The sequence below is a fragment of the Lotus japonicus genome, chromosome 2 (assembly GCF_012489685.1).
Source record: "Lotus japonicus ecotype B-129 chromosome 2, LjGifu_v1.2".
Classification (NCBI taxonomy): domain Eukaryota; kingdom Viridiplantae; phylum Streptophyta; class Magnoliopsida; order Fabales; family Fabaceae; genus Lotus; species Lotus japonicus.
The window spans coordinates 30,307,139-30,361,990 of NC_080042.1; the positions used below are offsets into that span (position 1 = coordinate 30,307,139).

The 54,852-nt window shown below is 38.6% G+C and overlaps 2 protein-coding genes and 1 long non-coding RNA gene across 3 annotated transcripts; all 3 read left to right on the plus strand.

Annotated features, from left to right (window-relative positions):
* Positions 1–1,245: 1,245 nt before the first annotated feature.
* LOC130736320 (protein FAR1-RELATED SEQUENCE 11-like) lies at positions 1,246–1,893 on the plus strand. Its single transcript, XM_057588159.1, has one exon. It carries the CDS (start codon positions 1,246–1,248, stop codon positions 1,891–1,893), a length of 648 nt encoding a protein of 215 aa, XP_057444142.1.
* A 17,777-nt stretch (positions 1,894–19,670) lies between these two features.
* Positions 19,671–22,888, plus strand: LOC130736322 (uncharacterized). The gene is made up of 2 exons (XM_057588160.1): positions 19,671–21,475; positions 22,864–22,888. Exons 1-2 carry the CDS (start codon positions 19,671–19,673, stop codon positions 22,886–22,888), a joined length of 1,830 nt encoding a protein of 609 aa, XP_057444143.1.
* Positions 22,889–24,342: 1,454 nt separating this feature from the next.
* Positions 24,343–26,600, plus strand: LOC130735335 (uncharacterized). Its single transcript, XR_009018398.1, has 2 exons — positions 24,343–24,911; positions 26,310–26,600. It is a non-coding gene; the product is annotated as an uncharacterized LOC130735335 (long non-coding RNA).
* Positions 26,601–54,852: the final 28,252 nt, after the last annotated feature.

The following is a 54,852-nucleotide window of genomic DNA, read 5'->3' on the forward strand; positions in this document are numbered from 1 at the left end:
AAACTTATATTTCATATGCTTATGTAATTATTAATATGTGGTGAGGTTATGGGAAAGTAAGTGTGGAGGAAATTTTTTACCTCGTAAAGAAAAAGGGAAAAAAATAGTGGAGCAAACAATTAAAAATTGGCCACAGGTAGGACTAGAACACTAGACCTCAAAGTTCATGGCATATGTCAACACCAATGAGCCAACATTCACTTGGGTTAATTTTTTGGAGAATTAAATATATAACGCCTGACAATTTCGTAAAAGAATTATAATCCATTAATTATTTTATTCATAAAGATACGCTTATTTAATTTGGCTAATTTTTAAATGCCATCCGAAATTAGGCGGCAGGAATGCCACTTGTACGTGGCCCAGTTGAAATCCGTTTAGGAGTGTGCCATGAGTCAAACTCGCAAGATTTCCATAATCCCAAATTCGGTCCCCAATAGTTTTAATTTCAGTCCCCAATATTTAATGTTATTATAAAAAGGAATTATGTATTTACAGAAAAACATTTCAGATATTACAACAATTCTAAAAACCTTAATAAATCAAATAATTCAATTGTTTTCTCCCTCCATCTCCACCATCTTCAAGCCTTTGTTTTCATCTTATACATTCTCCAGTTCTCCCTAACTCCGTTGGCAATTGAAGCTTGACAGGCCATCGTGCTTCCTTTCTTCCTCGCCGAGCCATAAACCTTCGATGACATAGCATACTAAAGCAAGCCATCAATTGATTGTTTCAGAAAAAATCCCCTTCTTCATCTACAGTGGGAACACTCGTACATTCGTTGAGCCCTATTTGATCGTTTGCAAGCAGGTCATTCAGCTGATTTTAAGTTTACTCAGGCACCACATTGTGCTCATTTCAAGCCGTGAGTCCTAATTGTTAACTGTTATTCAGATGCAGAGATCCGGAGATTGAGCAAAGTTCGAAAATCGTTGAAACCCTAAATCCACCAATTCAAACAGTAAGTAATTTGTCATTTGGGACTTTGTCGAGTTGCTTTGTAGAAGCTTAGTTTGCGAAACTGACCAATTTTGTGATATTTGTTGGCTATTTGGTTATTTTCTTATTATTTGGTTGATGGTTATGCATTGTGGTTTTTAAGGTTTGCGTGACCACCATGGGTTTGTCAATTGGTCTGAAGAAGGCTGTTTTTGCTTTGTTTGTGAATACTATGTAGGTTTGTCCCTAAATCGAGTGATAATTTCATTAGGGAGATTGTATACTGTCCTTTAAGGCTATTATATGGCTACTTCAGAGGATGATGGGGGTGAACCAAAATTTCCTGAGCCACTTTTCGTAGAAGATGAAGAGGAAGAGCACGAGGATGACGAAGAGGTAGTGGAAGACAATGAATTGGGATGCAGTGGTGACGATACAGATTCAGATAGTTCAGATGATGAATTCAGGAATGTGCTTACCTTAACAGCTGATGAGATACGAGCTTTAACGTTTTGCAGTGAGTCTAATGCATACACATTTTACTGTGCCTACGCGAAGGGAAAGGGATTTGTGGTTAGAAAAGATGCATGTGAACGAGATTCTAATAACAAAGTTGTAATGCGAAAATTTGTATGCAATAGGGAGGGGTTAAGGGAACCAAAGTACTTCATTATGGATAGGCAAAGAGCCCACAGAAGCCTAACCCGCACTAACTGTCAAGCAAGACTCAGGATACGGTACGATAACAAGAAATGCCAATGGGGTGTGGTGGGGTTTGAGGAGAAACACAACCACGAACTTACCCTGTCGGTATATGTCCCTGTGATTAATGCTTACCGTACAATTAGTGAAGGAGACAAAGCTCAGGCAGAAAGTCTTCACGCATATGGTGTCAGAACCTGTCATATCATGGGTTATTTGACGGCACAGAAGGGGGATATTCTAAAGTAGGATTCTTGAAAGAAGATCTGTACAACTACTTCAGTCGCCAGAGACATAACAGAGTCAAAGGTGGGGATGCTCGAGCTGCTCTAACTTACCTAACATCAAAGGCTGATGCAGATCCCATGTTTATTCGAAATACACCACCTCAGGAGACAATAGATTGAATAATCTTTTTTGGGCAGATGGTGTTAGCAGGACAGATTACCAATGCTTCGGGGATGTTCTTGCCTTTGACTCCACTTACGGCTCCACTAAGTATAAACATCCACTGGTTATATTTTGTGGAACTAACCATCATGACCAAACGGTTATATTTGGATGCGCTTTATTGATTGATGAGACTATTGAGACATACAAGTGGTTGTTGGAAACTTTTTTGGAAGCAATGAGTGGGAAACAACCTAAATCTGTTGTAACCGACGGAGATCTTTCTATGAGGGAGGCCATCAAACAAGTATTCCCGAACGCATCGCATCGACTATGTGCATGGCACTTGCACAAGAACGCAAAGGATCACAGAATGAGCAAGGAATTTTTGGATGACTTTCAGAAAGCACTTTATTGGCACTTCAGTGTTGAGGAATTTAGGAACACTGGCAGAACATGGTTTCTAAGCACGGCCTACAGAAAGACAAGTGGGTTTTAAGTGTGTATGAGAAAAAGGAATCGTGGTGCTCCGCATATCTCCGTGATCAGTTTTTTGCTGGGATACGGACAACATCAATATGTGAAGCCATAAATAGTCGTATCAAGGTCTATGTCAAGAGAAGAATTAGTCTTATAGACTTCATGCAAACCATTGAGCATGCTTTAAGAGGGTACAGATTTAATGAGTTGCGAGCTGATTACGGTAGTATTTACACTGAACCTGTTTTGACTACCACTCTGTACAAATTTGAAAGTGAAGCTGCAAAACTGTACACGCGTGAAATTTTTAAAGAAGTAAGAAATCAAATTGAGCGTGTGGCTCCATTGAATTATAAAGATAAAACAGCGGATGGAGATGAAGTGAGGTACGAAATGTTCCATTATAGGAGGCCAGAAAGAACCATTGAAGTAGTCTACAACAAGAAAAGTAATCAATTTTACTGTCCATGCCGGCTATTTGAATCACGTGGAATACCATGTTCACATATTTTCAACAGCATGAAATATGAGCTCATGGAAACCATTCCTAAAACACTTATGCTTAGCAGGTGGGGACGGTATGCAAAATCTGAATACTTGTCGGCAACATCCACCGATGAGGTGGACAGTTCTGTAATGAAGACAGCACGATTTGGGGCTATATCTGCTGCGTGCAACGGGCTCTCCGTCTTAGGTTCTGACAATCCTGGGCTCTTCACTGACATGATGAATGATATTTTGAGGTTGACGACGAAGTATAAGAATAAGATACTCAAACAAGGCGGACATGTCAACGGGACCAACGACATTCGTGATCCCAATATCGTCAAATCTAAAGGACGCCAACCTGCAACCCTGAAACCAAAGAAGAATAAAAAGAATAAGAAACAAGCAAGGTGTTCAAACTGTCATAAGCTTGGTCACAACGCAAGGACTTGTTCTACCCTCGTTGGTGGAGAAGATAATGATTTGGAGGGTGATGAGCGATCCACGCAGGAGGATGAGGGCAACGTAAATGACGATAGCACGGGCCAGCCAACCGAGGCCACGACGCAGCCAAGTAGATCCAATTCTAATGTAATAAACCATTTGGTAAGTCATTGATCCTTTATTGTTTGTGTTGCTGTTATTTGTGATATTGTTGTTGTTGAGCAGGTTGGTCGTCGAGGACATAAAGCCAAGAAACAAAAGACAAAGAACTCGAATCTCTGTTCAGTTAATGAAAAGGTTGGTCGATATATATCAACTCAATTGTAGTTTCTCATGCGTTAAATGGACTTGGATAATCGTTTAAGTGAACTGAAAATGCTGTTATTCTACTTGTGGATTCAGGAAAACCTAACCCCCGCAACTGATAAAGATGAAAGTCAGATGGGCTCACGTGCTTTATCCCCACAAAATTCAACAATGCAACCGGTGAGTTCCTGACAGTGAATCACTGACCAGTTCAGAAATATGCAGTTCACAGATAAGTTGAATTTGTATTTCTTGTTCACAAAGCTTAATGCGAGGTATTACGTCTTTTGGATACAACCAACCCAGACAGCTGCTTCTTGTGGTATAGCTCATCCCGGATTTCATTACGCTGTCCCTCAATATCCAACACGGCCACCTAACTTAGCCGTTGGTACGGGTATGCCAGCCCAGGTCAACTTCCCACATGGTTATGGTGGATGGATACCAGACCCCAACATTCAATATGCTTATGGTCAACCCATAAATGGTCCTCAAAATGCTCCTCAATGCTATGGTTATGTTCCGATATTGCCCCGAAACTATCAGGTTTTGTACAAGTTATTCAGTGTTTGTAAAATTTTTAATATATCCATGATATTCCTCACCAGTGAAATTTTTGATAATCTACTCAATCGCAGAATCTATCTGCTTGTCAACCTATTCATACTCCTGCTGTTAGAGGACATAGCCAACACCAAGGCCCCCGTAGCCAAATGCAACATGATGCGGCGAAGAAAAAGGCTGGTACATAAGCAAATGCAGTTTGATGTGCAATCGGACGCCGAAAATATGTCCATGTCAAAAACCACTGTTGAATCCAAAGTAGTCACTATTCTGCGGGCCAGAGCGGCTTGTAGATGAAAATTAAACTTCGGCTGTACAATGGTTTCGGATAGAAGTTGAACTTTTCAACCCTTATGCACCAATGTTGTAGAATATGTGATTTCTCATTATCATACGTATTACTATTGTAGAGTGAGGGAAAATGCTGAAAAGCTACAAATGGAAGCTTACATTTTATTGTTTTAACCCCTTTTAGTTGCAAGAAACTGTTTAACTCTGATACAAAATACAGACACAAACTTTGAAGAAAAAATGCAAGAAACTTTCATTTATGTAATTACGGAGGCGTTTTACCTGCACCACTTTTTTGTAGTACGGTGCAGGAAGAAAAGAAGATGATGAACTAATTAAATTTGACCTAATTTAATTACTTGATAATTAATTCAATTAACCTAATGATTAATTCAAGATTTAAAAAGATAGGTTTTTTTATTTTAAAAAAAAAATACTTGCTATTGCAGGTCATAAGGGGGGTGGTCTAAGGTTACACCACCAAGAACTAGTGTAGGATAAATTTCTCCAAACATTTTTCCCGTTGTTAATCTTATTAGAAGCATTTTACATGAGATACTGGAGCTTCAGAAATATATTGCAAATTATGAACTAAAAAAAATAACATGGGCCAAGGTTTTTTTATTGGGCCCAGTAAACAAATCCGGAGCATGATGTTTTTTGGTAAATTTTATAAAACTAAAATTTTAGAAAATGTTCCAACCCAACGGCCCAACCCAACCCAACCAAAATCCCACTAAATGGCAGGCTCAAACTGTGCGGGTTATGCGGGCTAATGGGCACAATACCCATAAACTAACCCTTCTAAATATGATGTCAGGGCGGGTTGGCCCAGCGGGCCTATCCTACCACTGTTTAACGAAGATAATTTTGGATCAATTCTTCAGGGCATTTTCAACATAATACCAAGAGTAACAAGTTAACAATGTCTGAAATAAAATTAAAGAACACAGAAAGAAAGATTGTTTAAACTACTTGAACAAACAAGCATTCAAGTACACAGTTGTTCAAAAACATAGTCACAGCGACTATGCTACTTCTTTTTCTTCTGACGGCGGTGAATGGTGCAGTAGACAAGATTATTGGCAGTGCTACATGGTTGGCAATGAACCCTGTCCCCAACTTTTAATTTGTGGTCCTTCACAAAATCATACCAACGACCTGCAAGATTGCAGGGACTTCGTTGCTCATCCTTATACCTCCACTTGAGGTCGCAAACATACCACTTACTCTGTTCATTGGCCAATATGATCTGCATCCATTCTTTCTTCAAGTGTCTGCGAACATAGCGCGCTGGTAGGTGCTGGCAACAGAATTAAACCTCAAGTTACGATTCGCATTGCTCAAATTTTAACTGAGAATATAAATGCAATCTTCATTCTTCACTATAACTAATGAAATAAAAGGTAACCAAACATTGAATAAAGAGATACGTAATGAGTACTCACAACTGTCTGGCGTCCTGAAATTGCTGAGGCGGTCATCACCAAATCAAATTCCACAACTGGAGGATCCTTGTCTGCATTAGGAAATCGCCGGACAGAACCCATCAGACCGTCATCTTCTATTCCGTGGTCTTCTTCAACCTCCACATACATACAATCTTCTTCAATATGGACAGTCACACCAGGCTCATCCATCTCAACACCCACACGCTCCTCGCCGCCGTTGTGACACACACAATCCTTTCCTGCAGCAGGGTTTTCATTTCTCTGAGTTTGTCTCTGGGAAGTTCCCACACCGTAATCGATTTCATTCATCGACTTGTCAGTTAATTTCACATTGAACTTGTTTCGAATGAAGTGGTAAAAGTGAACCAACTGATCTTCTTCCAAGTTATACTTAACAGCAAGTGCACGAACAGATTCCCAAATCCTACACGTATTTGCCCCAAAGTATAACTTAAACTCGCAAATACCCCCTACTGGATCTCTAAGTTTAATTGTACTACCCATATCCGCTCTGAATCTTGTGTAAACTTCGTACGGTATTTCCATGTGTTCCTATACGTGTTTTAAATAGAATTAAGCCAGCCATTACCACAACACTATTCCAGTCAGAACAAATATGAAAAATAATAAGTGACAAAAATTACCTGATTCAATTCTAATGGAAGGGTGAAATCAGGGAGTGCTGGTGCCTTTTCTTTGGACTTCATGCCGTTGTTCAAACCTAACAAGGCACAATTAGACAGCCAACATATTGGAACCAATTTTCCATAATTTCCAAATCGTGCATGCAGCTAAAACCTAACCAGGATCAATTAAAAATACAACATATTTTGTGATGCATTTTCGAATTAGAAAGTAGAGGGCTTGAAAAAGGAAGTTGCAGGTTTGATTGTTGGTGAAGCAGCCAGAAGAAACAAAAAGATTTTAAAATGGCATTAAGGCATAGAAAGTAGAAAATACAACAAGGCTGGAAACAACATAGACACGAACCTTGGCCTTGCTAGGAGGGTGGCGGTGATAGTGGAACACACGAACAGAAATTGGATCGGGAAAGAGAGATAAAACCCTAGGAGATGCTTTATCTCCTTCTCCTTCTCTCTGAACAGACGTTTCGTATGCCCTTCTCTGTGAACAGTTCTGCTGTGCTTGGGGGAAGACGATGCAGTAAATCAATTGGACCGTGCACAGTTACATATTATGCACAACTTTCAAAGCTAGTTTATAGGGGCAATCATGACTCTTCAAAAATACCATTTAAGTAGTAAATTACATTATCAAATTGTTTTTTTTTATGAAAAAACATAAATATTATAATTAAAGGAGTTAATTTATTAAAAAATGAAATAACATCTCAGTACCACTTAGTCGGTAAAACCAATTTTTAATAAATCTATTTTTGTGGATAAAAAATTAAAGGATACAACCAGTTTTTGTATGAGTGAAGTAAATGCAATGCAGCAAAAAAATGATAACTGACAAGTAAACGTATAACTGCAATTTTATACATAAACTCCTACAGGAGTGTTAAAATGCACATTGAATAAGCAAGCATATGCATTGTGTGTTTTATTTTTATCAAGAAAAAAAAATTGTTTTATTGTTTTTATGTGGCGCACAGTTTCCATGATATGTGCACAAAATACAATTTGAGACACATACAGATTAGGGGAAAAAGCATTCCATTAGTTAAAATAGTTTTTAGACAGCAATAATAGTAATGTGCTTGAATTTTACATCAAATAAAATTGATAATTATGGAAACAATAAAATCGTTCTCCAGCAAATTGAAGAAAAAAAGCAATGCATTCTGTGTTGTTTTCTATATAGAGGTTACCACTCACAATTGATGAATGATGTGCAGAAAGTTAGATCTCTTAGAATTTAAACACATGCAGTTTAGGGGAAAATGCAATCCATGAGCATGAAATGGTTGTTCAATAAAACCACTTGATCAAATTTTCAGCAAATTCAAGTGAAATCCAATTACTAATGCGCTTAAATTTTGAGCAAATGAAGGTAAAATCAAATCATTCTCCACACCGCTCACCCCCATCATCAACATGAAAGTAAAAGAATGGCGTGTAAGTCAGGAAATATAAGCATGTCCAAGTTAAGACCATTGTCCAAAATGATCTCCATAAAACAGCACTCCCTCCCTAAGATGAAACTGCACAAACCCAGGTGAGAACGACAACACTAAACTAAGGCTTAATCTACCTATGGCAATTAATCCTTCCAACTTGTTTTTAGAACCAAAAATATCAAAAAACCTGCTGTGAAGGGTTCTAACCAAAAAAATTGGCATTGTCTCTAAATATGCAGTTAACCTAAAACTAGTTCAGTGGAATTAAGGGTGGGAACGCAGTTGATTAACCAATCGTCTATCCACACTAACGTGGATCAAGGCCGGATCCCTCCTATCAATGCCAAACGAAACAAAATCTCCCTTTACCAAACCATTTGTTACCACAAAATCATGCCAGCCCTTTGAAATGTAGCATGCAGAATTGTTGGACTTGCCCCACCGCATTTCACAAAAGAATCGTCTTGTCAGGTCATCCCTCAAGACGCAGCAGGCTGGCTTGTTTGGATGTATGGCCAGTCTCACCAAGTCAGCGGGTATTGCCTGCAGATTTAATGACCAGTAATAAATACATAAAACAGTTGCAATGATATAGCATAATTCAACAACAATGTCACTAACTTAAAGAAGAATAAGCACAAAAACCTTTGTGTGTGATGTGAGATGGGAGGCTTTGATAGTGAACGGCTTTCCTCTGAAGAAATCCGCATGGTCATCCTCAGGCTCGCTTTCAACATCAGCTACTTCTTCATCTGAATCTTGCCAACCAACCTTTAGGTTTACAACAGGAAAGTCGCGATAGTTAACTTCCCTGAGTTCCCTATCAAGCACCTTGAGGTAGAATTCAGAAGCACCGAGGTAGAACATGTTGACCCACCCCCCTTGATGCAAATTGTAGTGGGCCCTCAAAGAAGCTAGACCAGTTGTGAAGTGGTCTTCGCCGTACATGTTGTACATCAACACGTTGAATCTGCTTCCCGCAGGATCTCTAAACATGCATGTATGTGTCAGCCTCCTGCCAAATTCCTCCAGGAACATTTCTGAAACCTTGACACTGACCTGACAATCACAATTGAAACCTATAAGTCTACATTCAAAGGAATCAAAAAAGTAAAGGTATTGAACATCAGCCATAAGTTGGACATTTACCGCAGCAGGGTCAAGCTCAACAATAAATCCCCTGTGAGGAAAAACTCCAAGATTCTCCATGTATCAGAAACTCACAGTGTATTCCTTAAAAGTACAAATGATTATGGCGTCAAAGACCAGGCATTCTCAAAACAGAACTTGAATATAGAATACGTAAAGATTATGGAGACTTTTGTTCAGAGATGATATTCAGAAAGTATTGACTCGAACAAAGCATTCAGGAATAACACCACACATGAGTGCATTTTGCAGTTCATAATAGCATGTGGCAAACTTGCTGGAAATAGGAAAAATGGCAAAAGTACTTGTGTCTAACCAACACCAAGGTAAATAACTGAAGTCTTTATCATGATGTTACTGGGGCAATGAAGAACAACAGCTAACATCACCATACCATGCTACTTAAATTGGTAATGAAATTCAAGATTTGAAACCTGCACACAAGTGTCAAACCAAGTCTTTGGCCCCTTATATGGCAGTTTGTTTCCTACCGAAAAACCTTATACTACAAAGCCCTACACAAAATTTCTTAAGTCAATGCTACACCATTAGGTGTTTTACAGCTGAACCCTTAATTTATGAGGACAAAATCTGTGTGGTCAACCCGTAAGCTAAATCAACAACATTTGCTAACTCAGTTGTATAGCACATGCAATAGCAGCTTCAGTAGAAAATGGAAAACACCGAGCAAACCTATCAATAATTTAGCAACCATGAAAACAGTTTAATAAATCCATAATCCAGACAAATTAGGAACAGTTGAACAAAGTGGGGAGAGCCCCCAATTCGGGAAATTTTACAACAAAGTCAGAATGAAAGAACAAACCGCTACAGAGAATCAAACAATCGGTCCATATAAACTTCAAATTTAAGAACATGGTGTCGAAATAACAAGCGACAAGCAAGCACCAACGAAGACATTACAGTGTAAACGGCGATAAAAATGTAAAAAAATTAAGAACCCTAAAACGAAAACGAAGGGGGAAGATTTGTACGAACCTGAATCGAACAAATCGAAAACGAAGTTCACAGGTCGAAGGGAGGGGATCCTTATATATGTCAACACTCGGGCTCCAACCTGTCTTATAGTGTTTCCAGTGCCTGCTGAAGTGCTCAAGAAGTGTGGGATCTATTTCGCGTGCAGTGGGGACACGTAGTACATAGTCAGGGTAAGGAAGGACCTGGGGGTTTGGTGTTTTCATGATTCAGGTGTGATGAGTGGAACTCAGTTGGTGTGATTGTGTTGAAACTGCAGATTTCTGTAAGAGGGAGGAGGAGAAGAAAAATATGAGCTAGGTAAGATGTAGATCTACATATAGCCCATTGCACTGGGTTGGCATCCTATATTACTACCTTCAGTCCTCATTATATGAACCTTATATAGTATTTTAAGGATGTAGTTAAATTAGAGAAAAAAAAATAGTAAAAATGCATTAAATTTGTCTAGGATTATAGACTTCCAAACATTCTTTGGGTTTGCCCTAGTACATGCAGATTGCAAACCGAATCTTGCCCTCATTAGTGATACGGAAAAGTCTTTCATGAAGGGCATATTAGTAATAATGACTTATGACTTAAATCGTACTTATCTCATACTTTAGCAATCAGGGCCTGTTTGGTATGTTGTATAGTATAAGACCTGATAGTATAAGGCCTGATTGTATCAGGCCTGATAGGATAAGCGTGATAAAATTTTAATACTATACAACGTTTATTCATACACCGTATAATTTGGCGGCAATAGTGGTGGTGGTGGTGGTATTGGAAAGAGATGGTGGCAGTGGTGGTGGATGGTGGTGGCGGGGGGTGGTGGTGGAGGGGGGTGGCGGCGGTGCTGTAGGCGACACCTGTGGTGGTAATGGCGATAACGATGACGGTATTAACGATGGTGATAGTGGTGGAGCGTGGCGGTGGCGGCAACGACGATGGTGGTGTAGGTGGCGGTAGCGGTTGTGGCGGTAGTGGTGGTGGCGGTCATGGTGGAGGGTGGTGGAGGTGGCGGCAATGATGGTGGTAGTGGCGATAATGATGACGATATCAATGATGGTGGCGGGGTGGAGCGTGGTGGTGTGGCGGTGACAGTGGTGGTGGTGACGGTGGCGGCGGCAGTGGTGGTGGTAGTGGTACCGGCAGTGGTGGTGGAGGGTTGTGGTGGTGGTGTTTGATTAAATATATTCAAGTAGTTTACACATCACACTCTTATCATGCCTTATCTTTCATGTAAAGGGTGGATTAATTAATCCATCATTTTAATGTATAAGAGGTTATTGGTGTATAAGCTAATACAATACAATGTAAGCACCAAACAATGGATAAGTCCATAATGTATTGTATAAACTAATATTATCATGTCTAATACGACGTACCAAACGAGCCCTCAATCTACGAATTAGATCTTATATTGGTTGAGGGAATTTCACTTCGAACGGAAAATCGTTGCAACCTAGTCGGCTAATGACACTTCATAAAATTCACTATGTTACCTTTCGCAGGTTTATTAGATAGCCCTGAGCAAGTCAACGACGCATAGGTCATCCGTGGGTATATGTGATGTGCCACTGGGGTTTTAGTTGCTTTTAGGTGGCTTTTGATAAAATTGTTTTTTTGGATGGGCAGATGTTAGTTGTTAGTAAATGTTAGTACATTGGTCCTCGTGAGGGTACGAACCCTGGAAACTTCACCCTCCAAAACTATTATGTCCCTTAGCTCTTAACACTTGACCTAACATTCGGGGACGGGGATTATCGATGAACTGTAATCCGATTTTGTCAACGAGTCACTGTTTCCCAATGTTCTATGAGTAACGATGATGATAATCATAAACTTACAGTGTGAAGCAATGTTGACCTAGTTTCAGCGTTGGTAGCAATGACTTGGTGACTCTATGTATTAACATTATTAGATGCTGCTACAATATAAAATGGTTTCGCCCAATGACTTGCCATTCCAATATGTGTATTGAATTAACTAATAATAATATTCCAACTACAAAAAAATGTAATAAACTATTTATGTGTCATTTGTTGGGTTTAAATAAAGGTAAATACATACAATATATAAATTTAATTGGAAAAGATTGACAAATGTGATGCGTTAGTCTGATGGTTATTCTGCTCGTGTATTGAGCTTGAGATCCCAGGATCGAATCACCCAATAATGCATTATTTTTACATTTATTTTTATTTCTTTCCCTCCTACAAAGGAGCCAAAAGTTATGTCTGAATTTTGAAATTCCCGCCCTTTATCTACCAAAAAAAATAAAAATTCCCGCCCTTTCATTTATCCCAACTTTGTCTACTTTATTTCAACGTTTGTTAGTTTCCCTCCTAGATTGGAGCCAAAAACTTAAGTCTATATTTGTAATTCCCACATTTCAATAATGTCACATTCCTAATTGATTATAATCCATTAATTTGTATTTCAAATTTAAAAATACAAAATATAAATATTTTTCAAATAATAGTCTATCTTTCATGAAGGGCATATCAGTAATAATAATGACTTATGAATTAAATCTTATGTATCTCATACTTTAGCAATCAATCTACAGATTATAGTCTCATATTGGTTGAGGGAATTTCACTTCGAACGGAAAATCGTTGCAACCTAGTCGGCTAATAACAATACAATACGTTTCATGAATTCACATTTGATTGATGCACTTAGGCTATTTAGTTAGTTGCCCTAAGCGTTGCTAGGTTATATGTGACGTGCCATTAGGGTTTTTTGTTGATTTTATTGGGGTTATTGACAAAATTGTTTTTTGATAGGCATTTCTTAGTTGTTAGTAAATTGTTCTTCATGAGGGTGCGAAGAGTGCATAATTCATAATAAAGTCTTAGAGATAGCTCAAACCCAGATAAGAGGCGACGACGACTTGATGTGGTGATGTCTTCTCCATGGTTGTCAATCTCTAGAGATTACCTAATCTCGTGGATGGGAGGTAATCTCGTAACGTGATCTCGTAGAGATTACCCTCGTGCAAAAATAATACTTTTAAAACTATAATAATGATTAAGTCACACTAATAATACTAAAACTATCAAAATTATCCAACAATGACAATTAAAACCATGCATAAAATTACCAAATATTCAAACAAGTTAGGATAAACTTAAAACCAGGAACAAATAAGTCACTAGACATCCAAATTTAAAATCTCACAACACCATCAAATATTGCACAACTAGAATCATCATCTCCATCATCACCATCAAGTTATTCCTCATATGAGATGGACTTAGAGCCTCCAACATTAGGATCAAGGACCAAATTCTCACCATTGTCTTGAACTAATTCAATGACATCCACAGTATCATCATGACGACCGTCAATCTTATTCTCCTCTACATCTACATCTTTAGTTCATTCATGATCAAATTGGATTTCATCAAAAGGAAGAGGAAGTCGCGCCGAAGGAGGAGGATGAAGATGCGTTGGTGGTCGCGCGAGAGGACGAGTGAAGGCTCTGCACGCATATATGAGAAGTGGAAAGAACAACGGAGTTGAGTGGAAAGAACGACAGAGATGAGTGCAAACCCTAAAACTATTTGGCCCTTCATCATTTAAATGTTTAAATGTATTATTTTTTTTTGTGTGTCTTAATTTTCATGATTTATATCTTCAGCCCTGCCTTTATGGTTCAAATATTTTGTCATACCAGTGGAAATACTCCTAAATTATACACTACTTTTTTTTTTACTAAAAATAACTAAAGGAAGAATAGCAAAAAAAAAAAATTATAACCAAAGTTGAATAAATTTAAATTTATTAAATAATATTTTATATATTAACGTTATAAATTATACAAGTTTAAAAGTTAAAATTACTTCGTTGTTGATAAAAAGTGTACAAAAATATGTTAATATAATTTATATATTTTATGAATTTAAAAACTAAATCCTTTGTGTAAAATATTTTTCTGGTTACAGGAGGAAAATTTTAAATGGAGCTCATGATTTGACATATTATTAGATAAATAAATTCTTAAAATGATTATTTTTATTAACAAAAAGTAGAATGAAATATATTGGGAGGACTATAGGTGTACTCCAAACCATATATCTAGTAATATGGTATTTCAAATTAATTTTTTGGTTAAAATAATGTAGATCTAAGTCGAGACAATATAATGGTGTACGCCTACAAAGTAACGCTCTTCAATTTTGATATATTTATAGCTTGGATGCACAAATGAAACAAGAAGATAAACATCAAACACAATTATATAATAAAATTGCAGAATGTAAATGAAGTTTCTTCCAACACATCCTTTGGGGGGGGGGGGCTACAAAAGGGCTAAACATAAGGAAATTGTTAGCTAAGTTAATACATGTCGCAGGCCAAGAAAACACACCCAATCATAATAATGACCAACTGTGGAAATGAACCATATTCAAAGAGCTGAGGAGGTCAGGAATTGGATGCAGGGCCATTTCTTTTCCTCTTCCGATAATTGAGTTCGACAACGGCATCAGGGGAAGAGGATATTACAGATTGGTCAGAAGATGAGTCTGATGCTGTGGAAGGTTCTGGATCGGTATCATCAGAAAGCCATGGAGCTTCAATGCTTATCCCAAGTCCATCAAGAAATTCAAGTGACATCATCTCAGGGTCTTCTCGACGAATCGGGGACCAGCGAACAAATGGTCTTGGCCTCATGTCCATCAGCAGGCGAGTGATCATGAATCCATAAGGAATGCCATGACTGTTGTTAGACCACATGCGCTTCAAATGCCCATACACAAGGTCCACAGGGTCTAATTCACGGTTCTTTAGGACGTGATAAATTATGAAACAATCCAATTCACGGACATATTGGTGTTGGTTAAGCCTGGGACAGAACACATTGACTGACATTATGTGAACGAGGTATGCAGCAGGGGTAAGGTTGAGAACGTTTGTGGCATCCTCATCAGAAATGGATGGTCTGCCATACAGGGTTTGGCAGATGTCGGCATTGTCGAGTTCACGTCTCCAGCCCTTTTCAAATTTAGCTCCACTGCTTCGGGCTCCCAGTATCCCAACAAGAGTATGCATGTCAAATGACAATGCATAGTCAACAACTTCACCTGAGAACCCTAATTCGCGATCAAAGGTTGCACCTCCCCAGAATTCTGAAACCAGCTCCGGATACATGGCCCCATACGAGGCAAAGTTGATGCATGTTAGTGATGATGATGCGATTTGTCTGGATCCTGGCAAATTCCATGATACGACCTCATCCATGTCAAAGCAAAAAGGTTTGCATATAGTTCGGGCAGCCATTTCAGATATATTGTCTGCAAAAAAAAATGAGAGCATGTGTGTTAGACTGCGTATTTAGAAATTTATACATGGGAACCCTAAATCCCTAAATCATATACAGAAGTATAATCTCTAAGTCTCGCCAATCTCTAAATCCAGATAACAGAAACATAGTGCCGTTGCATAATGTAACAAAATGAAAAGAGAAAATCATGACCAATGTATACAACAATTAAGGAAAGTCCTAATTGCCTAAATCCCTCTTTCCAGATAAGGGGAAAATCATACTACACTAGCACTAATGTATTTAACAATTAATAAAGACATAATTCCCTAAATCCCTAATTCAATAAAAGGGGAAAATGTTCCTAAACTAGGAATGATAACAAACCCAGATAAAACATGCACTCAACCTAGCTAATCGGGAAAATGGAACATCGATTTCTCATCAAAACGATTAAAAGAAAAAACAGAAATACATGTGGAATCAAACACCAAATTAATCTACCTTACAGAAGATTGTTTGAGGCCAAGATGCTTACATAAAAAAAGTTTGATGCCAAGATGAACCAAAGGACATGTGAAATCAAACACAGATTTAGTCTAACCTACAGAACTTTGAGTCGAAAACGAAAAATTGATCATGTACAGGCTAGAGGGAAGAAAAGGGTAGTACCTTGTAAATTAGTAGTTTACAGCGTAAGCTTTTTGGTCCGCATGTTAATGAGCTTCACAAACACTAGGGGGGGTAGCACCATGATTGCCTAACGATGTGAGTTATCGTCTTGCTTCAAACGACACCCGTTGAAATCTTCAAGTTGGGTTTGAAAAGTCGTGTCCGCAGACAATGCACAATGACCAATGCAATTATGATGTGGTCTGAGTTCTCTATTTTCAAGCTTGTCAACGAAGGATCTGGATTTTCCTGATAGAATAAATCATTTAATTTTTGCCTTAATTTTTACCAGGTCATTATGTGTTCAAAATCATGTACAACGGATATATTAATTAAAGTGGAATATAAAATTTATTTACAAAAGAATAGTTAATGAATTATCATTATATATTAAATCTAATAATTTATAATTCTGCTCCACTCACACCACCTCTAATTTTCCATCTTAATTTACTATTTATCTATTGTTTTTCAATCAAATCAACTATCACACTTCACATCTCTTTATTTTCTCTCATTTCTTTATTTAAAATCTCTCCTCCCTCCTCCATTGTTTTTTTATTTTTTTCCAGAAGAATAAGTGTAAGGCCCTAAGTTCAATTTGGAACAATTTTATGGAAGTTCGAATAAAATTGAAGTTTTAGTTAATGTTTGATAGCTGGCAGATTAGAACTGTCAACTTGTGCGAATTTTTAGAGGGTCTTAACGACTTCATTTGGGAAAACTTCCTTCATGAGAGTTGTAGCCCTTTAAGTCTAGACAATTCTCGAAGTGGAATCAGGTCATTCCGACCTCTGTAGCTCGAGATATCATCGGTTTAGTGACGATGGTCCTGGCTGTACAGTACCAGCGGATTTAATTGATGTGTTTCCTTTCAATTCCGAGTGTGATCGTGATATTACTAAAAAGGACTGAGGTTTTCGATTAGTTTCAGTTCTGAGTAAGTTCTTAAGTGATGGGGTCAAGGGTTTTGACTTGGGTTGGGCTTGAAAGAAAACAAACCCTAGCCCAAGAGAGGGGACGCAGGCTATGAAGGGTCTTGGGAGGGAAAGGGTTTCTTTTCACACTATTCTGAAGAAAGAAACCTTGAACACTTCTGAAACACGTAAAACAGAGGAGAAAGAGTGAGAGAAACTTTCCCCTTGCACCCTAGCCGTCACCGTCCCATGCCCCACCACCGTCGACGTGTTCGCGCAAGGGAGAGAAGGAGTTTGCGAGTGAGAGGGAGAGAGGAAGGTCACGCGTGGGAGAAGAGGAGAGAAACCAGAACCTTGCTCTTCACTTTCATCTTTTCTTCAAGCCTTAGGACAAAGGTAAGGGCTGGTTCTAGGAATGGGTAGGTTCTTTAGGGAATATGCCATGAATTGCCATGAGAAACAACTTGAGTTTTGGACTGTTTTTGCATGATTTCCTGTACATGCTTGCTTGCTGGAATTTTTCTCTTGAAAAGCCATGAATATGATCCTCAAACGTTGTTTATGATCTGAATCTATGATTTTATGCGAGTTGCCATGGTATTTGTTAAGTTTTGCGCTATTTTACACTTGTTATAACATGATCCTTGCTAAATGTTTGGTTCTGAAATTTTGAGTAGATATTTGGGTTGTTGGGGCTGTACCAAGATTGCCATGATCAAAGGGGAAGGAAGGAAAATTATTTTTGAAAACCATAGAGCCATGGGAGTTTCGCTGCCAGTTTCCTGTACTGGACAGCGGACTTCAGAGCCCCTTTTTACCTGTTTATGGTCATCAAATGAAAAAGTGATTAAAATGAAAGTTGTAGATTTTCGAAATATCTTTCCAGACATATAAAAATCATAATTTTTGGTTTAGTAATGTGATCTGGGGGTCGTGTTTAGTAACTGTCACACCTGCTGTCTTCCTGTTCCGGACAGTTAGCTTTAAGGCCTAATATCACCTAATTCTGGGACTCAAATGAACAAGTGTGTAACTAGAGAGTTGTAGATATTTAAAATAGCTTTCTAGAAAGGTATCATACGTGATTTTTGGTTGAAAGATGCATTCTGTGGCTCTATTTTTGTGAAAGTTGTTTCTGCTGTCAATATGTTGAAGTTGCGATGATATATTATGCATGAGTGAATGTTCTTGCGTTCCTTTACGTGGATTATATTTATTTTCTGAGTTAATGGTTCAAGGGTCCCTCACCTAGCCGTAATTCCCTTGTAACCCGTGAATGTTGTGTTGTGAAGGTTGTTGTATAAAGAGTATGATAAGACTCTAGGATTGATTTTAGAGACTTAACAAAGAGAAAAGTGTAATAAACTCGCTTGCAAGTAAATGTGAATAATTGGACATAGGTCTGGTGAGGACTATGGACCATGAGAACGATGGTACCTTGCACGCGAGGGTGTTTTGTGGGTTGTACGGTGAGTCCCCACGTGATTGGCTGACTGCGGTCGCCTTGTGATTCTGTGGACGGACGGTGAGTCTGGCGGACGGTGAGTCCCCCCACATGATTGAGGGTTGTACGGTGAGTCCCCTCCGAGATTTGTTCATCTGCGGATGATCGTGATTATGGCCATGGAAGTTTTGGTGGGTTGTGTGAAGTGAGATTCCGTTAGTAACTGACTCTTTCCCATAAAAGACATATAATGTACTTATATTATATATGTTGTTGTTGATTTTGTCATTATCATTCTTTTGTTGGACCTGACCCTGCTTGTTTGCTATGTGTTTGTTTGGGGGGGGTAGATGGTCGTGAAGATAATGGCGATGACTCATTCTTGGGAGTTGATGCTACGTGACGTGCCAATACTGGAGGACGACTACACTTTAGAGGAAGAGGAAGAGGCTAAGGAATAGGGTTTGGGTTGAGAGTCTTTTGTTTTCTGTTGGGGTTTAGAGTTTCCGAAGTGTTGGTATCGAACAATTTTATTGCTTAAATTCGAATGAACAAGTTTTGATGTAATCTTTATTTTCATTCAGGCCTTTGTTTCGTACTCTTTACAGTTGGTTATTTAAAAAGTTTTACGAAGTTGGTTACTTCCGCGTGTTTTTTGGAAAGGTTATGTTTCAAGAGTTTTTGTAAAATGAAAGGTTTGTCATTAATTGAAGATTAATAAGTGAATCGACGAAAACTCTTTACGAAAATTGGTTAATTAGTTACTGTGTAACACTCGAGAAATCGGGGCGTTACATTGTGGTATCAGAGCTGCGGTTGAGAAACCAGAGCACTAAGGGTTTTGGGCTTACGAGTTTCCGAACTCGTTGATGTTTTGTTTTTTTTTGATAAAGATGTTTTTGGAGCTTCGCGGTGAGATTGGGTAGACTTGTGTGCTAAGATGTATGCGTGGCTGTGATTGTCTGAATAGTATCATTGCCGTGATACTTGGGATAGATTACTTATTGTATACTTAGATATTTTTTTTTTTTTTTTTTTTTTGTTAATTTGAGGGCACTGACATTGAGTTGTGGTTCTATTTCAAAGCAGGATTTCCATCATGCCTCCGAGACAGGACCCTACCAATGCTCAGCTTGCTCAAGCAATGGCCCAGCTGGCTCAGGTGATGACCCAGCAGGCTGCCACTGCTGCTGCTCAGGCCACGGCACAGCTTCAACGGGAAGCTGAAGAGAACACCCGGAGAGCTGAGGAGGATGCCAGAAGGGCACAACGGGCTGAGAGGGAGCTGGCACAGGACCAGATCCGCATGAGAACTGATTTCAATCGTCATGGACCACCTAAGTTCCAAGGCGAAGTGGAGCCCGAGAAAGCTGATCTTTGGATTCAGGAAATGGAGAAAATCTTTGAGGCTCTCCATACACCTGACGTTGAGAAGGTAAATCTGGCGACCTTTATGCTGAAGGGTGACGCTGAGTACTGGTGGCGGAGCGCCAAACAGCTGATGACTGCCAACAATGTGGCCATCACATGGGAGTCCTTCAAAAGGGCTTTCATGGAGAAGTACTTTCCGGAGACTGCCAGGGAAGACATGGAGAATCAATTCCTCAACCTGAGACAGGGGCTAATGACCGTGGGGGAATATGCTGCAAGACTGGAGACCCTGTCCAAACACTTTCGCTTTTTCCAAGTACGAGTGGATGAAGCGTACCTATGCAACCGATTCATGAGGGGTTTGAGGAATGACATTGAGGAGTCTGTGAGGCCATTGGGAATCAGAGTCTTCCAACAATTGGTGGAGAAAGCTCGTGAAGTGGAGTCGATGAAGAATCGTCAGAGGGGCAAGTATGACAGTGGAGGTCCGATCCGTTCTGGACAGAGGCCGACCGGACGGTTTGAGGGACAGAGACAAGCTGGTAGGTTTGACAGGGGCAAGGCTCCGATGAGGAAACCTTACCAACGCCCTACTGATAGGGTGCCTTTTGCTGGAAGGAATGTGGTACGTGCTCCTAAGGACGATGTCGTCTGTTACAAGTGCAACGAGAAGGGACACTATTCAAATGAATGTGGGAAGGAGTATGTGTGTTGGAAGTGCCAGAAACCAGGGCATGTTGAGAGAGACTGTCCTGATGCTGCTAAGGCCGAGCCAGTGCTGAATGCTGCCAGGGGAAAGCGACCTTCTGCTCCAGGTCGTGTGTTTGCAATGTCTGGGGAACAAGCTGCTGTGACTGATGACCTTATCCAGGGTACGTGTGTTATCGCTGAAACTTCTTTAATGGTGTTATTTGACTCTGGTGCTACACACTCATTCATTGCTGAGGAGTGTGTGAAAAAGTTAGGATTGCTAACTGCTGATTTACCATTCGATTTGGTGGTGACGACCCCTGCCGCAGATCGATTAGTTACGCGCACGGCATGCTTGCAATGCCCGTTGATTTATGAGGATCGGAAGTTCTTTGCGAACCTCGTCTGTTTGGGGCTTAAAGAGCTCGATGTGATTCTGGGGATGGACTGGTTGGCACAGTATCACGTTCTGTTGGATTGTGCTAATAAGGCCGTAGTATTTCCAGATTCTGGCGTTACGGATTACTTGAATTCGTACAACTTGGGAAAGGGTTCACCAGCATTCGTAAACTCTATCGTAGCTGAGGCGAAGAACGACGGCGACGTACGCAACATTTTGGTGGTGCAAGATTTTGTGGATGTATTTCCGGAGGATGTACCTGGATTACCGCCAGTGAGAGAGACAGAGTTCTCCATTGATATTATACCGGGTACAGGACCAATATCAATGGCGCCTTATCGGATGGCACCAGCAGAGTTGACGGAGTTAGCAAAACAGTTGGAGGATCTCTCTTCCAAGGGATTTATCCGACCAAGTGTGTCGCCATGGGGAGCACCGGTGTTGTTGGTGAAGAAGAAAGACGGAAGGTCCAGATTGTGTGTGGATTACCGACAACTCAACAAGGTGACAGTGAAGAATCGTTACCCGATGCCTCGGATAGATGATTTGATGGATCAACTTCGGGGAGCTGTTGTTTTCTCGAAGATAGATCTGAAGTCAGGATATCACCAAATCCGTGTCAAGGAGGCTGACATACAGAAAACCGCATTCAGAACTCGTTATGGGCATTATGAGTATCTCGTGATGCCATTTGGAGTTACAAATGCACCCGCAGTATTTATGGACTACATGAACAGAGTGTTCAGGCCATTCCTGGACAAGTTCGTGGTGGTGTTCATTGACGATATTTTGATTTACTCGAAGAGTAAAGAAGAACACGAAGAGCATTTGCGTCAAGTGCTAGGAGTATTGCGGGAGAAGGAGCTATATGCTAATGGCTCGAAGTGTGAATTCTGGATGGAAGAGGTGAAGTTCCTAGGTCATGTCATATCAAGTCAGGGTGTGGCTGTTGACCCCAGCAAGATTGAATCGATCATGTCATGGGAACAACCTAAGACAGCAAGCGACATCAGAAGTTTTGTTGGACTTGCTGGCTACTATAGACGCTTCGTGAAGGATTATGCAAAGTTGACTTCACCGTTGACTCAGTTGACAAAGAAGAACCAACCTTTTGCATGGACGGAGAAATGTGAAGAGAGTTTCCAGGAAATGAAGAAGCGACTGACTACTGCACCGATACTAGCTTTACCCAAGGAAGGAGAACCATATGACGTTTATTGAGACGCTTCACACAATGGGTTGGGTTGTGTAATGATGCAGGAGAAGAAAGTGATTGCTTATGCCTCGCGACAGCTGAAGATTCATGAGAAGAATTATCCTACGCATGATTTGGAGTTGGCTGCTATAGTATACGCTCTCAAGATTTGGAGACATTACCTGTATGGCAGTACGTTCACGATCTACAGTGATCACAAGAGTCTGAAGTATTTGTTTGATCAGAAGGATCTGAACATGAGGCAACGAAGGTGGATGGAATTTCTTCAGGATTACGAGTTTGACCTACAGTATCATCCGGGGAAAACTAATGTGGTAGCTGACGCTCTTAGTCGAAAGGTTATACATGTATCCTCGTTGATGGTCAAGGAGTTAGAATTATTGGAGGCGTTCCGAGATCTGAGTTTGGATGTGAAGATAGCTCCCGGGAAACTTAGTTTCGGGATGGTGACGGTGTCGAGTGGGCTCTTGGATGAGATCAAATCGAAGCAAGAGACTGATGAAGGATTACTTGAGTGGCGCAAACTAGTTACTCAAGGGAAGGCACCGGAGTTCGCTATCGGAAACGATAACATACTACGTTGCAAGGGACGGGTTTGTGTACCCAATGACGCAGCTATGCGAAGATTAATCTTGGATGAAGGTCACAAGAGCAGGTTGAGCATTCACCCGGGGATGAACAAGATGTATCAAGACCTGAAAGTTCATTTCTGGTGGCCTGGAATGAAGAAACAAGTAGCTGAGTATGTGTCGACATGCTTGACTTGTCAGAAGGCTAAGGTGGAACATCAGAAGCCAGCAGGAAAACTACAGTCGTTGGATATTCCGGAGTGGAAATGGGATAGCATCTCTATGGACTTCGTGACGGCGTTACCCCTAACACGAAGAAGATTTGATGCAATTTGGGTAGTGGTTGATCGACTGACGAAGACCGCTCACTTCGTGCCGATCAATCTGAACTACAAGGTGGAGAGACTAGCAGAAATCTACATCGCGGAGATTGTTCGTCTGCATGGTGTACCGTCTAGCATTGTGTCGGACAGAGACCCGAGGTTTACCTCACGTTTCTGGGGGGCTTTGCAACAAGCTTTGGGAACCAAGCTGAGATTGAGTTCCGCTTATCACCCACAGACGGATGGGCAAACTGAAAGGACTATTCAATCCTTGGAGGATTTGCTAAGAGCTTGTGTGCTAGATAATAAAGGAAGCTGGGATGAGTTGTTGCCGCTGATTGAGTTCACCTAAAACAACAGCTTTCATGCGAGCATCGGGATGGCACCTTATGAAGCTTTGTATGGTCGGAGGTGTCGGACGCCTTTGTGCTGGCATCAAGATGGGGAGAACTTAGTGATTGGACCCGAGCTGGTTCAGCAAACCACCGAAGAAGTAAAGCGAATTCAAGAAAAGATGAGGATCTCGCAGAGTCGTCAGAAGAGTTACGCTGACAATCGAAGGAAAGAGCTGGAATTCCAAGCTGGAGATCATGTCTTCTTACGGGTTACCCCGATGACAGGTGTCGGAAGGGCGATCAAGTCTAAGAAGCTTACTCCAAAATTCATTGGACCGTACCAGATAACAGAACGAGTTGGGCCAGTGGCGTATAGGATTGCGTTGCCGCCTTTTCTATCCAACATCCATGACGTTCTTCATGTGTCGCAGTTGCGGAAGTACATGGCAGATGATTCGCATGTGATTACGCCAGACGATATACAGCTGAAGGATGATCTAACGATGGTGATGCCACCCATCAAGATCGTCGATCGAAGTGTAAAGCGCTTAAGAAACAAGGAGGTACCTTTAGTGAAGGTCGTGTGGAACCAAGAGACTGGCGACGCGACCTGGGAGTTAGAAGATAAGATGCGGGAGTCACACCCCGATTTATTTGTAAACCCTTAAGTTTCGAGGGCGAAACTATTTTAAGGGGGGTGGTATTGTAAGGCCCTAAGTTCAATTTGGAACAATTTTATGGAAGTTCGAATAAAATTGAAGTTTTAGTTAATGTTTGATAGCTGGCAGATTAGAACTGTCAACGTGTGCGAATTTTTAGAGGGTCTTAACGACTTCATTTGGGAAACCTTCCTTCATGAGAGTTGTAGCCCTTTAAGTCTAGAAAATTCTCGAAGTGGAATCAGGTCATTCCGACCTCTGTAGCTCGAGATATCATCGGTTTAGTGACGATGGTCCTGGCTGTACAGTACCAGCGGATTTAATTGATGTGTTTCCTTTCAATTCCGAGTGTGATCGTGATATTACTAAAAAGGACTGAGGTTTTTGATTAGTTTCAGTTCTGAGTAAGTTCTTAAGTGATGGGGTCAAGGGTTTTGACTTGGGTTGGGCTTGAAAGAAAACAAACCCTAGCCCAAGAGAGGGGACGCAGGCTATGAAGGGTCTTGGGAGGGAAAGGGTTTCTTTTCACACTATTCTGAAGAAAGAAACCTTGAACACTTCTGAAACACGTAAAACAGAGGAGAAAGAGTGAGAGAAACTTTCCCCTTGCACCCTAGCCGTCACCGTCCCAAGCCCCACCACCGTCGACGTGTTCGCGCAAGGGAGAGAAGGAGTTTGCGAGTGAGAGGGAGAGAGGAAGGTCACGCGTGGGAGAAGAGGAGAGAAACCAGAACCTTGCTCTTCACTTTCATCTTTTCTTCAAGCCTAAGGACAAAGGTAAGGGCTGGTTCTAGGAATGGGTAGGTTCTTTAGGGAATATGCCATGAATTGCCATGAGAAACAACTTGAGTTTTGGACTGTTTTTGCATGATTTCCTGTACATGCTTGCTTGCTGGAATTTTTCTCTTGAAAAGCCATGAATATGATCCTCAAACGTTGTTTATGATCTGAATCTATGATTTTATGCGAGTTGCCATGGTATTTGTTAAGTTTTGCGCTATTTTACACTTGTTATAACATGATCCTTGCTAAATGTTTGGTTCTGAAATTTTGAGTAGATATTTGGGTTGTTGGGGCTGTACCAAGATTTCCATGATCAAAGGGGAAGGAAGGAAAATTATTTTTGAAAACCATAGAGCCATGGGAGTTTCGCTGCCAGTTTCCTGTACTGGACAGCGGACTTCAGAGCCCCTTTTTACCTGTTTATGGTCATCAAATGAAAAAGTGATTAAAATGAAAGTTGTAGATTTTCGAAATATCTTTCCAGACATATAAAAATCATAATTTTTGGTTTAGTAATGTGATCTGGGGGTCGTGTTTAGTAACTGTCACACCTGCTGTCTTCCTGTTCCGGACAGTTAGCTTTAAGGCCTAATATCACCTAATTCTGGGACTCAAATGAACAAGTGTGTAACTAGAGAGTTGTAGATATTTAAAATAGCTTTCTAGAAAGGTATCATACGTGATTTTTGGTTGAAAGATGCATTCTGTGGCTCTATTTTTGTGAAAGTTGTTTCTGCTGTCAATATGTTGAAGTTGCGATGATATATTATGCATGAGTGAATGTTCTTGCGTTCCTTTACGTGGATTATATTTATTTTCTGAGTTAATGGTTCAAGGGTCCCTCACCTAGCCGTAATTCCCTTGTAACCCGTGAATGTTGTGTTGTGAAGGTTGTTGTATAAAGAGTATGATAAGACTCTAGGATTGATTTTAGAGACTTAACAAAGAGAAAAGTGTAATAATCTCGCTTGCAAGTAAATGTGAATAATTGGACATAGGTCTGGTGAGGACTATGGACCATGAGAACGATGGTACCTTGCACGCGAGGGTGTTTTGTGGGTTGTACGGTGAGTCCCCACGTGATTGGCTGACTGCGGTCGCCTTGTGATTCTGTGGACGGACGGTGAGTCTGGCGGACGGTGAGTCCCCCCACATGATTGAGGGTTGTACGGTGAGTCCCCTCCGAGATTTGTTCATCTGCGGATGATCGTGATTATGGCCATGGAAGTTTTGGTGGGTTGTGTGAAGTGAGATTCCGTTAGTAACTGACTCTTTCCCATAAAAGACATATAATGTACTTATATTATATATGTTGTTGTTGATTTTGTCATTATCATTCTTTTGTTGGACCTGACCCTGCTTGTTTGCTATGTGTTTGTTTGGGGGGGGTAGATGGTCGTGAAGATAATGGCGATGACTCATTCTTGGGAGTTGATGCTACGTGACGTGCCAATACTGGAGGACGACTACACTTTAGAGGAAGAGGAAGAGGCTAAGGAATAGGGTTTGGGTTGAGAGTCTTTTGTTTTCTGTTGGGGTTGAGAGTTTCCGAAGTGTTGGTATCGAACAATTTTATTGCTTAAATTCGAATGAACAAGTTTTGATGTAATCTTTATTTTCATTCAGGCCTTTGTTTCGTACTCTTTACAGTTGGTTATTTAAAAAGTTTTACGAAGTTGGTTACTTCCGCGTGTTTTTTGGAAAGGTTATGTTTCAAGAGTTTTTGTAAAATGAAAGGTTTGTCATTAATTGAAGATTAATAAGTGAATCGACGAAAACTCTTTACGAAAATTGGTTAATTAGTTACTGTGTAACACTCGAGAAATCGGGGCGTTACAATAAGTTAGCACTCCATCACATGACATGGTCATGTGAGATATCAACACGAGGGGATCCAAATTCTTGAAAATCGTATATAAATATTGTTAATTAGAAGGACTAAATAAAAACATAAATATTGTTAATTAATAAAAGCTCTATTGAATATATTTAGTAGTAGATTTAACATAAACTTATGAGTTCAAAAAAAAAACATAAACTTATAATATTAACTTCATAATAAAGATTCATACGATGAAAAACCTAAACATATTATTTTCTTCTGAAATAATCATAAAAAAACATGAATCAAAATATAAACTGAGTACAGTAATTTAAAAATTATATGAACAACATACCTTCCCCAAACATATTTTGGTTACTAAGTTATATAAATTCATGAAGCTAAAACATTGCTTTTACAAATCTTGGAAAAGGCTTGGCATGAAAAATCACGCCCATGCGTGTTGAAAACTGAAACACACTTTCAGTCCAAGGGTCATCAATCACACTTGTGTTCATTTTGACTATAAAAAGACCTCTTTCAGCCAAAAAAGGTAAACCACATTCACAACAAACCCTAAACCTTATCTTTCTCATTACTGTGTAAAATACACCACTTGAAACACCATGCAGAACGGCTCAGTCTGGGCATACAACGACAGACAATTCTCTATCATGTGGAAAAGAGAAGTGGTATAAACCCATGACTTTGATTTCTTTTGTGTGCTTCTCTTCATTATTTTTCGATATTCTGACGAACGGTCATGTTTTCTGCATTTTCAGCAAACCATTTTCTTCATCCCGAAGAACTTTTTGGATCAATGGGATCACGAGCTTCGTCCTGAATTTGTTATAACAGACCCTGCCGGAAACTGCTTCGATTGCGTGATCAAACGAACGGTTGATGAGGCATATTTCTGGGCGGACTTCGCAATGAAGGTGATCCGCCGCTACCAAATTAACCGTCCTGTTCGAATGCATTTCGAGCTGATCGACGGCGGCCATTTACTCATGAGGATCACGATTGACGGCGAAGGGGAGATCTCGTACCCCATCGTCAAAAGTTGGCCGCTGCTGTTTTAAGGCCCCCTTTTTTTTTCTTTTCTTTAGTGTTTGTATGTCCCATCCCATCTTCTTCCTTCACACATCAATGAAATGTGACTTTTCTTTAGTGATCTGTTTAATTTCCACTTGATCTGTCCTAAAAGAGACAAAATACTACTAATGGGTGAACCAGAACGAAGATTAATTAAGTAAAAACGTAAATAATCTTGTTTACATAGCTTTGTGTGCACTGAAAAGTGAAAAGATGAGCTGATGAAGGGTCGGAGAGAGAGGAAGAGGGGGAGAGAAAATAAGTTTTTTATTATTTTTTTATGAGCGCATAGAAAAGAAGTGGTGTTAAAGTTTTTGATTTATTCATTTAGAATTTTTTTTTTGAAAGAATTCATTTAGAAATTGAAGTAGTGCAAAATTGGATATTAATTTGGACTAAATAAATTGAATTGTTTTCTATTTTGAGAGTTATATATATATATCGAAGTGTTTTTCGATTTTATTGCATTTTACCAACTTTAATCACTTACCTTAAATTAAGAATATAAGCATCAAAATATTGGTTATATACTATGAATTAATATCATTTAGGAACAATATGTAAGTTAAAAAATTTAAAACTTTAAAGATTAGTTAAATTCAAATCTCACCTCAAAGTGTCTAATGATGACACAAAAATAAAGAATTTCATGAGGCAAAAACTTTTCCATTTCTACAATATGAATAACATGTGGTTACTATTATGTAGAAAATATAAAATAAAATTGGTATGTCAGTTTTTAAAATAAAAAACATAGAATTCAAAACTAATTTATTTAAATAATAATAATGTAATATTAAAATTAAAAAAGAACGAAAAATTTATTTCTGTTACGTGTGGTTAAATTATATTTATTGAAAAATTTAGTGATTAATATATCAATTAAAATTTCCGAAAGACATGATTAATTAGTTGGAATTTATACAATATATTAATCCTAAAAACTGAAATTTAATAGTTTTAAATTTTAACATAAATTTTAGATAAACTCCAAATAATTTATTAATGTTGATCTTTTAATTTAAAAACCACACAACACATTCATGATCATAATGACAAGATAAAATAATTTCTTCTTTAATGATGAATAGAAAAATAACCTTTGCACTACAAAAGTTTCAGTTACATGTGACTAATATCATATTATGTGTTTATTGAAAAATTTAATGGATAATATGTGGTTAATAACACGTAGGAATTCAAAAGGATATGATTAGTTACTTAGGATTTACAGGAAATATTAATATTTTAGCCTTTAAGAAGTGAATATTTGTAACAAGATTTCATAGGACATGACAACATATTTAGATTTATTTATATATTAATTAATATTAATATTAACCTTTAGCAATTCACAACCCTTTCACCTACTGAATTTTTTTTCTATTTAATTAATATTAGTTGCACACTAAATAAAAAAATTTATTATTAGTTATAGAATTTCATGACACATGGTAAATTGTATTTGATTTATATAATATTTTAATTAATATTAACAATAATATTTAACAACTAACGGTGGGAGTTTTAGGAGTTTTAACATTAAATTTGATATGAATGTCAGAATAAATATGGACTAACCCTTACTTTCACCATTTTTTTAAGATTATAGTTAATATTAGTTATACACCAAATAACCACACCAAATAATGAGGTTAATATCAGTTATGGAATTACAAAGGACACATATAATGAGTTTTGATTTATTAAATAGTAAATAAAATAATAATTAATATTAGCCATAATTAAAAGTTGAAGGCAGTGATTTTAATACTAAATATTATATCTATGCATAATATAACCTTCTCACTATCCCTTTTTCCTTGAAGTTCTGTTTGACAGTTTCAGTTCTCATAAGTGTCATGCTATATTCTTTTTATATTTATCTCGAAACTATTTAAAAAAGGTTTAATGGTTTATCATTATTTGACTCATGAGTTAAGAAATTTCAAAGGGCACACATAGAGTTACTATTACAAGTGGTGAAAAAAAATAAAAAATAATAAAGACAAGACTTGCAATTAATGTTTTTTATTTTTTTTGAAATGAAAGAATTTTTTTTCTTGAAGATAACAATCTTTGATGGTCTGAATTCTGAAATGAAATCAATCACTTCAAAGTTCAAACTCAATGAGACATGTAACAAAAAAAAAAAACTCAATGAGATATCACATCGGTATTTATGAGATTTTTAATGCTAAATTATCAGTAATCAATTACTTCTAAAATACTCCAAAATTGGCAGCTGATAAGACAAAGGGAATTTTTACGTGCCAGAAGAAAAATGAAACAGTCAGGCGTAATCATTTCTGCATCGGGAAAGAAGAATATTTCACAGTAATCAAAGGCTGCTGAACATTAATCCCACACACGACTAAAACACTATCTATCACTTTCTGCGGGATTCACATACTTCTCTCCCCTTTGTCAAAACCTTACTTCTCATCCAACTAGCAGGCATTCAAGCAGGCAGCAGGAATTGAGGTTAGCCCCTTTTCGCATTTGTTAGGGTTTCTTCACTTGATCTTGGTTTTATTGTTTTGGTTTTTTTTTTATATTATGTTTTCAGCTTCAATTTTTCCCCAATTTTTCCTTCATATGCTTGATTTGATTGTTCTTTTTTCTGATTGCATCACTGAGTAACCATATTGTTCCTTTGTTTTAAGTTTGCTCATCCTCTATTTGCCTATTTATGTGTCCAACCATGCAGTTACTTTTGAATTTCTAATAGCATGCAGTTACTTGTTTTGATTATTCTTTTTTCTAATTGCAATTTGAAAAAAGAATAATTTAGAAAAAAGAATAATCAAAAATGGCGCACACACACACATGGTATATTGGCTGCAAACCGTTTTGTAACTTCCCCCTGTTTGGACTATAAATATAGTGATGTAGTGGTGTTTATTCCCCTCAACCATTCTTGTAACTTTGAAGGTGAAATATACAACTTTTAAGAACTGCAGAAGTGATAGATATACATGCATTATTTAAATTCTGCTTCTGGTTCTAATTGATGATTGCTGTTTCTATTCCCTTGAATTATTTCAAAAATACTATTTGTTGGTGACATACTTTAAGTTTATTCTTGAATTGTACACATCAAACCCCTTTTGTTCAAACCCCATTATGCATTCTAATGTATATAATGTCTACATTTTGATTTGTTTGCAGAAATTGTTAATTCTATATTTCACAACATGCCTCTAAGAGATATTTGCCCACACCACTGCTATGATTCAGACAACTTGGCTATATGGGATGTTCCTGCTGCTGATTTGATTATACGTTCATCACTGGATGCAATCAACACTGCTGCTACCCTTGGCCATATTTACCCAGAGATTGTACAGGAGTTTTGGGGGTCTGCAAAATTCACTGAAGATGATGGACTGAAAGGTGAGTTTTTTGACTATGTCCTTAATTACAACATGAAGTCAATCTCAGAAGTACTAGGGGTTCGAAGTGAAGGGGCAAAATTCAAAACAGGGTGGATGCTTGAAAACGATCCTGTTCATATCAGAAAAACTGTTTATGGAAATGGTAACCTCTCTGCCCCTGAAGCCACAAAGGCAGCCAATTTGACTCAACCTGCAAGGGTGATTCATTTATTGATCACTAATGTCTACACACCAAGGCTCAAATACCATGATTATGTCTTTGAGAAGGACGTTTTTATAATGTACCACATGCTGAATAATGTCCCCATAGATCCAGTGAATTTAGTCTATGAGCATCTAAAGACTGTGCAGGCCAACACAGCGCATGCAATTCCATATGGCTATCTGATCACACATTCTCTGAATAAAATGAGGTCTCACCCCTTCCCAGGTTGGAGCCACTTCTACCCGGTGCTTGTTGCTGTTATGGACAAGGATATTTTTCTGTGCAGTGGTGTCAGACTTCCTGATGTTGAGTATGAAGATGAGGATTCTGATATGGATTCAGAGAGTGAAGCCGAGGACAAATAGATAGGTGGCTGCTGATGTGTTATGTTGTTTTGTTTAGTATAATTCTTAATTGTGGTTTGTAATTTAACAAGTATTTGGACAAATTTATATTTCACTTTCCTCTGGTATGGCAGTAGTCAACCAGATGAAAGCTTGTGTTCTTCTATGCTGACAATGGTTTAATTTTATGGTTTAATTTATGCAAGTGTTCTATGCTGATAATGGTTTCACTTTGATTATGGTTTTATGATTTTACTTTCTTTGATGGTGTTTCTGGAAAATGGTATATACTTTAGTAAATATCATTGCAAAGATACTCTGGTAAATATCTTTAGTAAATATTATTGATAATCAATTTTTGCTTGATGATCACACATGGAGAGGGCAGCCATGACCAGCCAAGGAGAACCCTACCACTGCCTTCAACTTTGATAGGGTTGACATTCTTATCTAGATCAATTAATTCTAGGGTTTTTATGCTCCTCTAAGTCATATATCATTGTCAATTTTGCTGTCCATGTACCTTGTAAAATTAATGAAAGAATATAGAATAGTGTATGTGTGTGTGTGGTGTGAGTGATAGTGTTATGGTTGTTGATTTCTGAGGGCATGAGGGTTCAGCCCTTAATGTGCTTGAAAAGCTTTTGCGAAAACTCACATAAAACTGTTTTTGTTTTCAAAAAAAAGATACTCTGGTAAATATCATGGTTTGCAGATGTTCATGAGTTTGATAATATGCCCAGTTTTTTTTTTCCTTTCCTTTTCTTTCTTGCTTTATGATTTCTGTGTTAAATTATTGGACTTATACACATTTAATCGAACAGATAACAAAAATCGATAACTGTCAAAGTGGTTAATGCCACACCAGTTTAGCTATGGGTCCTAGGTTCAAATCCAAACTTTGGCAGTTTTTTAAGTAGGTTGACCTTATTAAGGTTGATATTATAAAAAAAAGCTAAAGTAGGATTCGAACACTCTACCTTAAACAATCAAATAAAGTACTTGGCCAATGAGACAAGGCAGTAATTTGGTCATTTAAGTCAACAATATATAATATATTCCAAAATATTTTGTTACACGGTGTTGTAACCCACACTTCATCAAGTTCAATCTCATCCACTTCGCAGCCCCAACAACAATGTCTGCATCTTTGTTTCTCTCTAGAAACTAGTGTTAAAATACTAAAATTAACAATATCAAATTTATTTTTTCATTAATAGATAAATTGATTTATTTTCACATGAGATATCTATTCTCATTAAAATGTTTACTCAAAAAACGCCATATTTTATTTAAACCTGAACAAAGCAAAATTGATTTATTTACACATCTTCTCATGAAAATGGGTACTCTATAACGTCAGTAAAATTGATTTATTTACATAGCATTCATAAAATGAAAAGAAAAGAAGACAACACTATATATAGAAGACAAAAACATTTCTTTTATTAAAAGCAAAGAGGTAATGAAACGAAAGCATTCATACTAAAAGTAAAAACCAAGAACTGGAACGTGATAAGGAATTTAAAGAATCAGCCGTGATTCATGATGGGACCATCTAACGTAACGATTCCTTGTGCCGAAAGTTAGGGTAAGAGGGAAAATAAAATCAATCTGAATGTAAAAATATTCACATACATATATCTTTCTAAATTTTGTTTTTCAACCATTTTTGTTAACTTAAATTAATTGATCCTATTAAATTATTTTTTTACAGGTAAATATACCCAATTAATTAAAAGTTAGATTATTTGTTTTATTTTATTTGTAAAATTTCAAAATTTCCTGCAGGAACAAAACCCCAACGCTACCCACTCTTCATTTATCCTTCATCTTTTCATTCACGTGCTTTGTTGCAGGGTCATCATTAGCTCCGCGTTGGTAACCCACACGACCAATTGAACAGTGCCTTGAGCACAGTGACCAAGGGCTTCGGCTGCGGATAGGTGAGCTCTGTACTCAGAAGCCATCTAACGTGATAAACACGCCGTTTATCTATGATGATCCCTCTCCTCCCCCCCCCTTAAATATGAAGCATGCAACACACTATGCTAGGGTTTGTGGAAGGCAGCGAGGAATCAAGGTACGAATTTCACATTTTCCTGAAATAGGGTTTATAAAGAAATGCTTCATGCTCGACTACATCTCTATCGTTTAGACTCAATTTTGTGTTCGTTATCACCATGTTTTAGGTTTATTCTTTCTGAGGCTTCTTGTCATTAGTAGCGTGTTTTTAATGTAGGGATTTAGGGGTTTGATGATAGAACTTTTATATTTTTCAGTTGATATTCATGCTTCAGTTTTTCCACATTGAAAAACATGCTTAGTTATTTACTTTATCCTCTTTTTTTCCCCTATGTGTGCGTAGTATTCATAGCTTGTCTGCTTGTTTATCTTTTAATGGAATATTGGCTAGCTCCATTTTATTTTTAATCCATGGTACCTGATCATCTTTCCCCTGATTATGTAAATTTCGAATTTCCATCACTATATAACTTTATTGTTTTATTTTAGGCATTCTAATTCAGCAGGACTGGAAGCAATTTATTTGTATTTTCGCTGCAATGATTATTTCCTTCGTGACCTATATATATTGTTGTTCTGACTCACTTGCTTGTTGTAACATGTTTCACTTACAGAACACACATATTTGTTCACAGTTGTCGACACCACAGTTCCTGAAATGGCGTCCAGAGCTATATGCAAGCCTAGGTGTTTTCACAAGACTGAGCTCCGTGGGTGGAAGATACCGGGTGGCAAACGAATCGCATCCTCTTCGTTGATGTGCATCAACGCTGCTTCTCATGCACCTGTCTATCCCACACTTGTTTCAGAATTCTGGGGGGGTGCTAAGGTTGAAGGAGGCCAAGGAATAACTGGGGAGGTTCTTGACTTGACGTTGTCATGTAACATGATAACACTTTCTGAGATACTCAAAGCCCCAATGGAGGGAAGAAGATATATGTGTGGTTGGGATGCCCATTTCGACCGTGCTGATATAAATTTAACTCTGTATGGCAGGGCATCCATAACTGCTGAGGAAGCCTCTAAGGTGCTCTATCTGACGGACGATGCCTGCCTTGTTCACCTTTTAATTGTGAACGTGTTCTGTCCAAGGATATCCCAACACACAGTGATCCGTGATCGGGATATGTTCATTATGTATCATATCCTGAAGAAATTTGAGATAGACCCTGTGTACCTTGTGTATGCTTGAGGCAAGCTGTGGGAAACACCTCTTTTGGTATTCCTTATGGATTTCTGATTACCAAGCTGTTGGATGTTAAGGGCGGTGACCAATTTGTTGCTTGGAGCCATTTTGATCATATACACCCTGAATTTATTTCTGATAAGTTTCTTGACTCTCATCATGTTAGCACTGTTGTCCATAATGAAGTGGTTTCTGAGGATGATGAAGGCAACGGGGATGCTGACCTAGGCGACATGTCCAAATCACTTGAAACAGACACTTCTTCAGCCACTTCTGGATCCTCCTCTTCTGGGCCCTGTGATGTTATTGTCCTTGTAGGTTCATTGAAGAGGAAGAGAGCTGAAGCAGAAGGTGCAGATGAAGAAGGTGCAGATGCAGAATGCCCAATTGCAGAAGGTGCAGATGCTGAAGGTGCAGACGCAGGAGGCCCAGACGCAGAAACCCCAACATCGGCTGTTTGAAGATTGTTTAATGCTTACCTGCTTGTTTGATTTCCAGACTGCTTGTTTAATTTTCCTGCTTGTTTATGTGTTGAAACCAATTTGCCATGTTTAATTTGTTCTGGGTTTGTGATCTGACTATTTGAGACTCTTGGTAGCTTTAATCAGCCATCAATATGTTAAGTTTAATTATGGTTAAATTATGCTTAAATTATCCATTTCGAATGTTTAATTTTATATTTATATTTTTATAAGCAATAGTGTCATACACATGTTACGAGCATAGTATTAAATGTTGCTATCATCAAAATTAAATAGGCCTTATAACCCATCGTGTTTCACATGAAAATACTGATAATAAATTAAAATCAAATAGTCAGAAACTGGATGCATAGTCTTCCGATGAATCAAAAAATAAAAATTGATTTGGAAGTATTGTTTTTTACATTTCTATCGAAATAGCAAGTAATTTTTTAATTTTTTTAACTTAGTCATAAGTTTTTTTTTTTTTTAGATAAGCCATTGTATTATTAATATAAAGGCACAAGGGGTGCCACCCATGTAACATGTACCAAAACAAAGAAAGAAAAGGACTATTTCTATGTACTTATGTACCAATATCAAGTGGCAATTGGTAAGTGATTGTAATAGAGTAGGCCTATTTCCATGTACTAATTTATTAATATTTAATAATATTCAGTATTCTAATCTAAAATATAAATATAAATAAAACATGAAAGAAAATATGCAAGTGTGAAAATAGTATTTAGAGAGAGGAAATGCATGAAGAATTGAAGATAATCAAAAATATAAATTAAATCGGCGAAATGTCAAAAATAAAATAAAATAAAATGAATGAAGGAAGATTAAAAGGCCAAATTCCTTCTCCTCTTCACATGTGATACAAACAACAAGCGAGAGGTAGAGTGAGATGGAGAAACAGGCAATGATGAGTCTTTTTCTCGGTAATTAACATGGTCAGTAGTCAGTAACCCTTACCCCCAACTACTATCCTAAGCGTGCACCAGAGAAGAGTGTATCAGAAGAACCATCGTGATAGGCTCCTCGATCAATTCGAAAACGCCGATCATCCACTCATACAAGACCCCATAATGACTACACTTCCCCACACACTGTCACATTTGAAGCAGTTGACGAGCTTAGCAAACCCTTTACTCTCTCTGCCAATATTGGAAGAATTTGAAGAACTAAACAGGTAATCATCTTCCTGCATTAATAGTTTCTTCTTAATTAGCAGTGTATTCTTGTATAATGCATGAGTGATTTCTTCTTGTATGAGGAAAAACCTTTTAGCTGACATTGTTTTTATTTTTTATTAATATTATAAGAATTAACATCTCTGATGAAATACATTTTTTGATGGTTGCAGTAGTTGTGGCTGGAAATGGAAAATCGTGGAAACTTCCCCCACAGAGGTTTCATTATCGAAATCACGGGTGATAAGGTTGTAACGCTTGGTTGTCCAAAATTTTTAACTGCCACATACGCTTTATTATTCATTCAATATATACTCCGATGTGGACTAACATGTTTCATTTACGTTTCAGAGTTATTCCCGCATCTCCGACATGTTCATGGCTGATTTTGGTCCAAGGATAACTCGGACATGTTTATTCAAAGATCCCGCTGGCAGTTTGTTCAATATCCGGATGGTGAGAGATATGGACTCAGATAACTTCACTGCTGGGATAGCTTCATTGAGAGCCCATTACCGATTGCAAAGAGGGGGTTGGCTGAACCTCTACTATCTTGGTGCTTCTGAGTTCTACTTGAAAGCATTCGATCGGGATATGAAAGAGGTGGATTATCATAAACTACCACAAGTAGTCCAGGAAGTAGGTTGGGATGATTTCCATTATGAACCCAACCAGTATGATAGCGACCCTGATGATCTCTCAGAAGATTTCATCAATGAGGATTCTTTTTACCTAAAAAAGTCACATCTTACATCCAACCGTAAGGTAAACCCTAACATGTTATATTAGTTTATTAGCCTAGTTTATTAGGTAATGAGGATAACTTATTCAACTGTATTTTTTTTTTGTCCAAGTTCTTATCAAATTCATGGTAACTAAATGTCACAGTCTGTACCTGTTGCTTTGGTGAGAAAAGCCATTCTTCCACACAAGCCGGATCGTTGTGTTTTAAGGGATGAAATTGGCAGACGATATTATTGTGATATGCATTGGGCGAAACGCAGCGGTTCTACCTGCTCTATATCTGGAGGTTGGACTGAATTTGTGAAGACCAATGATTTGGCACAGGGCGATCGTCTCCGCATGGGCATTGAGCTGAAGGATTGTACTGTGATCCACATTGAGGTGCTACAACGAGCGGAGCGATCGAAGAATGCAAGAGGATCCCCTGCTGTTTGAGTGAGATATTTGTCTGGCTATATTTTTAAGTTTTTGATGAACTTCAAATTGTTATTTTTTTCTCTTGGTATTGTTGGAAACATGGAATGACAATTATGTATGCTTGAATTATATTATGGCTCAGTATTTGTTATCTTCAGATTGTGTTTTCAGACTTATTTAATCTGAGATGTTGAGACAAAAAACATACATGTTTGAAAATCATTTAGATGCTTTATCCTTTTTTAATGTCCAAACTTATATAACTCAAGTGTTGAGATACAAAACATATGTTTGATAATCATTTAGGTACGTACTTATTCTGTGTACATGATTTTTAATTATTTTTTTGAAATCATAGAACATGTATTTTTAGTGTTCAAATATTACTCACATTTGTAACTTTATGTTTTTTTTCGCCTGAGGCATTCTGAACTTTTCTTGACTCTTGATTTGCTTGTTATTTTCATCTATCGAAAAAAATTTCATTTTCCTAAAAAAAACACTATCATATAATATCATTTGTGGGACTCAACACAAGAAATTGATTTCTACCTAAATTCGAAGAGAATTACAAAAAAAAGTGCGAGTCATTTCGTTTAGGGACAAAAAAAATCAGGAGTATGTAAATAGAAAAATTAATAAAATTATTTATGGGACTTTACACATAAAATTGATTCCTCAAATATTTTTTTCGATGGATAAATGATTCATAGCTAAATTATAAGAAACTGGTAAAAACGGTGAGTCATTTCGTTTTGGAAAAAAAAATCCCGGAGTTTGTAACAAGACAAAATAAAAAATAAAATTAACTTTCTTCCGGGTTGTTTGTTTGAGAATTTGAAACTACAAACTAGTTGATTTATCTCATAATATGCTATACAAAAAATAGTCTTTTTTATGCTAATTTTTGTTATTTTCTAACTTTTGGAAGATTGAGTCCGTAGGCCATTTCTTGTCCGTTCGATCTTGCTCTACAGGCTTGTTCATAGCCGTTCATTATATAGTCTCAATCGCTTGTGTAAAAAGCTAGGGCTACCCTTCATAATGCCTTATGCCCTAATCATTATCATCATTACACGAGTACACCACCTTTTTGGTGGCCCAAAAAAGCTCTCGAACCAAAGACGGCTGCGTGTGGTAGCTTCTTGAAGAGGACTTTCTATCTTCCGTCACATTGTCCACCACTGTTGGCCTCATTGATTGGTGGAACCACAAACAATCTGAATTGTTCATCATCATGGAAGGGTGAACGAGAGTGGCCATACTAATCTTTGTGCTACTCCATCTGCGTATATATAACCTTAGGGTACATGCTATACCAGACACCAGTATCCTCATTTCCAAATTTAAAGTTAAGGTCTTCCAAATCATCAAACGAGAGACACTCATGGCTGGTCGTCCAAAATCTGCTGCCAAGAAAAGCACCCCTAAGAAACGTGCAAAGCCTTCACCAGCAAGCAGAAACGCAAAAAATGAAGTGATTGACATATCTTCAAGGTGAGCTCAACCCCATTGTACTTCCTTTTAATATCATTTGGCTTATCTAAAAAAAACTCACAAGTCAACACTATTGGTATATGTCAACTTTAAGGCCACCATATTCTCTGAATGTTTAACATATAAAGTGAAACAAACCTTCATATTCATACGGCAACTTTTAAATGTTTTCATGGATACTTGCAATGATCTGTAAAAAATGTTTTAATTACAAGAAACTTCTTTACTATTTTATAAGCGTGATATCTCAGGTTTAATACCATTTGAACTTTATACAAGCTCCTTGACTTGCATGCACACAGTGTTTTGGATGATGAACTTGCTATTTGAATGAACTATTTGTTTTTCCTATTTTAAAATTTAAACCACTTTTCTTTGGAACTGAGACGATTGGGTAGCACGTCATGGCAATACATCTTATTATGCAGAATCTTTTTGTTATAAGCTTGATATTTCAGTTTTAATAGCATGTGAACTATATACAAGGTCCTTGACTTGCATGCATACAGTGTTTTGGATGAACATGCTATTTGAATGAACTCTTTGTTTTTTACATTTTCAAATACTATTCTTTGGACTATATACAAGCTCTTATACCTGCTCTGCACGAACCTGTGATTTTAATTGTCATACTTGTTTCAGTATGAGGTCTTAGTTTTTATATTTTCAAGTACTTTACTTTGGAACTGAGAATGTTGGGTAGCACGTTGTCGCCAAAGTGTTTACCAACATCTGCAGTTGAAGTTGGGTTACACGCAGCATATCAAGTTAGATGTCGAGGAGAAGTCTAACACCTGGTAAAACACTTTGGGGACATCCAAATTTGCTATTCCTTTGTTATACATAGTTCCTACATTGAACTTGATCCTGGATGTTAGACAGGCATCATAGGATCAAATATTTTTTTGATCATTCACACACTCATATGTTCATCAACTTGATTAAATGTTTTTGATGTTCATATGCCCATGAATTAACATAACTGTTTTCTCTGTTACCACGAGAGTGTCCACCTCCAGACCATGAAAGAGGATACGATGGGAGGGCAGAATCTGTCAAGGGAGATTCTGGACCTGAAGTCAACGCTGATGGATCTTGCTAACACTGTGAACAAACTTGTGACCACAGTGTTTACACCGAGCCCCCTTGTCACACCTCCTGGACTAAGAGAATCAACATTCCCAAGGTCTGTAGAGGATCAGCTCAAGCCTTCAGGTCTATCTGCACGAAGCGAGAAAGCCTTGGATGATCAAACCCCCTTTAAGTGCAAAATGACAGGGAAGAAGCTGTTTTTAACTCAATTTGATGCTAATACCCGAGAGTACTTTAAGTTCGACCCGCTTCATGGTGTTAATGTTGGTTCGGTTTCTGGAATTGAAATACCTCAGGTACACCACTCATATAGGATGTTAAATTTTTATATTGAAAACATTTTCTTATACTTTACATATTTGAGATATTGAATCTAACTTATTTATAAACGTTGTGCAGTATCTGCCAGTTATTTATAGGCCTCCAGGAACAATGAAGCTGAACCAAATTGAGGCTACGGTTGCTGCGTACATATTCGCGGATAGCGGCTTGTCTGGATTAGATGGGTATTTAACTATGACTTTTCATTGCTCTCACAACTTATATATAAGTACGTGAATGTTAATGAGTTAAATGTGTTCATGTTGCAGCAAGGAAACACTGGTGAGGTCCAAATTCTGTTATGCCACCAGAGACACACTGAAAACACTCCGTCCACTAGGGTGGGTGGACCAGGATGTGAGGCTTGCCTATTTTTTTTCTTTTTTTTCTTTATGGAAATGCTATGTTAAGCTTCCAATATGTATGTTGATATGCGAACGTAATTTCCTTTAATTTATAGGTCATTAACATGGTTGTCTACATGCTGACTTTCGAAGATGTGGACTTCGCCCACATGAGGACCAAGTGGTTCTTGCCCACAGTTTTTTCGGTAAGCCTTTGTCTTAGTTATTCATGTTAAAAGCTAGTTACACTTGAAGATTAAATTATGTTTAACTATTTGTCATGTTTTTTTCCTATAGCAATATGCATTGCAGGAACAGTCTAATGTGAGACCCAAGTTTTTGAGTTGGAATAAACCGAATAAAATTTCTTTTCACGATTAATTTGATGTAACGTGAAGGGAAAACCTGAACAAGGGGTAAATGGATGGAATGAATTTGTGAAGGAGAAAGTTCAAGAAAAGCTAAAGATTGTATCAAAGTCGATAAGAGTTATAGCACGACTAATATTCGCATTTAAAACCTAGGACAAGAACTTTAGGAAACAAAACTATGTTCCAGCTTTGGAACACTATAGGAATATAATTTCCAACAAACTTCCAGCTTTGGAACACTATAGGAAATTTTCCAAAAATCTTCTAGAGGAAAATAAGACTTTCTCTTATTCCTTTCCAAAACGAGCGTTTCGATACGAAACTCTAGGATGTACGAACGTCTGATTCCGATACTCGGAAGTTTGCCGAAACGGAATCCCTGATAGTTCAGAAACCCTAAAATCGACGGACGATGGAGACTTTTCTACTCGGGGCTTCAAATAAAGATTTCATCCGCGAACGCTCACTCTAATCGACGTTCTAAATCTTTCTTCAGAAGGAAGTTTCTGCATCCGAGGTCAATATCATAAAGTGCATAAAGTGCATTTTTAATGCCGGTAAGCATTAAAAACAAGCCTCGAAAACCAAAAATCATACTGATATTTCTTTGAAGAATTAGAAGATTCAGCGGGAAGAATATTGTGTCTAAAATACGTTGGAATCAGTAGGAAAAATCGGAATCGCGAAATTTTCATTTTTCCGCGTTTTCCATTTCCTATATATAATATGAAAAATGAAAAAAAAAACAAAAAATTGCCATTTGGAGAGGGAGTGGCCGAGAGCTTGGAGGAGAGAAAGAGGAGAAGTGATTTTCGCCGTTTCTTGCCCGATTGCTTCACCGTTCGTTGCTAATCGAAGACATCGAGGTATAGTTACTATCTCTCACTTCTGATCGTCAGATCTGTCGACTTCTTCTATGTCTTTCTGTGCTCAAAGTTTTGAGCTTTTTGTAAAACTGTTCAAATAAGCTGATTTCAGTGTCTAAACTTATTCCCTGCATGCTTCTGAGCGTGTTCTGCGGATTAGATTTTGTCAGATGTCGACGAAATGCCGCCGGAATCAATTTTTGCATCAAATACCCATTTCTGGGCAAAGTTTCGTTCTTTACGCTTAAAACTGACGATTGAGCTTAGTGCTAGTAGGATTAGTCGTCATAAACGTCGTTGTTGACATTCCCATCCAATTTGTTTTTCGAAAATTCAGTTTTGAAATTCTGAGCTAAAAATATTGACAAAAATACCCCTGCGACAGTTTTTAACCCGATAATTTTTCTGAGAGTTTCCCTGGCCTAGATATCGCCTAAGAATACCTAGGAATTGATTTAGATCGAAGAAAAAGTTCGAAAACCCTATTTTCCATAGTGGCCGAAACCTATTTGCTTGGGTACCGTGTCCAAAAATAATTTTTGGGTCTCTATGACCTGAGCCATTGCGTAGCTCTTTCAATTGTCGAAATTTTGGCGCCGGTTTCGTGTCATTCCGAGTTCTGTAGCTCGAGTTATGCACGTTTTAGCGAATAAAGTGTTTTTGCACAAAACTTGAATCGAGTCAAAACTCATCCATTCGGGGAAAGCCCTTTCATTCGTGCCTAAGTGTTGTACTCTGAAGTTTCTTGAGCTTTGTCTAACTCTAGTTAGTATTGTTTCGATTATGTCGACTTAATTTGATTGATTTCTGCTTTGTTTGCTCTAAGGTTCGTTTGTGGAAACCTTGGGCTTGACTGAACAAGCTTGTGAGCGAGACCTGCACCGCGAGACTAGAACAACTCGAGGTTAGGGCAACTTACTTACTAGCTATTTCCTTGTAGGCGTCGATCAATTCGACTGGGTTATTGTGTTGATATTGAATATTGCTTGGATATTGTTTATCGCTTTATGGAAAAATGTTTTCTGAGAGGCTTCGGCCGTTTGCTGGTTAATCTAGGATGTGTTGGAATATGCTGTTTATGCTTATTGATTGCGCTGATTTAGTTATGCTATTCCACTTATATCTGTGATACTGATGAGTGAGGATAACGGGCAAGTCATGCCGAATTTTATGAGATTTTTGAGAGAGTTCGAAAGGACGAACGGAGTTCGGACCTTGTTATGTTTTAATGGATCGAGACCTTCTCAAGGAATTGTTTGGGATTATGGGATCCCTGAAACTTATAGGAAGTATTATAAGATTAAAAGAAACCTATTTTCTCAAGGAAAACTCATAAGACATTAATCAATCTCTAAAACCATTGAATAATGGTAACAACCTTAGATAAGAGCTTGGAGCTTGAATATTAGTTTGAAAGATGAGAAGGGTCGCCGAGTCCAAGTTTAGAAGAAACTTACAAGTTTCCGAGTATGTTGATACTCTTTTGCTCGATGAGCAGTTTATTGTTTGGCTATCTAAAGTTTAGCCGGAAATTATAAGTTTCCAAGTACTTCGGTACTCTTCGCTCGATGAGCAGTTTATTGTTTGGCTATCTAAAGTTTAGCCGGGAACTATGAGTTCCAAGTTCATTCTTTCTTCTTTTGATTAATTCATTTTGTCGCATAATCGACATTATCTTCGGCTTAACGGGCGCGAATCCTTATGTTCAACCCGACGGGTTGGACCGATTCGGCAATAATCGTTTGACACGCGTGAATCCTTATATTCAATCCGAGGGATTGGATCGATTCGGCGGTAGTCACTCGGGCACGCGTGAATCCTTATATTCAATCCGATGGATTGGATCGATTCAGCCATCGCCATATAAACTCGCGTGAGTCCGTGAGTTCAATCCGAGGGATTGGACCGATTCAGCGATAATATTTCGACACGCGCGGATCCTTATATTCAATCCGAGGGATTGGATCGATTCGGCGATAGTCATTAGACGCGCGCAACGTCCGTATGTTCGACTCTAATGAGAGAACCGACTTGGCGTTGTCATTTACTGCGTGTGCGAGTCCTTGTGTTCGACCCAATGGGTTGGATCGACTTGACATGCCTATTTTTGGGATCAACGTTTGAATTGACATTGCATGCATACATGCGCCCAATATGGAATTGTTGAGATAATGCTTATTGTATTGTTGAGATATTATTCATTGAATTGTTATTAGAGCCTTGATAACATGCTAAGTATATACCTTAGGGTAGGCAATACAGAACATATAAATATATATATACAACATATATATATACATACCCCCTTATTCTTCACATGTTGTTTGTATTATCTACTATATTCCTTGAGTTGACCCTAGCGCCGTGGCTTTGTTTGTATGTTTGTGTTTGGGCGGTCGGCCTTCTGCCAGACGTTCAACAGATGATTCAAGAAGGTTCGTCGTTCGGGGAGGACCCGGAGCGAAATGACTACTACTGAGCCTTCGACGTGGACCCGGACTTCATGGAAGATCAGATGAGGGTCGAAGATAGTGGTGTAGGATATGGGTGGTTAGAGTTACTGATTTTGGTTGTCATGGTCATAGCTCTGATTCATCAGTTGTATTTTGGGGCAGGGTAGGTTCCCGACTATTAGCTTTTTGTGTGATTCTCTTCCATGAGGATCACAGGGAGTTTGTCGGGCGTAGGAAGTCTTTTGGAGGCCGTTTGGGGCTAATTTATTTTCTTGGAGGACTGTAGTTATAAAGCTTGTGACTCTGACTATGAGCCGCACTTATTTGCCCGCGGGCACTACTTTCAATTACTTAATATTACTTTCCGTCACTTGAGGACACTCGTGACGATGTTTTTAGTTGCAGCAAGGGCTGTGCTTATTTTGTATATTAATCGCTGTTAATTGCGATTGGGTTGAGACCTTATTTCGACAAGTCTTTTTATTTAAACAAAACAAAAAAAAAAACCTGCTTTTCCGCTTTATTTTATTTTTGAGTTACTAAAGTGACGCCACCGAAATCGGGGTGTTACATTGTGGTATCAGAGCTTGTCGAGTCTTTCGGGAGTCTTTGGGGAATAGGTCTTCTGTGCTAGGTTGTGTGAATCTGCAAAGAGTAAAAAATTGATTGTCTGCCAAGCGATTTTTCGCTTAGAATTGATTGAAGTTAGTACTTAATCATATTGTATAGTTATGCTAGATGCTATCTTATGGTTAGTACTAACTGTTTGTTTAACTAAACAGAACATGGAGAACATGAACCAACTCGCTGGGGCAATGACTGCTATGGCCCAGGCAATGACAAATCAAACTGCGGAGAACGCTCAGTTGCGTGCTGACAAAGCTGAACGTGAGCGACATAAGCGTGAGAGGGAGGTAGCCCTGGACCAGAATAGGGGATTGAATGATTTTAGAAGGCAGGATCCACCCAAGTTCACAGGTGGGACTGACCCGGACAATGCGGATCTATGGATCCAAGAGATTGAGAAGATTTTCGAAGTACTACAGACTAGTGAAGGGGCCAAGGTGGGCCTGGCAACTTATCTGCTGCTGGGCGATGCTGAGTACTGGTGGAGGGGTACCAGAGGAATGATGGAAGCAAATAATGTGGAAGTGAACTGGGCTTCATTTCGTGCTGCTTTTCTGGAGAAGTATTTTCCAGATAGTGCTCGTGACGAGCGTGAGGCACAGTTTCTGACTCTTCGTCAGGGTAGCATGTCCATTCCGGAATATGCTGCTAAGCTGGAATCGTTGGCCAAACACTTTCGATTCTTCCGCAATGGGGTTGATGAACCCTACATGTGCAAACGGTTTGTGAATGGGCTGAGGCCTGACATTGAGGACTCAGTGAAACCGTTGGGAATCATGCGCTTCCAGTCCTTGGTTGAGAAAGCCACAGAAGTGGAGTTAATGAAGAACAAGAGGTTGAATCGTGCTGGAACTGGAGGACCAGTAAGGTCAGGTCCTCAGAACTATAAAGGAAGAGGTAAATTCCAACAGAAGAAGCCGTATCAACGCCCTTTGAGGGAAGGTTTTACCTCGGGGCAGTATAAGCCCATAAATGCTACCGGAGGAACAGGAAACAAGACTTCGGGCCAAGGAGTAACGTGTTACAGGTGCAAGAAGGTGGGGCACTACTCTAACAAGTGTCCAGACGGGGGACCTCTATGTTTCAATTGCAACCGTCCGGGGCATCAAGCCAAGGATTGCAATGTAACCAGGGTTGAGCCATCTGTGCCTACGGTGAGAGGAAGACATCCTGCTGCACGGGGAGGAGTCTATGTCTCGTGCGGCGAGGGAGCTGGTAGACTAGTCAGAGGAGAGCGCACGAACGATGGTAACCTTCTAACTATTCCTTCTCATTCTAGGATAACATGCTTTATTACTCTCGTAGAACGTGCAACACACCTAACTTGCCTTTACTGTCGAGCTTTGACTTTATAGTTATTACGCCTAATAATACTTTATTTGACCGTTGCTCGTGTTTAAACTATAGAAGTTACACGAGGTTTAGAATAACGCGTTAAGCCTAGAAAAGTAGTATGGCACCGATGCGTTTAACAAAGGAGCTAGAAGCTGAAGAATGAATCTCCGAGAGATTCCGTATGGATAGTATACGTATGGTGTCGAGAGTGTGTAGTTCCGTAGCGGCCTCATTGAGGATTTAATATCAGGGTAATTGTGACTACTGGATGATAGGAACTCATTGACTGTTCCAGTGGGTTTTTCTAAATTTCACCTTCGATGTATTAGGCTTGATCAACTTAATATTGAGGGGGTGATATTCGGAATCAGAACTGGTAATGGACTTTGATAGAAGGATGTGTAAGATGAATTTGAATTGATCGAGGTTTAGTCGGATTTGGGAGGAAAGTTCGTGTTAAGCACTTGATTGTAAAAGATTAAGATTTAAATCTTTGGAAGTTGATGATTGTCGTATATAAATTAATTGGTTAGTTCGTGTGATTACTCCAAGTAGAGGTAGACTAAGTCAAGAGATTTAATGTTGGAAAAATATTAGGTATTTTCTCGGAAGTTATGAAGTCATAGGTTATGTGATTACTGAGTGGAATTGTTAGAGACTAAATAGGTTGGATTTAATCAGGTTATAGATGATAGCTTGATAGTAGCAAGATTGAGAAGAATTAACTTTGAACTAGATTGTTGTAGTCGAGTTCGAGGAATAAGTTTTGCTAAGTGCATGATTAATTTGTGGAGACATTATAGTCTTAAGAGATGAATTTTCACTTGAAAAGTGTTGAAGGGTCAAAGGACATTACCGATGCAAACTAGATAAAAGTTTAGATTTTAAGCCCATGAAGTTTAACTTGAATGTGTAAGACTTAGAGAATTGTCAGGAGTTTGCTGGAGTGACTAAATGTTGAATCAATGATTAAGTTAGAAAAAGAAAGTTTTAGCATAAGTTGAATACTTGGGATTGTTGACATGGATTTCAGGAAAACATGCTAAGATTACTAAGTGAGATTTACTAAGTTGGATTGAAATCTTAGGGTTAAGATTGACCTTGAGAGTTGAGAATCACGTACGAGTAGGAGATCTTATGGTTGTAGGTGTGATAATAGGATTTGAATCTTAGAAGATTAGAGATCTGAAGATGAGTTGCGGGTTAAGACCATTGAGGTACAGTATAAGAGAGATCTTGAAGTAAAGGAATTCGGAGTTGTGTAGAGTGTTAAGGTTGGTTATAAGTTGGTGATCGATTGATGTTGATTATGGGATTGCGGACATAATGAACCATGTGATAAGATTTGAATGATGTTAGCATAGTAAGTTATGATTATGGATATCAGGATCAAGTTGTCAGTGTGAAAGCATGACGACACTTATCAGGTCGTTTGTGTAAGCGAAGGAGTTTTAGTTTTAAGAAATGGATATTCACTTAAGAAGTATTGAAGGATTAAAGGCCATTAGAGGACCAAACTTGGTGAAGGTTTAGGTTTTAAATCTATGGATTTCTGTCTAAGGTGTGTAGGACTCGAAGTTTGTCAGAACTTGATTGAGAGATTAAGAAATTGATTGACGAGATGGTGATTGAGATACAGAAAGGAAAGTTCTAGTATTAAGATGAATACTTGAAGTCGTTATATTTGGGCAAGTTTCATAGAGTCTAAGAGTGAATGGAACCTTGTTATGGATTCTGATGAGGTATACTAGAGTTAACCAATGAATTCTACTAAGTTGAATGAGGATCCTAGGGCTAAGGTTGACCTAGTGAGCTGAGATTCATGTACGCATAAGGAATTTAGTGGTGTTAGCGGTTACGATAACAGTTAAATCTCGGGAGGTTGAAGGATCGGATGATAAAATGACTAGTTAAGTCCTTTGAGGTATAGTTATGATTTAATCTTCTAGGGGATGAGTTCTGATTTGTGCGAAGTGTTAAGGATTTCCAATAAGTGTAAATTAGTTTGAGTAAGGAAAGTTTTGAAGAAAGAGATGTCAATAATGGGTTGTTAGATATTAAGATGAAGATTTGCTTATAAGTTGTTGATAAGTTGATGTTAAAGGGAATGAGTCTAGTGATGCACTAGGTATTAAGGCTCAAGTCGAGGTTTAATTTGAAGGGTGACTAAGTAGAAGATTGATTTCATGGTGCTATATGGGAGTTAGATGAAGAGACCAAGGAATAATATTCGGAGTTTTTGCCTGAACCCTAAGTTTCGAGGACGAAACTTTCTTTTTGGAGGGTAGTAATGTGAGACCCAAGTTTTTGAGTTGGAATAAACCGAATAAAATTTCTTTTCACGATTAATTTGATGTAACGTGAAGGGAAAACCTGAAACAAGGGGTAAATGGATGGAATGAATTTGTGAAGGAGAAGTTCAAGAAAAGCTAAAGATTGTATCAAAGTCGATAAGAGTTATAGCACGACTAATATTCGCATTTAAACCTAGGAAAGAACTTTAGGAAACAAAACTATGTTCCAGCTTTGGAACACTATAGGAATATAATTTCCAACAAACTTCCAGCTTTGGAACACTATAGGAAATTTTCCAAAAATCTTCTAGAGGAAAATAAGACTTTCTCTTATTCCTTTCCAAAACGAGCGTTTCGATACGAAACTCCTAGGATGTACGAACGTCTGATTCCGATACTCGGAAGTTTGCCGAAACGGAATCCCTGATAGTTCAGAAACCCTAAAATCGACGGACGATGGAGACTTTTCTACTCGGGGCTTCAAATAAAGATTCATCCGCGGATGCTCACTCTAATCGACGTTCCAAATCTTTCTTCAGAAGGAAGTTTCTGCATCCGAGGTCATATCATAGGCATAAAGTGCATTTTAAGGGTAGCCACTTAAAAACAAGCCTCGAAAACCAAAAATCATACTGATATTTTTTGAAGATTAGAAGATTCAGCGGGAAGAATATGTGTCTAAAATACGTTGGAATCAGTAGGAAAAATCGGAATCGCGAAATTTTCATTTTTCCGCGTTTTCATTTCCTATATATAATATTGAAAATGAAAAAAAAAAACAAAAAATTGCCATTTGGAGAGGGAGTGGCCGAGAGCTTGGAGGAGAGAAAGAGGAGAAGTGATTTTCGCCGTTCTTGCCCGATTGCTTCACCGTTCGTTGCTAATCGAAGACATCGAGGTATAGTACTATCTCTCACTTCTGATCGTCAGATCTGTCGACTTCTTCTATGTCTTTCTGTGCTCAAAGTTTTGAGTTTTTGTAAAACTGTTCAAATAAGCTGATTTCAGTGTCTAAATTATTCCCTGCATGCTCTGAGCGTGTTCTGCGGATTAGATTTTGTCAGATGTCGACGAAATGCCGCCGGAATCAATTTTTGCATCAAAATACCCATTTCTGGCAAAGTTTCGTCTTACGCTTAAAACGACGATTGAGCTTAGTGCTAGTAGGATTAGTCGTCATAAACGTCGTTGTTGACATTCCCATCCAATTTGTTTTTTCGAAAATTCAGTTTTGAAATTCTGAGCTAAAAATATTGACCAAAATACCCCTGCGATAGTTTTTAACCCGATAATTTTCTGAGAGTTCCCTGGCCTAGATATCGCCTAAGAATACCTAGGAATTGATTTAGATCGAAGAAAAAGTTCGAAACCCTATTTTCCATAGTGGCCGAAACCTATTTGCTTGGGGTACCGTGTCCAAAAATAATTTTTGGGTCTCTATGACCTGAGCCATTGCGTAGCTCTTTCAATTGTCGAAATTTTGGCGTCGGTTTCGTGTCATTCCGAGTTCTGTAGCTCGAGTTATGCACGTTTTAGCGAATAAAGTGTTTTTGCACAAAACTTGAATCGAGTCAAAACTCATCCATTCGGGGAAAGCCCTTTCATTCGTGCCTAAGTGTTGTACTCTGAAGTTTCTTGAGCTTTGTCTAACTCTAGTTAGTATTGTTTCGATTATGTCGACTTAATTTGATTGATTTCTGCTTTGTTTGCTCTAAGGTTCGTTTGTGGAAACCTTGGGCTTGACTGAACAAGCTTGTGAGCGAGACCTGCACCGCGAGACTAGAACAACTCGAGGTTAGGGCAACTTACTTACTAGCTATTTCCTTGTAGGCGTCGATCAATTCGACTGGGTTATTGTGTTGATATTGAATATTGCTTGGATATTGTTTATCGCTTTATGGAAAAATGTTTTCTGAGAGGCTTCGGCCGTTTGCTGGTTAATCTAGGATGTGTTGGAATATGCTGTTTATGCTTATTGATTGCGCTGATTTAGTTATGCTATTCCACTTATATCTGTGATACTGATGAGTGAGGATAACGGGCAAGTCATGCCGAATTTTATGAGATTTTTGAGAGAGTTCGAAAGGACGAACGGAGTTCGGACCTTGTTATGTTTTAATGGATCGAGACCTTCTCAAGGAATTGTTTGGGATTATGGGATCCCTGAAACTTATAGGAAGTATTATAAGATTAAAAGAAACCTATTTTCTCAAGGAAAACTCATAAGACATTAATCAATCTCTAAAACCATTGAATAATGGTAACAACCTTAGATAAGAGCTTGGAGCTTGAATATTAGTTTGAAAGATGAGAAGGGTCGCCGAGTCCAAGTTTAGAAGAAACTTACAAGTTTCCGAGTATGTTGATACTCTTTTGCTCGATGAGCATTTTATTGTTTGGCTATCTAAAGTTTAGCCGGAAATTATAAGTTTCCAAGTACTTCGGTACTCTTCGCTCGATGAGCAGTTTATTGTTTGGCTATCTAAAGTTTAGCCGGGAACTATGAGTTCCAAGTTCATTCTTTCTTCTTTTGATTAATTCATTTTGTCGCATAATCGACATTATCTTCGGCTTAACGGGCGCGAATCCTTATGTTCAACCCGACGGGTTGGACCGATTCGGCAATAATCGTTTGACACGCGTGAATCCTTATATTCAATCCGAGGGATTGGATCGATTCGGCGGTAGTCACTCGGGCACGCGTGAATCCTTATATTCAATCCGATGGATTGGATCGATTCAGCCATCGCCATATAAACTCGCGTGAGTCCGTGAGTTCAATCCGAGGGATTGGACCGATTCAGCGATAATATTTCGACACGCGCGGATCCTTATATTCAATCCGAGGGATTGGATCGATTCGGCGATAGTCATTAGACGCGCGCAACGTCCGTATGTTCGACTCTAATGAGAGAACCGACTTGGCGTTGTCATTTACTGCGTGTGCGAGTCCTTGTGTTCGACCCAATGGGTTGGATCGACTTGACATGCCTATTTTTGGGATCAACGTTTGAATTGACATTGCATGCATACATGCGCCCAATATGGAATTGTTGAGATAATGCTTATTGTATTGTCGAGATATTATTCATTGAATTGTTATTAGAGCCTTGATAACATGCTAAGTATATACCTTAGGGTAGGCAATACAGAACATATAAATATATATATACAACATATATATATACATACCCCCTTATTCTTCACATGCTGTTTGTATTATCTACTATATTCCGTGAGTTGACCCTAGCGCCGTGGCTTTGTTTGTATGTTTGTGTTTGGGCGGTCGGCCTGCTGCCAGACGTTCAACAGATGATTCAAGAAGGTTCGTCGTTCGGGGAGGACCCGGAGCGAAATGACTACTACTGAGCCTTCGACGTGGACCCGGACTTCATGGAAGATCACATGAGGGTCGAAGATAGTGGTGTAGGATATGGGTGGTTAGAGTTACTGATTTTGGTTGTCATGGTCATAGCTCTGATTCATCAGTTGTATTTTGGGGCAGGGTAGGTTCCCGACTATTAGCTTTTTGTGTGATTCTCTTCCATGAGGATCACAGGGAGTTTGTCGGGCGTAGGAAGTCTTTTGGAGGCCGTTTGGGGCTAATTTATTTTCTTGGAGGACTGTAGTTATAAAGCTTGTGACTCTGACTATGAGCCGCACTTATTTGCCCGCGGGCACTACTTTCAATTACTTAATATTACTTTCCGTCACTTGAGGACACTCGTGACGATGTTTTTAGTTGCAGCAAGGGCTGTGCTTATTTTGTATATTAATCGCTGTTAATTGCGATTGGGTTGAGACCTTATTTCGACAAGTCTTTTTATTTAAACAAAACAAAAAAAAAAAACCTGCTTTTCCGCTTTATTTTATTTTTGAGTTACTAAAGTGACGCCACCGAAATCGGGGTGTTACAGCCCTCATCTCTTGGCGTTGCGGCGCCTGGTAGCGCACAGGGGCAGGGACATGGTTAGGCAACGGGATTTGGTTAATCCCTGGTGCCGGTTAGATTTCGACTGGTGCCCCCAGGGCTGTCGCCAAACGATCCATCTGTCGTGCCAAATGCTGATTATTGGCATTATTATTTTGGAGCACAGGGTTGATTAGCTCACCTATCTGTCGAGATAACATGTTAACCATTTCATGGTTACTGTCATCTACCTGTTGCCTAATGGCTTGAAGTGAACTAGTATTCATACCTGTAGATAAATAAACTTGTGAACTGAATCCAGGAATAGGAGGGCTAACTCGACTCCCCAAATTTAGCATTGTTCCATTTGCCCCAAAAGGGGGTATGCTGAATGGGGGAACATTTTCAGGGAACGTCGAATACGTGCCTTGTATGCCTTGCATCATGGACGTAGGCATACCATAAGGCATGTTTTCCCTCGTAACTGTTGGAACAATTTGTGTCTGCACTGATGTAGATACAGGCATTTCTGCAACTGCAGAAATTGCTACATCCTGGGTTGGCATAATGGTGCCATGCCCCATTCCAGTAGACACTTCTTCATTATTGTTACCACTACTTCCCCCAGGGCTGCTCTGATTACCCACGTTAGACCCTTGAGGAGAGGTTCTTCCTCGATTGCTCGCCATACTTATAGTCTTACCACTTCTCAGGTGCATATAAATCACAATCAAGGCAAGTAACAAATACCAAATAGCATGCAGCAAACAAAACACACGAAACGCTTCTGTAAAACTTAGTTTTCACAAAAACGGTCCCACCAGGTGTGCCAATTGTTTACGTGGTTTTTTGGTAAACAAATATCCTCTTAGTTCGACTAAAGGAAGTTTAGATTCGGGGTCCTTTTGAGAAAACGCTTTGCCAAAGTGTTGCGTGTGTGAGTGCTTTTTCGATAACACCAAGTTGTTTTAAACAGAACTGAATTTCATTACACACGGGTCAATTACAAAGAAATCACATACATCAAAATAACATAAAAACTACAAAAGATGAAGATCTCGACAGGGAAATGCGTAGAAGAACTGGGGAATTAACAAACTTAAATACAAGAAAACTAAAGCGTTGGTTCTGCAACATACTCCTCCATCATCACGTTTTTGCTCTCTGAGTCTCATTGATGCGGACGTTTAGAGCTTTTTGGTGAACTTTCGGAGTTTTGAGTTGGGAACCCCTCTTTCTGCTGCTGCTTCTTCTATTTATAGTGCTGTCATTGCCCACGTTCTTGGCGGTTTTTCTTGGGTGCATGATGGCTTCGTGGGTTTTGAATTTTGGCGCCATGCCCCACGTTTAGCCGCTGGTTTTCGAGCACGTGACTCTATTGCCACGTGGGTGGTTCTGAGTCATGGGCAACCGTTGCTATTCGTGGCATCGTGGGTATATGCACGTGCTTGTAGTTACTTGTTACTCGGTAACTGCCTCTTCCATTAAGATGATCGAGATTTCTTCATCTGCTGAGTTTGTCGAGATATAACTCTTCCTAACTTGACTTTGAGGGGCACCGTATGCTGGGTTGCCGGTTTCGCCATAGCCCTTGTTGTCGAGAACCCACCTTTGCACCATGATGTCGAGAGTCGTAGTCCTCGTAGTTTTTAGCTTAACACCATGTGACAATGTTTGTTGTTCATGCTTCAAGTTACTATTGTTGTATTGTTGTGAGCGTGTAGGGGTGTGTTAGAATTTAGAAGTACAAATTTTCATGTGTGTTCACCTAACTCATAAAACAATTGGAATAATTTGTTCTCCACAAGATCTAGTTTTATTCAAAGTAATGGATTTTAGCCAATTGAAAGGATCTTCTCATGAATATAGAGATCATTTCAATTGCATTAGGAATGAGGATTCGAAATATTACACATATAAACTCAATCAAAA

What these genes read in the sequence shown, in the direction of transcription:
- LOC130736320 (XM_057588159.1), top strand. Translation starts at nt 1,246, where the DNA reads ATGGCTACTTCAGAGGATGATGGGGGTGAACCAAAATTTCCTGAGCCA.
- LOC130736322 (XM_057588160.1), top strand. Translation starts at nt 19,671, where the DNA reads ATGCCTCCGAGACAGGACCCTACCAATGCTCAGCTTGCTCAAGCAATG. An exon ending in CCATGGGGAGCACCGGTGTT is followed by an intron (nt 21,476 to 22,863) that starts GTTGGTGAAGAA and finishes CCAATGACGCAG; the next exon opens with CTATGCGAAGATTAATCTTG.